This window comes from Benincasa hispida, chromosome 9 (genome assembly GCF_009727055.1).
Source record: "Benincasa hispida cultivar B227 chromosome 9, ASM972705v1, whole genome shotgun sequence".
In the NCBI taxonomy this organism is placed as follows: Eukaryota; Viridiplantae; Streptophyta; class Magnoliopsida; order Cucurbitales; family Cucurbitaceae; genus Benincasa; species Benincasa hispida.
In genome coordinates, this window is record NC_052357.1 from 60,904,709 (window position 1) to 60,976,797 (window position 72,089).

Genomic DNA, 72,089 nt, shown 5'->3' on the forward strand with positions numbered 1-72,089 from the left:
TAAGGAATAGTATCCTAAGATCCCTCAAGAGGTTGAGGAAATGAGATGAATTCTCTATGCATCGACTATTGCTAGTCTTATGTATGTAATGTTGTGTACTAGGGCCGACATTTGCTATGCTATAGGGATTGTCAGTAAATATCAGTTCAATCCAGGATTTGAACATTGGACTGCAGTTAAGACCATCCTTAAGTATCTTTGGAGAATGAGAGACTATATGCTTGGTATGAGGCTAAGGATTTGATCCTTACAGGACATACAGACTCTGATTTTTAAACTGATAAACATTCTAGGAAATTCATATTAGGTTCACTGTTCACTCTTAATGGAAGAGTAGTAGTCTGGCGAAGCACAAAGCAAGGTTGCATTATTGACTCTACTATGGAGGCAGAATATGTAGCTGCTTGTGAAGCTGCTAAGGAGGTTGTATAACTAAGGAAATTTTTTACAGATCTAGAAGTTATTCCTGACATGTCAAAGCCCATCATCCTTTATTATGATAATAGTGGTGTTGTGGCAAATTCCAGGTAGCCTAGGAGTCACAAGAGAGGAAAACACATTAAGCACAAATATCAATGTACATCGAGGGGACATGATCGTCAAGAAGATCACTTCGGAGCACAATGTTGTTGATCTATTTACAAAGGCTCTCATGACTAAGTTTTCTAGGGTCACCTAGAGAGTCTGAGTCTACAAAACATGCACCATCTCATCTAGGGCAAGTGAGAGATGTTACTGGATATAGTGTATGCCCTAGTTTATTGTATTGTGTACTTTACTTTACTTTATATTTTGTATCATGCACCCCAATAACTTTAGGACAAGTGAAAGATTGTTGGGGTTGATGCCCTAAATCTCATGGGTTTCGTAGTTTTTAAATTTTATATATATATATATATATATATGAATTATTTATTTAATAAAATAAGATATTATTTTATTTGTGTGCACTAATCCAATCCAATAAACTAAGATCCAAGGTTATTTAATGTAACTTAAACATATATGTGGTTGACATACAAGTGGATCGTGTTTAAGTAATAACCTGAATAATCAATAGTATATGGATAAGGTTGGATACCTTATCCTAGTGACACTACGGATATGACCCACTTTGTAATTGTTATAGTGGTTGTAAAATGTTACAAACGATTTGATCCTAATCGTTCATGTGGAGACATGTGAGTGGGGGTATCCTATACAAAGAGTTTATATAAGACTGGACTGTGAAATGATTAATCTCTCCTTATAACGTCATTACTTGATCCTAATAGTATAATTCAACTAAGCACATAAGAAGCGAAGGCATTTTTAGGCTTAGATTTTTTTTTTTAGTTTTGTTGTTAATTTGTGTTTGTTGATGCTTTATTATGTTTAATTAGAGGAAATCGAGTATTTGGACCAGAACGGGCTATTTTGAGATTAAAATCACAAAAAAAAAAAAAAAAAAATCCTATAATAGGTTAAAGTTTGACCTAAGGTAAGAGAATGGATTAAAGTTGACAAAAAGTGGAGAACTAGGGCAAAAAGAGACGTGAAAGCCGCGTGTAGCGTTGTGATGTTGTCCCGTTACTTTAAAACCCACAATTCATATTTTGGTCATAACTTTTGATCTGGGTGACTGTTTTAGGCAAATGACCACTCATCTTCTTTGATTTTTCATTCTCTATCTATCTACAATATTATATTTTAGAGGTTCTTTCATCTACTTTCTATAATTAAGTCAAATGTTGATGAATTTTATCTTTTATTTATCCAATTTCTACACAATTTGGGAAAAGGTTACTTATATAAAAGGGGGTATTTAGCAGTTCTCATCATGAAAATTGGAGCTTTTGAAGCCAAGAGAGGAAGTTTCAAGCAGAATATAAAGGTTCCTTGGTGTTGAAGCCGATTGTAAACTATTAGAGGGTCAATACCATCACGGAGACAATATTGGAATTTTAGATAATTCTTTATTTCTCTCTCTCTCTCTCTCTTTTTTTTTTTTTAATTTTTTTATCTTGGATTCTTTTCAATATCTTTTCATATTCTTTCTATGGTTCTATCTGTGAGAATCATGTTAGGCTGAATTTCTCATAGTTTTAGGGTTAGATGAATTCTTTGGTTCAATTGTTAAACACTTTGCTTCTTGAATGTTAATTTGCATGTACGCTTTCTAGCATGATTGTTATTAATACTTTTGAATGTTTGATCAATGTTTGAACTATTTTATGATTTGAATTTTGCTTGAAAGAGTAAGCTTTAGATTAGATCATATATGTTAGACTTTTGTTTGAACACACTACAGTAGTTGGATAATAGTAGAGGATGATGATGAAGGGACTTAATTCTTTGCTTAATTATCTAGTTTCAAGAAATTAGTAATTAGATAAAAGAAAAGATTGATCTTGAAAGGACAGTCCAGATAAAAGATTTCTAGACCTAGGTGTTATGCTAATTGGTTCAAGAGTCAAAATAATTGTGTTTATTAATGTCACTGATAAAGTTTATTCCCTAAAACATCTCTTTGTTGATAATCTTCATATTCAATCACTTTTATTGCTTTGTTAATTTAGTTTAATTAATTTGCATTACAAGTCGGTCCCCAAATAAAATTGGAACGATCTTTGAATAGCTAAAAGATTATCAGTCTGATTTTTTTAGAACGATACTCGACCAAGGCCATTTTAACTATATTATTATTCGACGTGTATGCTTGGGCGTTATCAAATTTTTTGTGCCATTGCTGGGGAATGAGCCTATTTATAATGATAGAGTAAATATACATAAAGCAGATGCTAACAAAATCATTAAGCACTCTAGTTACACTTAATTTGAGAACAAAGTATGCTGAAAAAATAAATTTTAAGAAAAGGAGGGTTTCATCATATATACCTTTGAAGATTTACTTAATCCTTGCTATATCCACGAAATTGGATCTCAAAATCTCTAGTAGACCACAAAGAGGATCTTCTCTACCATTCTCAACCTTGGATTGAGTGGCGAAAACTCATAATTGAGAGGGATTAAGTGGGAATTGGAGAGGTTTGAGTGCAAAACTTATTTTTGCAGAAATTTCTCTAAATTTCATATTGTCTCAACCCTCAATATTAGACAAATGAAGCTTTTATTAAGCTCTAGCATGCAAGCACTCAACATTCAACAATTTGATACTTCAAATTACACTTAGTGAGTGACCCAGGTGTTGAAATGTTGAGTAATCCACTCAAAATCCTATTTTGGGATAAATCCAGTAATATTTTCATTTTTTAATTTAAATTAATTTAATTTAAGAATAAATTAAATCTTAATTCAATTTCTGTAAATTGAATTTTTAAAAAATGGAAAGTTGATTTAATTTTAATTAATTAATTAATTAATAATTTAATATCAAATATTAAATTAATAAAACACTTAATTCAAACATGAATCCTATTCATGTAATCAATACTTAAATCATTATTTAAATATTTTGAATTAAATTTCAACAAAATTCAACGTTAATTATATCGAATATAATTATCCAAACCCTTAAAACTGAATTTGAACATTTCAAATTGCAAACCCTAATTTGAAATTTGAACACTTCAATTTCACTCAATTTTCTAATCAAAGGTTTTATTTTTTACGAGCTAGTAGAGAGACCTTATGGACCTATAGATTATGAGCTCCAACGATTTGAGATTAATTGGTTAAACTCTTTAATCTGAATTAATCAATATTCGTTAACCACTGGGACACATCACTATAGCTTGATGGTTGCATTCTCCTCACTGTAGATATATTTCTGCCCACTTGACTTAACCATAGTCAGTAAGTCAACCATTCACTAGTTCTTTGTAATAACGGTTGGGTTTAATGCTATTTTACCCTCGAAATTACATCTTGCTCTTTAAGTCCTGTTGATCCTCTAATGAACAATAGGTTTGTGATCCAATCACTAAACTGAGTCCCTCTAGGGCAAATGAGAGGCTAGGGCCCCTTTTTCAAGATCTGGAATCAGTACTTAAGAAAACAACCTCTCTACTACCCTTAGAGATGGGTAGGAGTGAATTTCGTCTTGCACCTTATATCCCTATCTATCTACCGGTCTTACCCTTGAAATGGGAGGCTTATTGAGCCGGCGTTGTTGAGCCAATCCTCATCTATGAAAATCTAAGGATAATCCCGAATAAACAGGAGTTCATAGTTAGCTCAGGATTAAGGTTGAGTTACCTAGGTCATCGATTTGAAACAGTCAGTCTTAAATAGTAAACAACGTTATAAAGTAAGACTGACTTATTTCTTGGTCCTGGTCTTATACAAACTCTTTGCATAGGAGGCCTTCAGTTGCATGTCTTCACATGAATGATTCAAGATCACATCGTTTGTACTAGATACAAAGTGGGTCATATACAATACTGTTAGCAGAATAAGGTACCCAACCTTATTCATATATTATAGACCTTTTTGGCTATTTACTCGAACTCGATCCATCTTTATGTCTCTACATAAAGTCCAAATATTCATGTAATAGTCATGGATCTTAGTTTATTAGATTTAGTCATTACAACTACAATTTATAGACTCAACAACAAAGTTTATTGAATGAAAGTCAATAACATCTTTATTGATAATAGAATATGTTTGACATTACAAATTGCGAATTTTAGGACATACAACCCAACATATAATGTCATTCCTCTGACAGTCGCCTGCGGTTACATGTAATTTTGATGATGTTAGAGTAGTTTACGCACTCGAAGCTACAGGGCACCAAAAAAATGCGTCTTAGTTATTTTCAGATTGGTATATATTTACAGGCTCAGCTAGTCGACCCAAAACCTGAGGTTCTGACTTTTCCCTCTTGAAACATGCGTTCTCACGTGCTGCTTCCCAATTTTCCTTGGGCTTAGGTTGATCCATGGACTTTGGATCTCACCCAAGGCAATCCTCAACATACTTCATCACCTTCGTCTACAACGATTTAACAATAATATAATATTAATTTCAAATTGAAATTGAAATTAATGTAAGTAAACCTTTTAATTCATTCAAAATCTCAGAATGTTGATGTCTTTATTTGTGTTTTTCCCATTTTTTTTAGTCCAACTGACTACAAAACAGAGCTTACGGACAAAGGGAATAAAAAAGAAGCAGAATCTTCCCATGAAGGGTGGTCTTTGAACCATAGAGTCGAATACCAAAAACTACGAGCATGAGAAGCTAAATCATGAGCAATAAAATTACTCCTACGGTTTAGCCAAAGAAAGCCAACAATAGAGCCACGAAAAATGGATATCTCGAAGAACATCAATGAAAGCATGAATCTCATTGGCATATCTAGTATTCTCATTTAGAAGATTCTGGAGAATTTTGGAGTCAATTTCAACCCTGAGTGGGAAAGTGCCAGTCTTAAGAGTTCTGGAAAGACAATAAAACATGACAATGACCTCAGCGAGCTCCACGGACTCGTAATAGAAAAGTGCCTCTCCATAGCAAGCATAACTTCACGATTCTTATCACGAACAATGGTGTTGATACCCACATCACCATCCAAGAAAGTCGCATCAGAGTCAACCTTGAAAGAACTGAGCAGAGGGTCTAATCAACGGGAGACCTCCTCAATTATCAAAGAAGATCGAGCCACTTGAACGGTATCTGAACCAGTATGCTGATCAAATGATTCAACCCAGGACACCACCCACCAAATAGGATCAAAATATAGAGATATGTGGCCATAAAAAACCAAAAGTTGCGTCTATGCGAAATGGTGGAAACAATCGACAAGAAAGTTCCAATGTCCAATAGGTTCAAAATCTCACGGGTCCTACAAAAAAGAGAGACAGAAATTATGATTTATGAGCTTGAAGTTCAACTTTAAAATAATTATAAGAATTATTATGAGCTGAAGTAACTTTTCGATAATTTATTATTATTATTATCATTTGAAAATTTGATACTAGAGATGTTTGTAGTTATTTAAGAAAGTTTTATAACCAGTTTGCCATTCCAAAAAACGGTATACTGAAAAATAAATTGATCTGAAAATAACAAAAATAATAAAAGCTATAAATGGTGGGATGGTTTGGGTATTTATTTTCATGTCTTGTCGTTGTGCCATGTGCTGGTACAGAAATTAATAGCAAAATCCGTTCAAACATGCGACTTGTACACTAAATTAATTATTTTATATGTAAATGCATAGTTTTTAAGCAATGATTTCTTTCCTTTTTTTTTAAAAAAAAAAACACAAAATATTATTTCTGTCCGGAAACTATCACTGTTATTGTCTATACATATTCTTTTTCATAATTTTCCAAGGAAATAGACATGTTCTAATCTAATGTATTTAACCAATCATCTTTTAGAGAACGCTTGATTATAAATCAGAAAAATAATCTACACATGAATATATTTACTGTCTAAATTTTACAATTATAGGTAAAAAATACTCTCCATAAATTAATAATTTAGTTCCAATCATTTCAATATAGTAATTTAATGTTGCACTTTAAAATTTACAACAAGTTAATCACTATGGTAAAAATATTATTAAATCTTAACAATATTTTTAAATTTGTTATTCAACTTTAAAATTTATAACAATTTAATTATTATGATAAAAAAAATTATTAATATTTAATAATTCTTACCTATGTAGACCAATATATTGTTTGCTGACTAAATATATTGAGAATTAAAAATTAAGACATAGTACACTTTGATATAAGTAAATTTTGATTAGACATGTTACCTTAACAGATTAAATTGGTAAGGCTCAATTTGGTAATCGTTTTTTTTTTAATTAAACTTATAAATACCACTTTCACCTCTAAATTTTTCTATTTGTTATCTACTTTTTACTAATAGTTTAAAAAACCAAACTAAAATTTGAAAACTAAAAAAAATAGCTTTTAAAATATTGTTTTTGTTTTTGGAGTTTGGCTAAAAATTTAACAATTGTACTTTATAAAGATACAAATCATTGTAAAAAATTAGAAAAAAAAAGTAAGCCTAATTTTAAAAAAATAAAAATAAAAAACGAAATTTTACATTTTAAAGATCATTTTAGGGTCCATTTTTCTTTTAACAAAACAAAGAATTTATATTTATTGTGATAAACAGTTTAATTAATTTGCACTTGAATGCATAGTTGTAACTAAAGAAAAATAGACACAAAACCTAATTTGCAATACGACGTCGTTGGGTGAAATTTTGACAGCTATGGATGAGTTGGTAGTAAGAACAGTAAAATTGTCACTTTTCCCAAAAGGTTCGAAAGTGATGATAATAATTACAATCCTGCCACTGTGTGTATCGATATGCGTGATTTGCTACACGTTCGACAGGAACAAACATCCACGGTGAATAATGACAGTAGAAAAACCAATTAAATTCCACTTATGACGGTTTGTAGCTCCGGCTTTTCTCCGTCGTCGGCCTCCTTCAACGGCACTATTCCGGCTACCACCGGTGACTCAACCGCTTCCGTTGTTTAGTCAGCAAGTACGTGGCCTCTTCACCGTCAGACTGCATTTCATTTTCCACCACTTTCTTGGCAACTTCTCTCTCTCGCTTTCTTCATTTTCTTTTCTTTGACTCTGTAAACTCTGCTGCAGAGAAGGACCGGAGGTAGGAAAATCATCTCATCGAACCTTGAACTTGCCTCTTCTTCCATGGAGTATCGAGCATCGTCGACTATCTACAAGAAATTTTCAAATGCTCGCAGTTTCAACGATAAATCGGCGTACGATGGCGTCTTTGCTACTCCGTCGAAGCACGGAGCTCCGGTTTTCTCTGCTCGAGTTGAGGACTACAGAGAGATTTTTGGCGGTTCGCGAGTTTCCTCGATTCCGATTCTCGATGTTCCGGCACTGAGCGATAAGAAGTTTCCGGTTGATGTTCGTACTTCGAAGGTTGAATATTCGAAGATTTTTGGTGGCTTTGATGAGTTAAATTTCGCCATACCTTATGAGGAGCTTCTGGCGGAGGCAAACAAAACAAATTCGTTCTCTCAGAAAACTCGGTAAGCTATTGTTTTCTTAATATGCAAGCTATTTTGAAAATGAGGAACTTAATCTTTAGCGGAACGCTTTCCATTGAATAACCTGTTTCTCCTTCTATTCATTCATTTAATTTCCGGAATAGTTTCTTTTCACCAAACAATTCATTCCCCCGTTTTGTTGAGGGAGTAGGTAGAGAGGGAGATTTAATGAGATATAGTTAGGCTATATCGTGCAAATAGAGAATTAAAACAGAGGTTTGTTGGATCAGACTGTATTTGGTGTAAAAAGTTCGAGTGAATTGATTTGGAGTTCTTGTCACGGTGATAATAAAACATCGAGATAAAGGTGTGAGTGCTGTCAATTTCATCTTCACGTTCCGGTGGTGGTTTCTTTGTTTGGAATTGTTTTTTTTTTTTCCCTTTGTTCCCAATTTTTGTTTGGTGGTTTTGATACCACCTCTTTATGTTGCTCTCACTTCCAAGGACAAGAGGAAACAAACCATTAAGGAACAATGAACATGGTGGTTTTATTTGTATTAGTGAACTTTCTACATTGTTGCTATATCGTAGGATCTCAGCTGGAAGAGGATCCACGGCAGCTGAAAGTTCTTCTCAGTATGAAAAGGGGAGTAACTTTTCCACCCGTGAAGCATCATCTCAACCACTTGATAGAATGGAGAAATTCAGCGTTTCCTATCAAAAGATCAACCAAGGAAACAAAAGTTATGCTACGGAGACAGCTCATGTAGCTCTTCCCCATGCCATTCCAGGTTTTTCATGTTTAATTGACGAACACTCTCCTGTGCAGTTGTCTGGAACTGGTATGCCAACGTCTGAAAAATTGAATAGTATTCGCCCAGAAAGCATTGGGAGTACTGAAGTGGCAGATAGGCCTGAGCTTCCAATTTCTGGTGATAGTGAACAGGCTTTTAAATCAAGTAATCCAACCAATTCTCAAACCAGAACTGGCTGGTTTAGATCAGATTCAGCTGATAAGTTATTCAATGGGTATGAGGTGGATCAAGGGGTACAGAACCCTGACACTCCACCAAAATATAATTTTCTGCCTAAATTTGGTATAAGTGAGGGATTTTCAGGGAGGAAAACTGGTTTGAAGTCTGAAGCTTTTGGACATTCTGAAGATCCTTGCGATGGTTCTTCACCACCATATTTTGGTGAGGATGTTGAGGTGAATCCAGTTGCTGCTGCCTCGGTTGCAGCTTTGAGAAAAGCAATTGATGCTGCGCAGGAAAGTATTAAATTTGCTAAGGAGTCAATGGAAAGAAGGAAAACTGCCGGACTTCAAAAACATAAGAAAAAAAGGTCTTCTAGGAGCCTAAATTCTGAAGAGAGAAGGGAAGTAAAAGCTTCAAACAATTCAGGCACGTGCCAAGAGAAGGTGGCTGGGGGAACTTGTGGAAAAGTGGATACTTTGGCGCAAGCAGTTGCTGAAATCAGGGGACAGAATTCATGTACAGAATGTCCTATCACTCAAAGTGCAGTAAGGGAAAATTTAAATGCCTCGGGAACAAATTATATGGAATTTAAGATGACAGAAGTTGATTGTCGGGAGGAAGAAGGAGAAGAATTAGATGTAAAAGAACAATTTTATGAACCTAGGTCTTTTGGTGAAGACGAGCCAGAAGAAATGGAACCTGTCAAGGAAGACAATGGAGATGGATATGAATGGCAAGGAAACAATGAATTAAAGAAAACATTTGAGAATCCGGGAGAGTATGGTGATAGCTTGGTAGGGGTCAAAGAGGCTAGACCCGAGGAAAGTGGCATAAACTTAAGTGTAGTCAAAGATATTCTAATGAGCAAATTAAAGTCAGTTCTAGGTGTCGTTGAGCAGGAAAAAGATAAAATGAACTATGGCCAAAATCAAGATCAGCTAGAAACTAACATGAAAGCTGAGGCATCAATGGAACATGAAAAATGTGTGGAATTGCTGGAAGAACATAAAGTAACAAAAGAGCACGAGGAGTTTGTAATCAGGGAGATGGAGGAAAAGAACGATATGGAGACCCAGGTTAACGCTCATCAATTGGGGGTGGAAGAAGTAAGACATATCTGCCAACAAGAAGAAAAGGAGATGAAAACAAATACTGTCCAAATTGAAAATAATGTTAAAAAGATGTTAGACAAATCTAACAAAGAGGAAAGAAATATAAATAGGATTGATGACTTCCATGATGGAAAAGATGCTCATGACATGAAAGAAACTGACGAGTTGAAACTAAGCAACCTTCAAGAAAACAAACAGGATGATGAGATGATTGAAGGGCTTTCCTTTCATTTGTATAATCATGAGATTGGACAAGATGTTCTTAGACGAATAAACATTGGTGAATGTTCAGTACAGGAGAGCATTGTAAAAGCAACGTTAGACAATCTGAATACCGAGAGTAAAATTGAATTACAAGATGGTTATTGTAAGCAGGGTGAATTTGACAAGCTCTCTGAAGACCAAAAAGCTAGTGATTTTGTAGAAAGTATGGAAGGAGTGGAAGTGATTACTGACCAACTTGTATATCAGGACACTGATAATTCAACAGATATAGCAAAGATTTCCTTTGGAGTTGTAAGTAATGAATCTGGGACAATTACAGAGGGTGACTTGGAGGACAGATTGCCTTTCGAATTGTCTTCCATGGCCAAGGATATGCTTAAATGTCGAGAATTTAGAATCAAAATGGAAGAGTCATACACAAGCCCTATTTTCATCGAAAATGGGATAGATTTTGGTGCGATTGATATGAAATTGGAGCAGAAACAACATGATACACCTGCGAACAAGTCCTCAATCTTTTGCAGTTTGGGAAATGCAGAAGATTTGGCTCCTGAATTTAGAGGTATGGAGAGGAATATAAAGGAAATTGAATTCTCAACAAACAAAGAAAATGATGACGACAATTCAAATGAAGAAGAGACATTCCGGACTGTAAATAATATTGAAGCAGGCAATGGGCCTAGTACATCAGAAGATGACAAGAAAATCAGTGAAGAAGTAATGGAGGAAACTGTCACGAGCATAATTACTGAAGCAAGTATGGAAAACTATCAAGCAACCATCAAAGTAGAAGAAAGTGAAACTGATTATGTATTGAAAAAGGAAATGCAGTTGGAATCTGATGAGAACAATAATAGAGTGGGTAGCCAATCTGGCACGATTGAAATAGACTCGGAAATAATTCATATGATCAAAACAAGTCAAAGTTCAAGAGAAAGTGAGGAGAGTTATCATGTGACAGAGGATGAAATGGAAGCTAGTGATTCCTCTGACGAAGAGATGGAATATGCAGCTCATTTGGAACATTTGGAAAAAGTTAATTCGCCTGGTAGTTCTGGAAGAAAAGAAAATTTAGCTGATATACAACAGGAAGTTAGTACTAGCCAAACGGTTACAGATAATGAGGATCATCAAACCCCAACACTGGGTGAAATTGAATGTAATGCTGACCTACGGAGGAGAGAAGCAGAGGTTGAGTCCAAATTCAACAGTGAGACAGCAGCTCATGATTTGTCTCAAGCTAAAGAGGTAGTAGAGGAGTTAGTTGAGAATTTGATGAATCAAAGTATATTAGAAACTGAGAATCATCAAGCGACCCATTTAATGGAGGAGGAGAAGGTATTCCATGAGAAATTTGAGAAAGAAGCTGAAGTGATAAAGGAACGACAGAAAAAAATTGATGAAGCGAAAGAAAAGGAGAGAGAGAGAGAGAGATTAGCTGTAGAAAGAGCTATTCGTGAGGCTCGTGAAAGGGCATTTGTAGAAGCCCGAGAGAGGGCTGCTGCTGGGAGAGCTTCTGCTGACACTCGTCGAAGAGTAATGCCTGAGGCACGTGAACGCTCAGGGAAGGTTTCCATAGAGGCCAACCATAAGCCTTCTGTCGAGAAGGTTTCAAAAGAAGCCAAATTAAAAGCTCAACGTGCTGCCGTAGAAATGGCTACTTCTGAGGCAAGAGAGCGTGCATTAGAAAAAGCTATGTCTGAGAAGGCTATTTCTGAGGCAAGAAATCTGGCTGACAAGATTGTTGCTGAAAAATTACATGGTGCTACTGGAGAGAGCAAAATAAAGAAGAGTTTTTCATTTAGTGTGAGTACTTTTATTTTTTACTCTGCTCTTTTTATATTGTCCTTGAAACAGTTGAAGGGGAGCACAATGTAGTGATTAACGTTGAAAAGCACTTATTTCCAGGACTCACAGCCAAAAGGCCCATGTTCTTCCAACAATTTCAGGCATGCGAATTCATTTAACCTTGGAGGTGAGTTATGCACCAAGTACTTTTTAACAAAGCTGCTTAAAATTTTCACTATTACAAGTATAAAAACTTGTTCTTATAACTGTTTCATCTATGGTTTCTGAACAATTTGTCACTTGATAAAGGTCCCGACTCTTCAGAGAGAGAGGTGGGATCTTCTGGGGAATCAGCTCAGAGATGTAAAGCCAGGTTGGAGAGGCATCAACGAACAGTCGAGCGTGTGGTGAGTCCTGTTCAAATTGTGTTCTATCCAAAATTTTGACTGCAGAAACCACATTTCATTCTATTTTCCCGTTCCATTTCAGGCAAAAGCTCTAGCAGAGAAGAATATTCGTGATATACTCGCACAGAAAGAACAGGAAGAGAGAAATGTAATTGCACGTCTCAACAGTTTGGAAGTTTAGCTTTTTATTAGATAGTTCGTCTGACAGTTCCAAATTTTGTCTGTAACAGAGACTAGCAGAATCTTTAGATGCTGAAGTTAAACGTTGGTCAAGTGGGAAGGAGGGAAATCTGCGTGCATTGCTTTCAACTCTTCAATATGTAAGCTACCATTTTGTGCCTTATTATTGTTGTCTGATTTGGATATTATAATCAGAACCTAACTGTTAATTACATCGACAGATCCTCGGGCCCGACAGTGGGTGGCAGGCAGTCCCTCTAACAGATATCATCACAGCTGCTGCTGTCAAGAAAGCTTATCGTAGAGCCACTCTTTCCGTTCATCCTGACAAACTGCAACAACGTGGTGCAACCATTCAACAAAAGTACATATGCGAGAAAGTTTTTGATCTTTTGAAGGTATGTACTAAATGTACTACATTAATGAATCTATGCTTGTATTTAGGTTATGTTAATTTTTTAATTAGGAACTTGGTAAAAAATTCATGAACTATATAATTGTCACAAGGTGGTGTTACTAATTGTCACCTTCGTGCGCAAAAACCCTTCCAACTTAAATCTTAACTGGCCTTTTTAGGAGTGAGTTCTGCTTGCTCTCATCTTTAAAATTCAAGGACACGGTTCTACAATCTATAGAATAGATCTTGTTCAAGTAAGGTCGTTTATTGTCCAAAATATTTAGTAACTTATGGTCTGTTTGTTGTAAGTAGATTTGAAGTGATTTTAGATCATATTAGATCTCAAAATGAATTCATAAGAAGGGACATCTATATGATCTCGTATATAACATGTCAGGTTCTGTTGGAATTATGTATTATTGTATTTGGTTTAACAATTACAATTTCTTTTTTTGAGTTCAACTGAAGTTTATTTTTGGACCAAATGAATTAAGTTGTCCAAGTTTTGACGAAATCGAAATCTGTTGTGAACAGGCTGCATGGAACAGGTTCAACGTGGAGGAACGATAGTAGCACACTCCCTAAATTTCCTTTTTATTACATTAGCATTGCGATGGCTACTAACCATAGCGTATTGGTTGAAGGCAGTTACGATGGGAAATGCTAACACAATTCTTTCGATCTACTGTATCTCTAAGAGACCGTTTGGTCAGAAAAAAGGGCGCCATTTCTTAAGTCACATCATATTAGGGTTAAATTTGCGCACTATAGTTGGGAGAAAGTTAGAATTAAGTTCTATAATTTTGAACGGAAGAATTTAACCCATAGTTTGATAAATTGAGGATTTTATCAAACTATGGGAATTAAATATTAGTTATTAATTTAGAGATTAAATTCTAACTTTTTTCAAACTATAAAAATCAAATTTGTAGTTTATTCACTTATTTAATTCAATAATTTTTTTCCTTTTTTCAAAATCATAATTTAGAATTTAGACCTAAAAAGAAATGTTTTCTGAATATTGTCCTCTTGGTTTTTAAGGTTTGATCTCTTTTTCTTAAAGATATAACAAAAGAATGCTTTGGCCAATAAACAATATTCAAGTTGCCTACCAATTAGCACAACAAAATGTTGACATTATCATATAAAACACTGAACTTCTGACAGTTGAATAATGTCACATTACCATTATATAATATATAAACAAGATGGATAAAATATTGAAATAAATAACAAAGAATTATTGATTATTTTTTTCAAACGTCAATCTCAAAGCCTAAGGTAAAGATGTATACAAAATATAACTAAAGGAACTAAGAAAAGAACCAGAATAATTTAACCAAACACACGACTCAAGAAAAAAATGTCCAAAATTTAACTCTCAAGAGTCTAAATAGCCTCAAGCAATTTAGAACAACAAAAAAATACTTTAGATTGTCTAACTTAACTAACCATTTAGGGAGAATGCAATGTAGCTTTATAGACACAAAAATTATGTCCGTACCAAATATGATAGATACAAACACAATGGTTGACTCTCTAAACCTTACACCTAAAAGGATTACGAGCACAAAAATCCACTTGAACTTTGTATCTAATGAGTGATCTTATGAAAATGTCACCCCACAAAAGGATGTCCCAAATGGTTCGACTAAAAGGACACACTCAAATAATAAATGGTTTGTAACTCAACTAAGGCGGTTGAGCGCTTAGACTAAGACGGCGACTCTGACCCGTATGGTTAAGCCATCCTTCTCCTGGGATTGTGAGAAGCTGAATTTCACGAGTGCACATGCAATAGAGATATCAAAACCCCACATGCGAATACGATCATACGTCTAACCAATTTTCAATTTGGAATAGCAAGCCATATTACGTCATCGCATGATTATTGATTAAATAGACGCACGATTGAACTGATGATTTACTCTACACGGTGCATGTGAACTGTGAAGAAACCAATTGCTTAGGTCATTAACGTTTCGACAAGACAAGAAATGCCGACAGGAGCTGGAGGCTCGTGACAAATTCTAACTGCAAAAGTTGAGTGTACTGCAAAAAGTGGGTTTAGGTTGTGTGCACGAAACAGAAGAAACAATACGAAAAGGTACAGAATCACAGGCCAACTTTGGCATTACTATTATTGAAATATGAATTGGCATATTCCATTATTAGATGCTGACACAATCATAAGCCAAGAACATGAAGCATTATAGCATTCTGTGCGTGCATTCGATTCTCTGCTTGAGGAAAAACAATGGAGTTGGGAGCCTCAATTACACCATCTGTCACCTCTACCCCTCTCTCTGCTGGCAGGCAATGCATGAAATAAGCCTTTGAACCTGCTAAGTTCATCAGCTCTTCGTTAACCTACAACAATAACGCAAATAATAATGTCATTCCAGCTCTGTTAAGTGGTTATATACCATATGCATCTTTAAAATTAGAGGACACGCTTGTACACTCTATAAAACAGATTAGATTCTGTTCAAGTAAGGTCGTGGTTATATACCATATGCATCCAAAATATCAAAAAATAAAATGGAAGAATCAAAGTACGAGCAGTGCTCTCCAATATTTGTGTCAAATGACTGTTCTGTATATGGTCCCAAGGAGTCGACAGTGCACACCACCCAAAAATGTAGAGAGTGGACAAGCTGGAGTAATTCTCTATTGGGGTGTTTGATGGGGAAGGTTTGAGTTTGGTTGGTTGGGTAGGGCATACATTTGACCAGAGAGTTAATTGTGCAACAAAATTCAGATATGAAACTGTATTTAGCCTATAAATTAAGCTGAACTCAAGTAGCTTTTTCTTTGGTGATCACTTCTGCATTCGTCAATGAGATTGCGTTTCACTTGGCTAGAAAAAGTGAAAAATTTCTTCCAGACCCACAATTGTCTTCATGAAATTAACTGGTACAGGCCATGTTGCACCAACTACACTTTTTCATTAGTGTGAATATTACTCTGAACTCACGTTACTGCTAACAGAGATACAACAGGACAGGTGAACATGTGAACTAGTCGTTAGCTATGAGGTATTCCGCATGGAAAAAGGGCAGACAAGAGGCTATTTTTTGAATTTTCCATCCCAAATGATCGCATAAGAGATCACAATCAGATAATTCAGTATAAGTCGGAGCATGTCCCTGTCTACTAACATTTTTTTTAATGATATCTTCATTGACAAAGTTATTTAGCTTGAAGTGCATTCATTAGAAAGAAAATGCTCCAACAAGTACCTGGAAGCCTTGAAACACTTGACGGCGATATTCAGCCTCCTCTTTTTGTCCCATGCTGGCCCAAACATCTGAGTACACAACATCAGCGCCTTTCACTGCTTCCTTGGGATCATGGGTAATCTCAATCTTGCTGACTCCAGCTTGCCGGGCCTTTTCAACTGTAATCTTATCTGGCTCAAAACCTTTAGGACAGGCGCAAACGAAGTGGAGGGGTACAACTGATGCCAACAACAACCATGAGTGCACCATGTTATTTCCATCTCCAACATACACAACCTAAATTTTCATTATCAGCCGCTCAATTCATTAGAACAAATATAATCGTATATTTTATATCTACTATAACGAAACACAGAGGTAAAGCCAAACCTTAGTTCCTTCTAACTTGCCAATATGCTCAATCATAGTGAGTGCATCAGCCATTACTTGACAAGGATGGTTGTAATCCGTCAGGCCGTTTATTACAGGCACGGTGGAATATTTAGCTAAATCAAGAATATCCTGCAACAAAATGGTAGTATGAAGACCAGTAGAGAGGCATCTGAACTATTAGACTACTAATAACACACAATGGATTAATGAAACAGAAGAAATCACGGCCCACTAATGTATGGCAACTCTGCGGATATTCCACTTGTTGAAACTTGACGCTTTTTGCTCTTGATTTTCCCTAAATAAAAACCCATCAACGAGAAAAGAACCATATAAGTAATAAGATTATTTCCGCCTCAGACACCTTTCCATGGTGGAAGCCTCTTCAGCTGTAATCAGTATTTTACCACCATCAAATTGGAATTGGCCACCAGCTAGATAATCGAAGAATTAGTGCCTTGCCCATCAAATAAGCTTTTCTAACAGTAAAATTATTTGGTGACAAAACAATATCTAACTAGTTCTACGCCTACCTGAATAGATATGCATCATAGCAGTCTTGCGGCTAAATGTCAGTATTCACTAACAGGCCAAGATTCCCACCTTAATGTCCCACAATCCAGTCAACATCATAAAATGAGTGACTTCATCCCAATAGAGACATGAACTTCATTAAATCATAGATGAATAATTCTACATATCTATCTATCAAAAGAGAAATCTCAAGCAAACTTAAATTCCTTTAATCGCTGCGTCAAATAAAATATGAAATAATAACTAGTAAGGGCCTGTCACAAGGAAGACTTAAGCAATTGTTACCTGTGTTCCAAAATGATTTTTCATTTAGAAACTCAATTAACAGTTTAATTACAGAACACATAAGGTAATAAAAGAAACATCATTAAGTCATACTTAGCTAGAAAAACCTTCTCACAAACCACCACTAATAGGCCCTAAAACTCAATCACCCTTATTTTTGCTTCATTAATATTGTGACAAAACAACAATTTTGACAAGGGAAAACTAGCTTTGATCAAGTACACTCATAGCAGATATTATCCATGTTCATAACTCAACATGTTGTCGTTTGGAACTAAGGAAATAAACTGGTCATGATACCTGATGCCCAAAAACACGAGCCATGATAACATCATTATAGCGAGACAAAACACGAGCAATATCCCTAGTTTCCTCTCTTTTTCCCATTTGGATAGTGTCAGGCCCTAAATATATGGCATGGCCCCCTAGCAAGAAGAAACCAGTCTCAAAGGAAACTCTGGTTCTCATGGATGGTTTTGCAAAGATCATAGCCATGGTCTTCCCTTTAAATGGGAGAAATGTCCTATCACCAGATTTCAGTTGCGCCTTAACTTCAATTGCACGGTCTAAGATCTTCAAGAGGGTGGATTTATCAAAATCACTGAGGTGAAGGAAATCCTTCTTCTCTGCTTTCACTGTGATAAACAATACAACAGAGCAAAAACGTCACATAATTAACGGCATACATCCGTCGATTAATAGAATTGCATGCATTTACAAAAAACGTGCATCCCTTGGGGGAAAGTTTTAGTCAGAAACACCATAATCTGTTCTCAAGCAAGTGAGAGAGCCGATCTCGCACATCGCCAATGCAAGCGTCAGAGATAAATCGGCACCGAAGAAGTTTAATAATGTATTGGATACTTATTCAACTTCACAAACCAAATAAGAACAGTGATCGAGCAATATAGATTTCATCATCAATCACAGTCCATAAACCCTAACTTCCAAGTCAAATAAGCAAGAAACGCAAAGAACTTAGTCGAAATGAAATTTATAGGAACAATATCGTAAACAACGAAGTTTAATCAAAGATAGACATGAACCTTTAGCTACGACGGAAGGAGGGGAAGTTGCAGAAGTCTGACAAGAGATTGAAGGAAAACGAGCAGGAAACGGCGGCGGAGAAGCGACAGAAAAGCCTGAAACCTCGCCGAAAAACTTCACCGATCGTCGAAGAGACCTACTGGAGTAGAAGTGAGTAGAGAAGGAGTTTTTATCCGATCGAACAGTGGAGTGAGAGCAAATCGCTGCCATTGCTTTAGGTAGAAATGGCGGAAAATCGGAAGTTCCGATTCCGATATTCCGAACAATTTAAGTATCTGAATCCGGCGGCGACGATTCTCCTTGGTTGATTTGATTCCCACAGTCTCAGAGTTTGGCAAAGGTATTCAACCGATTTTGAACATAAAATAGAGAATATATATTGCTTTTGATAATAAAATGACCCTTTCACAATTCATTCCTTCATTGTTGTTTATGGCTTTTCGGCCTCGGAACCAACAAAGCATAACGGATGTTTACATCAAAATGATTAATAAAAATAATAAAAGGAAACTAAAAACAAAAACATAGTGGATGATTTGGTCCCAAGAAAAAATGAAAAAGTGAGTACAGCGGATGTTTACATCAAATATATCTAATAATAGTAATGTTATTTTAAAAAGATACTACAAACTAATATAATGAGTCAAATTGAGCATAGTTCAATTGAGATTCATAATTCGATTCTCCCGATTCCTTACTAAAAAAACATAATGAACAAGTTAAAATCAATCTACCTTAATTAACATATGAATATGTTAGCGATTTAGAGGTCAATAGTTTTATCTTAATTCAATTAACATATAATTTACATATGTTGATAAAAAAAATTATGGTTCGAATCTCTTTCTCACCTTAGTCAAAAAAGAAGTTTAATGATTGAAATTCAAAATATTGAGTTTATGCCTATAAATATCTCTAATCTTTCTCTAATAAAAAAAAAAATAACCTTGTATTTAGTACCAACGATTTTTAAAAAGTTGCATGAGTGAATTGTAGTCATCATGATGTAAGATTTGGTTTTGATAGAATGTTATTTTACATTTATTTCATTTTGGTATCTTCTCCTATATAGTAGACATTGATGAATTATTTTCTTTCTTTATTTGTTTCCTTATTTATGAAACTCGGGGTTTTAAATTTCATGCCTTGCTCTAAACCTATCATCAATAATAATCATTCACCAATTGTGGTATACAACTCATCTTCTTTTAAGCCTTATTTAAAGGTTATCAGGTTTGATCAATGCTCATCAGCTTGGTTAGTATGCATAAATTTCGAGACAATGACATTTTTCTTTTGGGATGTGCATCATCTTTGCCTCTTTTCGATATCTCATGAACTTGAGTTTGCTCGTGGATTTTGGATCTACCTTGGTCAACCCTCAATATTGAGTGTGTGAATGAGTGTGCATTCTTTAGCTATTAGGCCCATTGTTATATTTAAGGGTTTCATAATGGGGATTTAGAAATTCATATCATATACAAAACTTATTTTCATAAATTTCCAAATTTTTAGATTTTTACATATGTAGGATTTACATGCAAATTAGAACCAACATAACCTTTTCGAGGTCCATGCCTATTTATTAAAAAAAATGTCCATATTTTGAAGTTTACTTGATGTTGGAGAGAGATTACGACCAAATATATTAAATTAGAGTGATAATATTTTGACTATTTTTTTAAAAAAAGAATGCCTTTATTATAGATTCTAAATTAGTTGAGATTACAATCAATTTAATTAATTCAATGACTAAGAGAAATTCGATGGGTATATAGTATACATTTTGTAATAGTTTTTAGATATGTCGTTACACTTTTTGTGTTTAATATATTCAGATGTATATATAGTATGTTACATATTTGCATGTATGCAATATATTCCATAGTATATTTTGAATCAATATGTGTAACGACCCGACCCCCTAGGACTTAAGTTAGACCGTTACTAAATACATGCATGCATGGAACTCAAAACGGCACTCGGTTATGGCGAAATAAATGCTAATTAAATAAGATAAGTTCAAAAGTCTTTCATTAAATTCAAATACTAAAACAGTAGTAGGGTACCCATAAATCATAAAGGACAATAAATAAGTCTGAAAAACAATTCTTAAAAATAAGTTTTAAGCATCAAAACTAAAAGTTAAGTGGAACATGAAAAGAACTTTAAATCTCATGAATGGAAGCGTAAAAACTAGTCCCAGTGACCCGATCACGAATTTCACTTGTCCATCGCTGGTGCATCTCTACCCTTACCTGAAACAACAACATGAGAAAGAATGAGTATAAAATACTCAGTAAGTAACCCCACTACTGGGGTCAGGCTGGACATCTATGTCCTCTAGATACCTATCTTTGGTGAAACATATAAATTGCTCTAGTCCTCATGGGACACATACATACATGAAAAACTGAGTTATATTCTACTGTAGTTAAATATACCCACTATCTCTAGTAAGTCCCGTATGACCTACAACCTCTGGTGAATCCTGAAGGAAACACAATCTCTTACATACGCATGGTTATGCATACACCTCTTTCATATACACATAACCCATTGAATGTGTACCTCTTTCGTACACCTGGTTAAGTATACACCTCTTTCGTATACACCTAACCTACTGAGTATGTACCTCTTTCATACATCTAGTTATGTATACACCTCTTTCGTATACACATAACCCACTGAGTATGTACCTCTTTCGTACACCCCAGATCCTCTCTATAAATGTAGGGATGCGTACCTCTTTCGTACACATGGTTAGGCATACACCTCTTTCGTATACACATAACCCACTGAGTATGTACCTCTTTCGTACACCCCAGATCCTCTCTATAAATGTAGGGATGCGTACCTCTTTCGTACACATGGTTAGGCATACACCTCTTTCGTATACACATAACCCACTGAGTATGTACCTCTTTCGTACACCCCAGAACCCTCTAGGTATGTATCACTTTCATACACACCACCCCTAATACATCTCTTTCATGTACTAGCGCCTTTGGACGTGCATCATTTTCATGCAGTCACATAGTTTGGAAAGGAAAAGAGAATGCATTTAACTTCATATTACATATAACATTCACCTAATCATGAATCTTCTAAAAAATCTCCTAATCAAGGTTAGGCTAGTTAACCTCAACATACGTAATTAATCTAGTATTAATGGATCCACTCTAGTACATCACTTTCATGCACTAACTCATGTAACAATCAAACATTTGAAATTTTATAATACATCATATAACTTACACACTTTCATAATAAATCACATCAATAAGTGCATCAACAAAATGCTCCAACTTTCACCTAACTTTAAGACATTTCCGTAATAGTGCCGCTTAACTCATAATTTAGGGTCATGCCCAATCGTTCTTTTAATATATTTCATAAAATTCTAAATCATGCTCATACATTAACATGCTTCAGTCATATTATCACATGTTCATATATCTTATCTAAACGGTCTATTAAATCTCAGAACAGTCAAAATTATCCTTGTAACCAGTCTTACAATTCTCAACATCAACAGATTAAATACAACCATATGGAATCACATACCATCTCATGCTAGCATTCAAGTGCCTATGTGCATAAATAAATCTTTCAGATCTCATACCAGAACATACATTGGTCATACTATACTATCAGTCCATCATGCTGTCATTCTGCCATATCATTCATTTATCATGCTAGCATACATCTAATGCCTGGCCCGTGGACAGTTCCAGTAGTAAGATTACTTACCTCTAATCGCAAACTCTAGAAACTAGAAGCTCAACCCCTTCCTTGCCCAATGGAACCTTGAATCAAACAAACATGCAAAATAACTTTAATTCTTGTTGGTTGTTGTTTGAAATTTGGAGCCATTAAGAAGTGGGTAACTCAAATCTAAGTCGCAAGCATTGTGGCCGTTGAAGTTGTATGTTGCGGCGTCAGAGGACATTGGTTGGAGATTGTGGGCATTGTCGTTATTCATTGGAAGGAGAAAACGAACAGATGGGAGGTGGAGTTTGACTTTTTATATAAAATAATAATAATAATAAAACAAAAAAAGAAATAAATATAATTACATTTAATTCCTTTCCGTTTTATAATATTAAATTTCATTACATTTAATTACTTTCCGTTTTACTATTAAATTTCTTTCCGTTTCAAAAGAAAATTAATTCCTGCCATTAATTTTAATAATTTCACTCAAACAATTAAATTTCCACACTTACACTTGAAGTCCAAAATTCCAAAAATGCCCTTAATTAATAAAAATTACTGAAATTCCAAATAATAAAGTTACTGAAATTACATTATTATTAAAAAAATGTGCGGGGTGTTACATTCTTCCCTCCTCAAAGAACTTTCGTCCGTGAAAGTTCATTCTTTAAAAAAAAAAAACTCCGGGGGTGTTACAATATGTATACATATTGGTAGCACACATGTACTAGTGATAATTGTGGTAGGCATATAAAATATTTTAACATATGTATGCAATATACTAAGATTTTTTATACAATGAAATATACCGTAAAACATTGTATCAAAATGCTTTTTTAGTACTACGATATTTTCATTTGAAAATATATTCGTAATATACTAAAATAGATAGTTGTTCCTTTCGAAAGTCTCTTTAGATGTTCTTTTTTTTAAAAAAAATATATCTTAGAATATTGTGTTAGGGGTATGATATATTCTAACATATATATGCTACTAAGAGTTTTACATAATGAAATATATTGTAAAACACCAAGTTAATATGTTTTTTTTGGCATTATAGTAGTTCCATTCTAATGTATATTTAAAATATAACAAAATAGATGGTTGTTTCATACGAAAGTTTCGTTAGATGATTATTTTTAAATATACCTTAGAATATTGTATTAGACGTATAAAAAATTGTATCCTATACATACAATATACTAAGATTTTTATATAACGAAATATTCGGTAAAACATCGTATTAAGATTGCAATATGTGAATATAACATTGCAATATGTGAGTTTAAAACAGTACATATCAATTGTACCACAATACATAAATCACATGTGACAATGCAATATATAAATTAAGAGTATACATCAATTATACTGCAATACTTAAATCACATATTAACTCAATATGAATTATAAAGCAGATAGGTCATAATATATATCACATTCACAATCCATATAATTAGAAATTGTACATTCACAACCCATATTTTCAGATTATATGTCATAAACCTCATTTATATCATAAATATTCATACTTTTAAACAACCACAGTTTTATATCAAAGTACATATCACAAAAATCGTTGGTTTATATTTTTAAGCTTTACAACCCATCGACCACAGTTTTACAATGTCATCGAGTTGGGCGGCAGTAGCTATGATACTGTCCTCTTCAAAGAGGTAATCCTCTTCGTCTATGATATCGTTGCGCTTGTGGGGAACTGCAATTGACGTTCAAACTTTCTCTAAATGTCTCTAGGTTAGAGAAAGCTGCGAAGTTCCAAAAATACACCATGCTTTATATATGAAATACAGGATAGATGAACAATGGTTGAAAATATTTGACGGGAATCGCTAGGAAAAATAGGAAACGTACCGGAAGTTTCATCAGAAGGAATGAATCGCCTATGTTTTTCTTCGTTGTTGTGGACGTTGAAGAAAGATGGAGAAGATTGTGGATTTGGAGAGATATGAGAAGAAAGATGGAGAAGACCATGAGTTTGGAGAAGATCTGAGAATATAGATGGCGAAGATCGTGGGTTTGATTTTCGATTTAATTAAAATATTTGAAAAGGGTTAGTTTTTTCTTAAAGATTGCATGTGAAATCAAGAGACCTTTGAGTTTTTTTTTTTTTTTTTTTTTTTTTAAATACGTGTAACTGATTGTCGGTTGAGGACATAAAGATAATGGGCCCTAATCATTACAAGCAATCTGGGCTTTCATGTCGGTTGAAAAAACTAAAAACGAATGTATAATCTTGGTTTTTTTAAAAAATAAAAAATGGATCTTTAATGTCGGTTTGAAACCGACATTGTAGGCATATCTATAATGTCGGTTTAAAATTGACATTGTAGATGACCCTCTCCTTTGAAGCCCAAATAATTTTTTAATCTTAGTTTTTTGTTCCCTCCCTCCTCTATTTCCATTTCCCTCTCAATCTTCATTTTTAGTCAAATTAAGGTTACAAAATAAGAAGGAAAAAGAGATGGTGCATTTTCATTTTGATCTCTCTCGTCTCTTACCTCCGTCTGCATAAGTCGCACCACCAGTAAGAAACCCACACTGTCGATCCTGCATTCGTCGCTAACTATCAAATCTCGTCGTCAGTTGCATTCTGCTAGCTGCTGATCACCCATGTCCGTCCACACTGGTTCAACACGTCACTCGTTTCGTCATCGATTAGAGTCATCGGCTGTCATCCGTCCATGCCAATCCAACAGCGTCGCTCGTCTTAGTCACACCCAACCCTTTGTCTCCGCTGTTGATGGTTCATTTCTCTCTCCGATCTCAATCTCTTCTCTCTCTTTTAAATCATATCCATTTCTTTTACTTCTTCCTTGTTCTACATTTTTCGTTCTTTTTATGACTCCATTTTCTGTGAAATATGCTTTGATTTAGTCGTCTTCATTTGTTGTCAAGTTGAAGCTTGCTATATGATTGTCACTAACTTTTCCTTTTCTTCTACAAAGGGAGAGATGAGATCCATCACATGGGTAAACAATCTTCTTATCGCAATCTTCGTTAACATAAAGCTCTTCTATTTCATGTCTTTTTTTGTTTCTAAACACCCATTTTCTTTTTCTTCTTCAAACTAATTTTGACTATTGAGAATGGATGAGTTTGAAGTATTTAATAAAACGTCCTTTGCAAATGTTAGCATTGAGTTATTAAAAAATAAGTCTAGGTATTTATCCAAATATAACGTTTATATTTGGATTTAACCTACGATGTTTAGGTGATAAACCAGTTTTAAAACTTCATACCACTCACATATTGCTCATAAAACTGGTTAACAACACTCAATTATTCGGCTATAATCCCCAGGTAGGAGGTGTTCTGTAGATCGTCAACTTAAGAACCCCCAGCCTTAGACAAGATTATATATCGGTTGAGTTTGTAACCATATTTTACAAGATTTCGACCTATTTTAACTATTAAAACAGGTGGTTAACCTACGTGAGCATGCAACTTATATTTGTTATGGATTTTAAATGCCCAATTTTATAACAACCTACAAAATTTTAGACATGCTAAATATCCATAACATACATCAAAGGCATTCAACATTTAATATAACATTTATATTAAAACATTTGAAACCATATACATGCATACTATATATTATAACACTTTATAACATACTTTCAAGGCATGTAACATGCTTCCTATGGTGGGATTTTAAATCTACATAACATACTTTATGCACATACAAGATTTATTTAATTATAACATACATCACATGCATAAATAATTAAACACAAACTGATATGGTTTTAGTGTTGGCATTTTCAAGCAAGCAAAGGCCTAATTATTACAAAAATCAGCAAAAATCGGCTCCAAAACACTTTTGGATCGGTCGAACCACCTTGAAACGGACCTAAACCTCTCAAACCGGACCTCCAATGCTCAAAACTGTGCTGAACCGGGCACAAACCATCGAGTATCATCAAGTATGGCATCAAGCATTGAGTACCATCGAGTATGGCATCAAGCGTCGAGTATGCCCTCAAGCAACGAGTTTGCCATCGTGCATCGAGTATTTTACTAAATACCATTGAGTATGAGCATCGAGTACCATCGAGTATGGCATCATACATCGAGTATTTCACAAAATACCATCGAGTATGAGTATCGAGTACCATCTAGTATGGCATCGTGCATTGAGTATTTCACAAAATACCATCGAGTTGTTCATCGAGTATGGCATCATGCATCGAGTTTTTCACAAAAAACCATCGAGTATGGGGCATCGAGCATCGAGTATTGGGCAGTGGCTGCCCAGTTCCTACTGCTCGACCTTCTTTACTTTTTTCTTCAATTACATCCTAATTGTAACTCTAATGACTCCAAACGAATTACAGACACTTAAACACACACTAAGAAAAACCAATTAAAAAATTACAACATAATTGAAGAGAAAACAATACCAAAACTCAGAAAAACCATATCAGTTCATTATTTTCATACAACTTATGAAAAACACCAACCAAGCCAAAACTAAATTGAATTGAATGCTTAAATTATGCTCTGATACCAATTGTTGGAATAAGGAAGCATGCAACGGAAGAAAAACAAGATCATTAAGCATTCTAATTCATTAATTTGACTTCAAATTCAGCATGCTCATGAACTAAAAGAGAGTTTCAACACTGACCTTTGAAGTACCTCTTGAATCGCGATTTCCAGCTGTAATCCTTTCTTTCTTTGAATGCAAACCATCACAAAGTCTTCTTTACTATTCTCTTGAAGTATTAGATTGAGTTATGGAACTCAAAACAAGCTTGAATTAGGGAAATTGGAGGAGAATGAGTGGTTTGTCAACCTTTTGAAGAACTATTCTTCAACGCACTTTTCAGCAAATTTTGCAACTGTTGCATCATCATTTCCAACAAAAATGAGTTTATTTATTGCACGACTTTCATGCAAAAGATTTCATACATGAATGACAACTCAAGCTTTGATTTTGAGCTGTAATTTCAAAGTGGAATGTGAGTAACTAACTTGCTTAAAAATGGGAAAATCCCACTTCGGGATTTTCTCCACTTTTCAAATATTTTTTTTCTTTTCTTCTTATTTCCATTTTGAAAACTATTTTCAAAAATTAAAAAAGATTTTTCAGTTTTTAATTCAATAAATAAAATTGGAATTGTATTAATTTTATAAAAAAATTAATTCAAAATTAATTTTTCTAATAAAATTAATAATTAATTAAACAATTTAATTCATTCTATTAATTTAGTATCAAATATTACATTAATTATCACCAATTCTACTATCATGAATCCCTATTCATGAATTTAATATTTAAATCATATTTAAATATTAATCGATTCTCCAATTTTGTTTAATTCCAAAATTAAACGTGTAATTATATCACATATAATTACGATTCCCTTAATTCTAATTTGAATGTTTCAAATCAACTTATCATGCTACGCTAAGTCTAATCCGTTTGTGAGCTAGTAGAGGGACCTAATGGACCTATAGTTCATGGGCTCCAACAATCCGAGATTAATTGGCTAAACTCTTTATATTGAATTAACCCCATTCGTTAACTACCAGATTACTCCACTAAAGCCCGTAGTTACACTCCCCTCACTGTAGATATATTGTGTCCACTCGATATAACCATGATTTGTAAGTTAACCATTCACAGGTTATTCATAATAACGGCTGGGTCAAATGGTTGTTTTACCCTCGAGATTACTTCTTGTTCTTTAAGTCTCACTGAGCCTCTAATGAACAATTAGTTTGTGATCTGATCACCAAACCAAGTCCCTCTTGGGCTAATGAGAGGGTGGGATCCTTGTTCAAGACTTGGAGTCAGCACTAAAGGAAACAACCTCTCTACTATCCTTGAGAGTGGGTAGGAATGAATTCCATCTTGCACCCTATATCCCCAGCTATCTACCCGATCTTACCCCTGAAATGGGAGGCTTATTGAGCTGGCGTTGTTGAGCCAACCCTCACCTATGCAAATATAAGGATAATTTTGAATAAATAGGAGTTCATAGTTAACTCAGGATTAAGGTCAAGTTACCTAGGTCATCGAATTGAAATAGTCAGTCTTTAACAGTAAACAACGTTATAAAGTAAGAGTGACTTATTTCTTGGTTCGATCTTGTGCAAACTCATTGCACAGGACGCCCTCACTCCCCATGTCACTACATGTACGAATCAGGATCACTTCGTCTGTAGCACTTTACAACTCTTTGTAACAACTATAGTGTGGGTCGCATCCGATAGTGTTACTAGAGTAAAGCACCTAGCCTTATTCATATAGTATAGATCATTTAGACTATTTACTCGAACTTGATCTACTCTTATATCTCCACATAAGTTCAAGTACTCATGTAATAATTATGGATCTTCTAATTTATTGGATTTATTTCTAAAATGAAATAAGTAATTCATATATTCAATACAACTTTATTGAATCAAACTTTAATAACAACTTTATTGATTTATAGAATGAGTTTATTGTTTACAAACCACGAGTTTTAAGACATAAAACCCAACAATCGCGTTGTTGATTGGTTATATCTAATGGGCAAAGAAATATATATGTAGTGCGAAGAGTGCAGCTCTCGGTCTTTAGTAGAATGACTCATAGTTAGTGGAAATTTTAGTAATTTAATTAAAGAGTTTAATTAATTATCCAAATACCATTGGAGCTTCCATCTATAAGTCCATAAAGTCCCCTCAATAGCTCAACATGGAGTTAATTGAGAATTATTTTTGGATTAATTTGAAGTGTTCAAATTAATTGAGAAAATTAATTATATACGATATCATTAATTAAATTAGTTATATGTGATATAATTAATATAATATATTTGATATATTGTAGTATAAAGTATTTGAGACAAATTTGAATAAGATTCAAATACTAATTATGTGAATGAGATTCATATAATTAAATTAATTTATATCAAATATCATAATTAAGTTGAAAGGAATTAAATATTTGAATATAATTCAAATACTAATTATATGGATGAGATTCATAATTGAATTCAATATAAATATAATTTATATTATATGTCATGCATTAATGAGAGAAAATAAAGTTATAGGTTATATTGTGTTCGATATAATATAATACTATAGATTGTATGTTATATTTGATATAACATATAGTATACATATATATAATAAAATAGTTATTATATATTATTATTAATTTAATTAAATAACTCTCTCCCCCTATTTTTTTTCCTCATCTTTTTACGTGCAGAGAGTTGGGGTTGTCTTCTCCCACAGAAAGTGGATCACACATTGGTTCTCTAAAAAACTCTCTGCCAAAAGAATATAGGGAAGAAAGGTTCTTCTCTTCCCTCTCTCAATCCTCTCTTTCCCTCTACCAAATCTAAGGCAAAATCCACACTTTTTGCAAATTCTCAAACCCTAAGGAGAATACGGGAGGCTTTACTTTGGTGGTATCCCAATTGGGATTTGCATTTGGGAGATCCGTTCACGACTTTGTTCGTAGGATTACGTGAAGAAAATGGTTCTTCAAAGGTAAAGTTTTTTCTTCTCCTTTCTCTTAAAAGCATGCTGCAATTTTTATTCTTAATGCATAATCCTTCTCTTCTTTATTCTGCAATTCTGTAAATTCTGTAAAATAACGAAATTGGGACGATCCCCGCTTTCCGCTATGAAAACTTTCGATGGTTTTCCTTTTAAATGGTCCATTTAGCTTTTGGAACTTTTCTTTTCCCTCTATTTTTCCATATTACAACTTTTGATCTTAATATAGCTTTGTTTATCATTTTGTTTCTGACTTGGAAGTTTTAGAGAGTGCACATCCTTATGTTTTAAATTTATATGGATTGGGCTATTCTTTTTATTTATGCCATCTTTATGAAGTTCTTTTCTAATTCTTGGTTGCCTTCTTTTGTGTATGTGTGTTGGGTGCAAGTGCAACTAGCATTGTGTTTTAATTCTTCTTTTTTCTGATGTTTGGTTTTGAGTTTTGTTTATTTCTCAAAGCACCTTTTTTTTTACCAGGATAAAATTTGGTCATCGATATAATATTTCCTTAAATTATTTTAATGTCTGTTTCTCTATGACAAAGTGGACAATAATGCATGGATTAAGTTAGAGCTACCAAATTGTTGACCCGTTTGGATTGACTTTCTAAAGGTTTATAAATACTTGTTTTACTTCCCTTATGTATTTTTATTTTCCTTTTATTTCACATTTCCTCCAAATGCCTGCTTCTAAAAATTGTATGTTGACTGTGCTTAACGATTCCAAATATGTAGGATTATGTCTAATTGGACACCAGTCGGCAAGGCTTCAGGTTTTTTTGGGTAAGTTTCAGCGGGTTAATGACTCTAAATTTCTTTTCGAACTAGCTTAAAGTCCTTTAGATTTGTCTCTAATGCTTGGAAGCTTGTATTCGTAGTTCCAAAATAGATTCGGAATCGTTCGAACAACAAAAGCCCAAGCCTCTTTTGATGAGTTTTAGGTTGAATAACTCCATTTAAAGTTATCTCAATTAAATTTAGATGCTGTAAATTAGCTTTTAACTCTTGTATATGTTTTGTTTGTAGTTTAGGCTTGATTCGAAGTTTTCTGATTGGGGTTCAAGGTCGTTGTAGGTAAGATTATTCATTCTGCATAGTATTCGAGTTTTCGATTAAGGTTTTAAACTAAGTTCTAACCTTGGAACATGAATTTATTATTTTAGGAGTGTCTTAATGAAGTGTATGGTGATGATGGACAAGGGTCTTGAATTTGATCAAGTTGATAGAGAAAGAAATTGGTCAGTATTTCCATTCCTTTCCCAACATTCATATGTTGCAATTCACGAATTGTTCAACAATCTTTTGAAAAATAAGAATTAGCTAGTAGTTTACTTGTTTTGATTTTTTTTGGAATTTCCCCCTTTAATTTTTTGATGGGGACTATCAAATTTTGTTGAATGGAGTCTTGTTTTACTTAGTAGCGAATTTAATTACGAAAGTTTGAAATGTACCTGTATGGAGGACAGATGGAGTGATTATTATATTTCTACTACACGCAGGTCCAGTGGAATTTCTTTATTATTGACTTCAGTGAACTCTCCACCATTATTATCTCCATTATCACTACCATTCTAAGAAAAATAAATACTATTTCGAAAACATTCAGAGAATTGTTTTTTCTTGACATTTGCTATTTCCTTGTTTCTTTTTATTGTGCTTACAGTGGCAGCTTAGGTACCATTCCTAACTTATAATTTAACAAAATGGTTCTTTAGCCAAGAAACAGTTTAATGAGAACGAGAGTATATTTTGGTAATGCATATGACATGCCTTTTTTTTGCCAGAGATTTATGTATGATGTTTAATGAGAACCAAGCAAATGAGATTTATGTATGTCGTTATTATGGTGTTAACCATTACAAGGTGGATGGTTTCCTAGATATTGAACTCAAAGTTTGTGATTATAATTGGCTCACTTCATTGTTTGTGAACAATGATGTTCTTGCAAGGTGCCTACATGGTAAAATCAAACTTCTATATTCTTCTAATGAGAAGTTTGTATAAAAGTGTCGAGGCTTCACCATGTCAAATCCAGAATTTCTATTTGAAGCTAATAAGCACTTCATCTCATTGTAGTTCATAACCATTGTGATTATTTATTTGTAGGGGAGGGGTGTTTATGTAGCAAATGTTTGGTGCAAGAACCAGTTACATTAATAATAATATTTAGTTTGAAAACAGAATGTTGTTTGGAAACATTAGAAATTGTTCTCTTTTGTTTGTTTCTGAAGTTAACATTAATTTATCTTGGTAACTCCATATATCCTATTTTCATGATAGTTCAATACTATTGTTGATAAGCCTAAAATTTAAAATTTAATATTGTAAGCAATGTACTATTTTTCACCATTTGGGTATGTTGATAGAAGCAACATGATTAATATTGTAAGCATGTATCAGATATATTCGTAAGTAGTTTTTGGAGTATTTTGTAATTCCTTTTTCACAAATGGCCATGGTTTAGTGAAGTGTATTTCATCTTTGTCAATTGTCTATCAGATTCAAAATCCATCTTTGTTGGAACCTTTTAGGTAGAACAACCAATGGACATAAACTTAATAATAACTGGATCTTTTGATGATCTTAAGTTACTTGAGATTCGTTATTACTTATTTGGAGTTCTGTCAATGCTAATGATTGTACTGAACTATATCGCTTCTGCAAAAAATCTATTTTCCATGTCATGCTATTACCCTTTCATGATTAGAGTATGTGATATATAAAAGCATTATGCTGTAGGAGGCGCACTCTGTTAGTAAGGATTTAACTCTCCTTCGAGCACAATTGAAGGATCGATGTATCTGTTGGATTTTATATCCTAAAACTCGTGGTTTGTAAACAATGAACATATTCTATTTTACAATAAAGTTATTATTGAGATTTATTCAATAAAAATGTTATTGAATATGTGAATTGCATTTAAAAAACCATAAATCCAATAAACTAAGAACCCCGGCTATAGCATGGATACTTGAACTATATATGGAGACATAAAAGTGGATCAAATTCAAGTAAATAGTCAAAATGGTCTATAATATAGGGATTAGGCTGGGTACCTTATCTTGGGGATACTATGGATGTAACTCTTAATACAAATGATGTGATCCTATATTGTTCATTTGGAGACATGCAAGTGAAGGCATCCTATGCAATGAATTTTCATAAGATCGGACCACGAAATAGTCACTTTTACTTTATAATGTAACGTCGTTTACTGTTAAGACTGACTATTTCAATACGATGATTTAAGTAACTCAATCTCAATCCTGAGCTACCGGCCCAAGATCGTTGACTCAATAAGCCCCTCATTTTAGGGATAAGATCCAATAGATAGTTGGGGACATAGTCCCGCTAGATGGAATTGTCTCCTGCCCAATTCTAGGGATAGTAGATAGGTTGTTCTCTTAAGTGTTGAATTCGGATCTTGAACAAGGGGCTCCCACCCTCTCATTGGCGTGAGAGGGACTTAATTTGGTGGTTGGACCACAAACCAATTATTCATTAGAGGGTCAGTAGGACTTAAGGAACAAGATGTAATTACAGGGGTAAAATAGTAATTTTGACCCAACTGTAATTACAAACAACCTGTGAAGGATTGACTTACTAATCATGGTTTATATCGAGTGAACAAAAATATATCTATAGTGAGGAGAGTGCAGGGTTTTAGTTGAGTGTCTGGGTAGTTCACAAATGTTGGTTAGCTAGGTTAAAAAGTTTGGCCGATTAATCTCAGATTGTTAGAGCTCATGATCTGTAAGTCCATTAGGTCCCTCTGCTAGCTCATATCGGACTAAATCTTAGAACAGTGTGATGAGAGAATTTGAATGGTTCAAATTCGGCTTAATGAATAATCGTTAAATATATTGGCTATACTTAACATTTTATTGTCTAATTATGAATTAAACAAATATTGGAGAGTTGGAAATATTTAAATATGATTTAAATATTGCACACATGAATAGGGATTCATGATCGAGATAAGTATTATTTATTAATTTTAATATTTCATATTAAATTAATATAATTATTTAGATTATTTAAAATTAATTTTGTAATTTAATAGTGGTATTAAATTATTATTAATTAAATTGTCAAATTAATTAAAATTAATTATTAGAATTAATTTGATTTAAAATTTATTTTATTTAAAATGAATTATTTGATTTTTGAATTTTTGGTAATTCAAAAATTAGGTGTCAGTGGATTTACCCAAATTTTTTCCTTAACACCTCAAATCACATTACAATAGTGCTCAATTTGGTGCCAATTTGGTATCAATTGCCGATGAGTTTGATTTTGTATGATCTCTTCTTTAAATAGAAGATGATTTGCTGAGAATTGAAGTTTAATGAAAGGCTTATGAAGCTGAATTTTCTCCCAAATTCTTTTACACCAAAAACCCTCCCAATCTTTTTTTCTCTCAAAATCCATCATGAATTTAGATCCCACAATCCATTTTAAGGTCGGCGAATAACGGGAAAGACTTTAACGGTGGTCCACAAAGTGTTCGTGATCAAAAACAAGGAAAGGACAACTTCAATTTTGAGCTACATCAAGGTTTGCTTTTCAGTCTCTGTTTTTTTATCTTTGAACATGCATGCTTAATTCTTAAATTAATGAAATAAGAATGCTTAAGATCTTATTTGCTTCCGCTTGCATGTTTCTAACTCTAATAGTACCTACTGCTGCAAAAGTTTTATATGAATCTAATGTTATAGCATCTTAATTGAAGGATCCTGTTGATGTACCTACTGTTGCAAAAGCTTAATCTGGATTTGATGTTATAGCATCAGATGGAAGTGTCAAACCGTTGAGTGATCATTCTAAAATTTTGGCAAGGGAAGAATCAATCTCTAAGTTCATTATTCAAGTTTTCAAGCTTTGCCAAGTTAACCATAATTCAATATGTGAACTTTTCCTCTCTACTTTTTTTGTTCTTTAGTAATAATTGTACATAGAATATATTACTTTTGTTATTTTGTACATGGTTTTTTTTTAAAGAATTCAACCTATAACTTTAGTATGACTAAATTCAATTGCGTGATTATTTTTGTTTTGTTCTGTTTTTGTAGATGTATCTATTTGACCCTTCAAAGTAGATAATTAGATTTTATTTCGTGCATATATAGGTAAAAGAGAAATATTATTGTTTCTAATTAAAAAAAAAAGATATTATTGATTTGCATGTGCGTAAGCAAAATATATATATATATATATATATATATCAATAACAAAAAGATGACAGACATTTGATATTGGATAATTAATAACAAAAAGTAGGTGAAAAACCGATATTGAAGATAATATTCAACTGACATTGAAAATTGTATTCAATGTCGGTTGAAAACTAACATTGAAGATAACTGACACTGAAATCTGGTCATCTATAATATCAGTTTAAAACCGACATTAAAGACCTTTTATAACATGATCTTCGATGTCGGTTTTCAACCGACATTGTACCCCTATAATGTCAGTTTTAAACCAACAAACCAACATTGTACCCCTATAATATCAACTTCAGACCAACATTAAAACCCAGTTTTGTAGTACTGAAAATTTGTGTAATTAAAAAACTTACTTAAACATTCTTATAAATAATGGAAAAGTTGGGCATAAATGAAATAGAGGGTATTCATTAAGGTCATATATATTGTTAACCCATTTCCTAATAAACGATAAATACGACATGTACATCTTAAGAACCATTGCTTGCCTTAATTTGCTGTCAAGGGGGTGAAGGTCCAAACAAAAGCGATGGCACCCAAAATATTGTCCTTGTTCTTTATTATAGAGTAAAGTCTTTAAGTTGATAAATATTATTGTACAGATGACTCATTTTCAGTCTCCAAATGATTAATGATCTGCCTTCTAAAAACAAATAAAATCTAAATTCAACTTACGTCAAATCGAATTATCGCATTTTATACAGTATCATGTTAGAGATAGTCATATCTATTATAGCCTTAACGTGATGACCAATATCATTTACGATCTTTATGTTTCTTACATTTTGTTATGCTTTCGTCATGAATTTTATTGTAGAGTGGAGAAAAATGAATATCACCATAGACACAAGGCCATTGTATTAGGACTACAATAGATATAGTCATCTCTAATGCGATTATATAAAAGGCGGTATTGCACTTTGACATAAGCAAAAGGTTAGAGTGTATTTGTTTTTTGAGACGGATCATTAATCAACTAGAGAACTGAAAATGGATCTTTTGTATAAAAATAATAATTAAAAAAATATTAAAAAAAAACAGTGTCTCAAAACAGTAAATTACAAGGTAACCTAAGTTTATTAGACACTTTCTTGATATCTCGTTACAATCATCTTTATCGTAGGCAGAATTTAGTTGTCGAAATTTTAAAATCGTCACCTCATATTATACTAGAATTAAAATTTTGAAAACGTTAATCTTGCTTAAACTTTAACATCGAGCAAATTATAAAGATAACTTATCTTTATTTCTAATATGTCTAAAAAATTATTTTTTTTACTATAATTTTATATTTTATTACTTAATTAAATTATCAGTTTTAGTCCATTTATCATTGACTTATGAGACTTAAAATTTAAGTATTCTTTCGGTGTAAGATCTATTAAATATAAAATTAAAAATTTAGAAATATTTGAAATTTGTAATGTTGATGACCTATCCACACATAATTATTGAAAATATTAAAAGTTCATATTAGCTAAAATGAAGTTCAATCTCAAAATTAATTGGCTATAAGAAGAGTAACTCATCTATATTATTAAGGGTTCGAGGTCCTTTTAATTTTTCAATGTGGGATCTTCAATAGTCCAACGTGTAATCCACCCCGTTTTATTATAGATTTATTTACGTAAAGTAATTTTTTCTCTTCATTTTTTTAGTACAATAAATCTAGGGTATGAAAATTTTCAACCTTAAAGATAAAAAGAAAATGAAATACTACTGAAAATTTAGCTGATTTTCACATCTAAAGCAATCCTTTCTATCCTTCTGAGATCTTTACAATTGAATACAAGTGTCAAACATGGATATAGAACCGTTTAAAATGAAGTAGCAGAAAAGTTGTAATCTTCAATTAAAATCATGTAGCATAAGTTGAAATTAAAGTCGCAGATTCTAGCACCTATAGTTAAATGGCATATCTTGTAATCCTATCAAGTTCGAAATTTTAAATGGACCCATGATTCTTCATTTTAAGGTGATCTTAAATACACCGTCCTTGAGATTTTTTTATACTACAATGATGGTGATTCTGAAATGATCAAAATTACTTTTATCATTTTCGATATCACTCGAAAATGCTTTTAAATCATTTTAATTTTAATAATATGAAAAATACGTTTAAAATAATAAAATTAAATATTAAATTGATTTCAAGTGATTATTATTAAAAATGTGTTTAAGAATAAGTTTAATCCTGACAAAAATGATTTTACCTATTTTAAAATCACTATCAAACACATGCACTAAATGTTTTAGTTAGAACAATGGTTAGATTTATATAACTTATGTATATATTTGTACCATCTAAATATATATCTATCGCTGAAATAGTTATAGAAAAGTATCCGTTTATATTCATAAATTTTGGATTGTATCAATTAAAATACCCAAAACTAATAATTACATCAATTAACTTTTGTAAGCGTGTTAATTTATATCTTTCATTATGTTTTATTAAGATAGATGTCATGTATGAGACTTATACTTTTATCAATTAAACTCAAACTTTCATAAGAGAATCAATTTAGATTAGGATTTCTTTTGAAAATCACTCATGTACTAGTTCTAATAGTTCGTTTTATGGTGAGTTTGGAATACATTTTTAAGTGTTTAATTTAAAAAATAAGTCATTTTGGAAGAAATTGAAGTGTATGGCAATCATTCAAAATAGCTTTTCAAGTGTATTTTAATCCATTTTTATAAAAAAATGTTTAAATAAAAATGAGTTTTTTTAGGAAAAAATTTCTCAATTCAATCCAAATGAGCCCTAATAGTTTTTTTAATTCGACATTTGAAGATCAAGTCTATACAAGCGTGAGGAAGAATTGATGCATGGATGATTTTTTAGAATAATCTTAATCAATGATCTAAATTGATTTAATTATAATAATATAAAAGTTTAAATGATACATTATAAATTTCACGAGATGTTTTTCAAGGTTCAAATAAACGTTAGATTCTAAAATTATAAAATTTGTCATTTTCAAAATCACTTTGTTTTTAATCATTCAAAAATAATTTTGATGATACGAAAGTTACATTTAAAAATGTAAACTTTAATATTAAATTAAAATTAAGTGATTAAAAGCATATTTTAGAATGATTTTCAATTTGACAAAAACAATTTTGACTATTTTAAAATCATTCTCAAACATGCACTAAATAGATATATTTATTAAAATTTAAAATTTTAATCGATAAAAATATTAGTTATGATTTTAATGGATAAAATTCCAAAATTCTATAAATTGATATATGTGGAAGGAAGTGGTTTGCATTTAGTGACTGTTCTACAAATTTATGGTCGTTAGGGCACAAAAGCCCCATGCAAAGACAATCCCTTTCATCTAACAATCTCAGATTCAACGTCTCACAATGAAAAACACTGTGTTTTCATCTGAGGGCCTTGGCCACCGACATGTCGGCCGAGAAAGACGTGGACCAAACAATTTCAAAACGCTATGTCGGTCTACATGCCCTTCCCTTCCCACACCTTCCCCTCTTCAGAGTCACGTGCACTGTTTCCCATTTCGTCCCATCCATGCATCCTTTAGACACACGTACCCCTCCTCACGTGCCACCTCTGAAACCATGTCCCTTTCTTTTCGTGGAAGTTTCGAATTCCCGAACTTCGTGATTACTAACACATTTAGATATAAGTTGAGCTATTTTTACTTTCGTTATATTAGATTCTCTTTTTTATCATCATCAATTATAGATGTATTAGATCACAATTTTATGTATCCATCTATAATCACACGCCTGAAAAATAAACTAAAATATTTTTTTTAAAAAAAAGAAGCATTTATCGTGTGAAAAATCATGATTAGACCCAATATAATAAGATGCATGAAGATATGTACTACCTAAGATGTATCTAACTATTTTTATTATTATTTTTAATTTCATATTTTGTGCTTTCTTTTATTTTGGTTTATATACTTTTAATTGTTCAATTTAGTGTATGCATATTTAATAAATCTTAAATTTAATCTTTCTCTATCAAATTTGGTTGATTTATATTTCATAAATCTTAAATTTATTAAATTTGATTAAATAATTAAAAAAAACATTAAGTAAATATATTTTACAATTTATAAAGAACATGCCACAGAAAATAAATAGTTTAGAAAAATATTATCGAGAAACTAACTGCACCGCAGATGCAAGGACTAAGTTTTAAAGACAGTATAGTTTTAAAATTTGCCATCTCAAGAATCTACGATGACAGATATTGCTTGATTTATTTGCCGTTAAGGACCCGAACCGAACTGTATAAGCATTAAATCATGGGCGACGCGTCGCCGCGATCTTCGCCTAAATGTAATTGATATCGCTTTCGGCGCTGTTATATCAAGACTATGAAGACTTTCTTTGACACAGATTCAACTATTTTTTTAATTTTTCACTGTCCTTTTTCGATTTTTCCTTCTTGAATCATAAATTTTTTTTTCCCCGCATACACTTTGATATTATAGTTTAGGCTTTTTTTTCTTATATATATTATAATAACTTATGTTATTTATTTTTATTATATAAATATTATATTTCAATTTCAAGATTTATTGTTTGATGGTCAAAATAATGGATATATTTGAATTATTGTAAAAAAAAAAAAAAGAGGTTTGAATTCTAATAAATTTAGATCATGTCTATGAATAATTTGATGGATAATTATTTCCATCAACTTGAAAATTTCCAGTAATTTCTTTTTAAATTCTAATTATCTAGTTGGAACTAATCATATAAAAGTTGACCATTCAATTAGAACTTTTCCATAACAGTGATTTATGTTATTTGAATAGAAAAAATTCTTTGTGTGGAACTCGATCCCCATGGAAAATTTGACGGGGAATGAGAGCGGAGAACAAAGCTATCCCCGATCCTACCCCATCTCGTGAATATCTCTAGTTATGGTAAACATATAGTAAAATCAAATGGATCTATTACCATTTAAACCATTTTTCAATCTAAAAACTAGTATATGTCCTAATAAAACATTATCAAATAGATGTGAGTCTCAATTTTAGAAAACGTAAAAGGTGTATAAGACTCTAAAATCTATAGTGGAGAAAAAAAATCATATTTATTTAAATTCTTTTAATAAAAATTATTTAAAGTATATATTTTAAAAACTATTTTGAATTGCAATCAAATATTGTAATTTTGTCTCAAAATGATTTTTTTTTTAATTAAATACTTAAAAAATTAAATTAAATACATTAATTATCTACTTAGTAACATCCGTTTTAAATAAAAATAAATTAATGGAAGTAGTATGAAAAAATGGTAGTGATATAAAATTGTATAGTAGAAATCGACTTTAGTTGTAAGGTTTGTGATTGATTGGTTCCACTCTTTTCGTACCCATACAATCAATCACACAATCCCTCTCGGCCACAAATGTCCCTTTTGCCACGTGTGAGGCTCTGTTTTGTGAATAATCAATATTTTTTAATAAAAAATAATTCAGGAGAGGAAAATGTATCAACATGAAGAAAGTTTTTCTAATAAATAATTATTACTTTTTTTTTTGTGCAATAAAAAAATAATGAGAAAATCTTACAAATATCAAAATAAAACTTAAGATACAAGCTTGATTAAATAGCTTTACAAATAAACAAAACTCTATTACTATGCTACAATATTACGAATTCAAATCTTTCATCCTTACACGTTAAACTTGAAATGAATAAATAAATTTAATATGATCTTTATTTTAGTGATATAAACAAAGTTACAAAAATAGATAATAATAACAGGTACTAGAATCTACCCACTTGAAATCATGTTTAGATTGACATTTCAAAAAACACCTTTTTCAAATATAAAAAATCATACTCTTATTTCATATTTAAAACTATATTACCGGACATGGAAAGAAAAAGATATACTAAATATATAATATTTTTTATTATAAAATTCAATTATTTCTTAATATTAATAGATTACAACTCCATAAAGTAATCCAACATGATCTCCCATCTATGGCAACAACATAACCGTGAAAATAATAACAATAAATAATAATAATTATAAGAGACAAAAATAAGAATAATAAATAAATAAACAACGACAGTTAAAGTTGAAGCAGAGGGGTCCGCTCCGCTCTCCACTTTCCAGGCCGACCTACAAGCTTTCATTATATAATTCCATTCCCTAATCCCTAGCGCTTAATCTAGCCTTCGATTTTACAGAGAGAAAACAGAGAGATGAAGCTTTCGATTTCCATTTTGGTTCTTCTTCTACCTCTTGTGCTTCTAGCAGAAGCAGATGATGGGTTTGTAAGAACCAGAGGACAGCAATTGATTCTGAATGGAACTCCATTTTACGCCAATGGGTTCAATGCCTATTGGCTAATGTACTTCGCTTCAGACCCATCACAGAGAACCAAAGTCTCCTCTGCTTTTCAACAAGCCGTCAATCACGGCCTCTCCATTGGAAGAACTTGGGCCTTCAGCGATGGTGGATACAGCCCTTTACAGTACTCTCCAGGCCAATACAATGAGAAAATGTTCCAGGTTCTTCGATTAGATTGATTTTTCTTTTTGCTCTGTTTTTGTGGGGTTTTTCTCCTGTTTCGCTAAATGAGAAATGGGTTTTGTTAGGGATTGGATTTTGTGGTATCGGAAGCAAGGAAATATGGGATTAAATTGATATTGAGTTTGGTGAACAATTATGAAAGTATGGGAGGGAAAAAACAGTATGTGGAGTGGGCAAGAAGCCAGGGCCAGTCTATTTCTTCTGAGGATGATTTCTTCAGTAATCCTGTTGTGAAAGGGTTCTACAAGAACCATATTAAGGTAACATCAGAACCTATAATCAAAATTTAACTTATAATTTCTAAACTGTCGTTTTCCATTTTTTTCCTCTTTTGTTGGTGGAATTGGTTGAAGTTTTGAAAAGGGTTTGTGAATGATTTAACGTTTATGCACTGAGCTTGTGAAGGGTTACTGAAAGTGAAATGGGTGGTTGGAGTCTTGGAGATGAGTGGTTGGGAATTGGAATAGGTCCTTTACAGAGGGGAGTAATTATGGAAATTTATTTACTTTTTACCTTTTTTTTATGATTCGTTTCTGAATAATTTCCATTTCACATTCCTATTGTTACCTTTTTTTTTAATTAATTAATAAATAACTCTCATTTAATTTTTTGTTTTTAAAATTAGATCTCATTATTCTTATCTCTAAATTTATTCATTTGTTATCTATTTTTTTTATCATTTTTAAAATACGTAAATTATTGTAGTTTATGGAGAAGAATTAACTTTAATTTTTAAAAACAAAAAACCAAAATCGAAATAGTTGTAAATGTGGCCTAAATTTTTCACTCTCAAATCATTTCGGTTGTGGAAGGTATGGATGTTGTTCCATGTGGGTTGTGGCCTGGCAATTTGAATTCAACAAACAATTATGATTTATGAAGAGATTTTTTTCCCCTTCACATTGGAGATTGAGCTAACCCAAATTTTATTTTCAACTAATTGAAACCGGAACTTAATAAAGGTGAAATTATGTTAATTATAATTTTTATGGAAAAATCAATGGTAGTAAATTTATGCTTTTAGGTGGGATTTGAGTTTTTATGATCCATTTGACCTTCTTTTACTTAGAATCTCAATATTTTTAATATTTTGTTAGTTGAATTTGCTGGGATTTATCATTTGATTTATACATATAATATTTTAGGATCAAAAGTTGCTTTATTTACGTTGTTGCCCAAATTGCTGATTATGGGGTGCTAATTGAAGTCAATATTGCGACTTTATTGTGATTTCCACCTTCAATGGAAGCTTGTTTTAAGATTTTCTAAACCTGGCAGGTAGTAAATTGAATTCATAGAACTTGATATGAAATTCAAATCCATTTGCTTTATACTCCTTCTTTGCTCTAATTACAATATGTATCAAATTGTAAGCAATAACGGTGTTTAAATAATCCGATGAACCGAAAAAATCGATCAACCCAATCCAGCTCGTATGATTTGGGTTGGGTTGGTTCATGGATTCACTTAAAATACCCTGAACCAAAAATTTATTTATTTTGGATAATTTATTCTCCAATAACTTCTAAAAATAATTTTTTTAGCATTTTGGAAAGAAAGAATTCATTATATATATCGAAATCATGCTTAAATTTTAATTTAATATATGAAAATAATTCAATCAAAATTTTTTGTACTAACATCTTACTTCTGAAAATTTAAATAAATAACTTGATTAACCTAAACCGATCCAACTCGAATATTTCATGGTTGGGTTGGGTTCATTTTTTAATAAGAGTTATTTGTGTTAACAAACTGAACAATTTGGTTGGGTTTAAAAAGTCCTCCAACCCCTTCCAATCCATGCACACCCCAAAAGCAATGCACTTAGTTTGGCAAATATGAACAAAGCTAATTAGTTAAAGATCTCTTGTTCTTTTAAAAGAAAAATTATGAGTTGAAATCTCTTTACTCCACGAGAAAATAATAATTTATGTTACAAGAAGCACACATTAATTTATGGATTAAAATTTATAAAGATTGATAGTTTTGTTTGAAAAATACAAATATTGTATATAGAGCGTTTTGACAAGAATCAACAGCATCACTGGAGTAGCTTATAAGGATGATCCAACTATAATGGCTTGGGAACTCATGAATGAGGCCAGATGCCCTTCAGATCCTTCAGGAAACACCATTCAGGTTCTCACTGCATATTCCCTTCTCTCCTGCTTTTTTTTTTATACAATACTTTTCGATCTTAGTTCCAACCTTAACCAATTTTATTTTTTATTTGGACCAAACCTGATTGTACATTTATCCCTACTAATAAGTTCACATAGCCAAGTTTAAATAGTTATATTGAAATACCTTAAATCTATTATCTAATGCTTCAAACGACCAAATACGTAGATCTCACTGAGTTATTTATGTATTTGTCATCATTATATTATAAATGTTTATGATCCTAGGATTTAGAGAAATGCATTATATAAACTCTTTAAATTTTAGAGGTGCATTCACTCTGTAATTCTGTCATTCTCTCAATTAAAATAGTTTTTCTACCCCTTTGACATTGCTAACACACTGTTAGTGAACCACATAAATGTGTCTCGATTCTCTACTTTCATATTTTTCTGTGTTCTTTATTGGTTGATTTCATAACAAGTTGTGTGTATGAAATGATGGGCAGGCATGGATTAGAGAAATGGCATCATACTTGAAATCAATAGATGGGAAACACCTATTAGAAGCTGGTTTAGAAGGTTTCTATGGACAATCAAGGTATCAATGGAATACAAACTTTCAAGTGGGAACAGACTTCATTGCAAACAATCAGATACCTGAACTTGATTTTGCTACAGTCCACTCATATCCTGACCAATGGTAAGAAGAAAATTTCCCCTACTTGAGCCTTTGTGGGATCTTTAATCAATGGCTAAAATGAAATGGGTGGTTTCTACTGATGTTGTAGGTTATCTGGTTCTAGTTACGAGAATCAGCTCTCATTCCTGAACACTTGGCTTAATGATCACATACAAGATGCACAGAACATTCTGCACAAGCCAGTTCTCTTGGCTGAGTTTGGAAAATCTACAAAGTACTCTGGCGCTGATCAAAGGGACCAGCTTTTCAATGCTGTTTACTCGGCGGTGTATTCATCTGCTCGGGGTGGTGGTGCAGCCGTTGGTGGACTATTCTGGCAACTTCTAGTTGAAGGGATGGATTCTTTTCGAGATGGATATGAAGTGGTACTTAGTGAGAACCCTTCAACTGCTAATTTGATTTCTCAGGAGTCTAGAAGGCTCATTCACATCAGAAAGATGTATGCCAAACTCAGAAACATTGAGAAGTGGAAGAGAGCAAGGGAGATAAGAAAGGCACAGTGGGAGGCCTTAAAGGGAGGCAAGAACAGTCCTGGAAACTAAGTAAAAACAGAGCTGAAAATAGAAATGCTAAGCAAATATTGACAACTTAATATAACTTGTGAGTTTAAGAGAAAGTGACGCCCTCACAGAGATGAGATTTGCTCGTCCAAAAGCTGATGTTAAACGGCTTTGAATATTGTCATCTCTTATGATATATGGATTGAAATCAAAAGTTGTTATTTTCATGATGGAAATGTGTTGGTTATATACTAAAAGAAACTAGCATTTTACATCAAGGGAAGTCGTAAGTGAATTACGCATTGCCGAGCACTGTAGGTTGAAAGCCTCGAAGCAATTGATTCCTTTCAACTCTCAGCTATCTCTTGACCAGAATAAGAGGCTGCCGTTCGGTTTTAAATAATGGTTCCATCTTTTATGGTTGCATTCTTCAATGTGACTGTGATACCGGACCTTATATAAAATCCTTCTTCTGGTCTATCTGCTTCTTGAACGTCCTGAAAAGTTACAAGTACACTTTGTTAAGCATAGGTACTATAATTAAATAAACATCATGCATTTATTTAGTTTAATTTAGTTTTAAGGCTAAACTCGTGTAACTTGTGCTTAAAAAGTCAAATTGATGCTCGATAAAGGCTTTGCTCATCCTAAACTGTTAATCCTACGAATTACATGAACTCAAATCATATAAACCGTCATAATCCACCCAGTTTTAAACCCAGGAACCAAACCTAAGTATTTATTGCTTATTTCTTTGGACAGATTCAAGCATTGATAAACATCCCTTACAAGTACAAAAGTTATACTTACATCAGTATTTGCAATAACCACATTTCTTCCGATCTTGGCATTCTTGTCAATTATGCAATTCCTAAAAATCAGAAACAAGACCAAACCATGGACAAATAATCTTTATGGTGATCAGTCATGATAAAGTGACGGCTATATTTAACTAATAAAAGATTGCAGATAGCATTCGCTCTGTCTTGGTATCTGAATATTACCTGATTTTGGTGCTCTCTCCAATGCCAATTGGGATCTTTCCTTCGGCAAGCAGAGATGCAATTTCAGATTCAGTCTGATAGTAGTCCGCACCCATCATCATAGTATCCTATAATGCAAAACCAACAAATCCAAATATGATCAAGTCTCTTCAAGAGATGATGCTATGTGGGAAACAACTAGTACGCATTTAATTTGGAATGATCCATCTACTATCACGATTCAGCACGGCAGACTCTCTTGCACTAATAAAAACAGTTTAATCTGTGGAAAAAAATTGCAGCATCTACAACCCAAGCTTCTGCAATTGCATTTAGTCTTTTCTTGTAATTCTTATGGTAAAGGAAGGGAGGGAAAAATCCAAAAGAAAACTATGGCTAACCTTAAGCTCCACACCATACTCTAATCGAGAGCGCACGCCAACAATAGAGTGTTCAACACTACACTCTCGGAGGAAGCAACCATGAGATATTATTGCATCAACAATCTGCAAATACAGCTTCATTTCAGACACAATAATCAAGCGGATGATGCAGAAAAAACTCGAGTTTAATATCTTACCCTGCATTTTTCAACTTTAGAAGGGGGCAAGAATCTAGGTGATGTATAAAATGGAGTCATCGGATCATAGAACTCAAACTTTGGGGACTGCATGAAAGACACTACAAACCATCAGCTTGTATAAATACTAGTGTTGGGAGAAAAACCTTGCATTGATTACACTTGATCAGCTGTTGTTTCTGATTAAGGGGAGGGGCTTGGTTGAAATTTTCACAGGCCTGTTAAGGCACTTGATATGGGATTGATTATCAGTACTTCAGGTGGATATGAGCACAAGTAACTAATACGAGAACTTATCATCTATACAAATATCTAACTTAATGAATAAATAAGCATGAAAGCTGGAAAAATGGTGTAACTGTAAGATGTTTCTTGATCCCATATAATGGAAAAGAAAGGAAACCGACAGCCTGAAGCAGCTCTAGTGATACACTTGGTTGTATGATGGGATACATACCTGCTCCGTTAGTGCTAAGTTGGCATCAAAAAAAGACTTTACGGTTCCAATGTCCTCCCAGTAGTCATTGAATAGATATGCCTGCAACAATATGGATGCATTAGGGAACTTAGTTCTAATATTGTCGAAATTCTTCCTTTTCTGAATTCAAGCATATAAAGAAAAATGAAAGATTAAAACTTCTCAAAATGGATCTCACTTGAACTTTGTAGTCTTTAACAGCCGATGGAATAATTTCTGAGCCAAAGTCATTGCATGTAGGATAATTCCATGTCAAAAGCTTTAATAGAAGATCCGTTCTGAATACGTAGACTCCCATGGATGCAATATAAGGATGTTTTCTAGCATCTTCATCTGAAAGTCCTAGAACTGTAGTGTCAACTTGCTGCAGTACAATATATGATGGATAGAAAACAAGATCAGACAAAGATATAGGACACTGTTAGGAACGGGAGTCAATAACTATATTTAAGCTAAAAACATAACCAAACAAATAAAAAAGAGAAAAAAAAACAAAAGAAGTTTAAGAAAATAACTAATTGCATCAATGTTACCAACCATTGCTTCCAGGTCAGACCCCTTTGGTTTCTCTGCAAAATGTAAAATACGTCCTGTATCATCTATTTTCATCAGACCGTAATCTGATGCTCGGCTGCAAAATAACAGCGTCAATGAAAATCTAAGTTTTTAAGGAATTAAAGAATAATATTATGGTTTCCATGCACTTTATTTATGAAAATAACGGTTAAAAATGATGCCTACCTATCATCCATAGGTATGCATGAAACTGTAATATCTGCATTTGTGTCAATATGTCTCTGCAAGTACAAAGCCATCAGAGAGCCTCATTGAAATCACAAATAAATGTGCAAAACAATTCAAATACAACTACAAACCAGTTAATTTAACAATATACCTGCACAAAATCCATGTAGTCCATCCGGTAAAGGTGATCGCCAGACAAAATTAGAGTGTGCTCAACATTTTTGGTCTTAACATCCTGCACAAACCCAATGGACAAAACGTTCATTACACGTTAAAAATGTTCACTGAAAATTCCAATCATGCTCTGCAGCACCCACCTCAAATAACCATATAAATTGCCTGACAGCATCGGCAGTTCCTTGGAACCATTTTTTTCCAGTTTCACCTGAAGTCTGAGTAGCAGCTAGAACCTGTTTCTCAAACATGGATCCAGAGATGGAGTATAAGAAAACTTCTTGGTTCCTACAACTTGCAGTCTGTCTCATTAACACAATAGCTAAGCAGGGCCAGATTGTAACAATGGGAAGCACAGTCATCATACCTCCACGAATCCATCGCCAAAATTCACTCCATTACCAAAGTTATAAATACGAGCAAGGTGACGATTGAGAGAAAATGAGTTGAACTGCGTTAGGACGAATATCTTTTCGATGCCACTATTGATGCAATTACTCATAGGTATGTCGATCAACCTATAACAACCTCCAATTGGAACCTGCAAGTAAATATTATTTACTTAAATTCCTGCACTAATTGGTTCTCACAGGTTGGATTAATAGCTTATGTTATCAACTATCTACTATAAAATTATCCTTCTCTTAGCAATTCGGTAAAGGTGGTTACCGCTGGTTTGGCTCGCTGGCTGGTAAGAGGAAACAAGCGAGTTCCAGCACCTCCACCCAGTATAATTGAAGCAACCTTTTTCGGATCAGCTTTTGGAGTCTCAAATATAGGAGCCTGTAAAGTCTTGAGACAAAATTTCGAGTCAAAATTCATGTAAAAGTTCATATATTTTTTAATATCAAAGTACTAATCAACTTACTGTTGTTTCCTCACTAATTTCTGACATGAGAACAGAATAGGCAACTCCCGGTGCAACCTTTCTAGCCCTGCTACAAGAAGAAGACTTAGAATTCTTCCGCGAATAGGCATTCCTCTGTATCTGTTTCCACCTTTCGCTTCTCCCAATATTTTCTCCCCAGAACCCGGAGCATTGATTCTTAATACACTGACTACTGATTCTAAATGGCATCGTATTGGCCTTCAAGGCCACATCAAACGAATCCATTGACAAATCCACTGGAGATCAAGGAAAAATCTGCTCTCCAGCCAAAATACGGTAAGGCAATCGCAGTGCTAGATCAGTGGGAAACCTAAGGCTTGAGAAGGAGATTGAAACAGAGCACGGGGAAACAGGATCAAACGCTGTGAAAGAAATGTAGAATGAAAAGTCTTCGAGTGAAGAAGAAAGGCGGGAAATGGAATGGATCAAAGATCAAAGATCAAAGATGGAAAGATGAAGATGGTGGTGATGAATGTGAAAGCTCTGAAATTCGCGTCGTTAAATTTGGTTTTTCGGGCGATCTTGTTTCATTAAATGGTAGAGTGCAGAGAGAACCGCCGCTTCGGGACTTCAACACGGCGGCAATGAGGTGTTTGCAATTAGGAACTACTTCTTCTTCAGCTTCTCTCTTGGCCTCCTGTACTCGTTTGTTTCTAACAAATAAATAAAATAATTAAATAGTAAGATATTTTATATGCACCTAATAATAATGCCTTTTCATTTTTTATTTCTTTTTAAAAAGTAATACCTTTTTAAAATTAAGCATGTATAAATTGGAGTTATGCTTGGAAAAATTAAAAGGATATTATCCTTTTAGAAACTATTTAGGAAAATATTGTTATTTTCAAACTATTTGTAAAAATATTGTTGTTTTTTTTTTTTAAAAAATAAGTTGAGGGTTGAAAATTCGACCTAGATGGTCGAATTTTGAACCTTCGACCTTCCCCTTTACATTTGCACGTCGAACTTTGAACCCTCGACCTTGCCCTAACATTATTATTGAGTCGGTTTAATTATCATTCCGGAGACCTTCCTCATAATTATTTGATGTGGAGAGAACAAAAGACCTTCCTCATTCTGGAGACCTTCCCCATAACACTCATAATTATTTGATGTGTTAAAAATAATTTTGTATTGGAAGAGAACAAAAGAGGGAAGAGTAAGAGAGAAAGTGAGATTATGAGAGAGAGCGAGATTTTGAGAGAGAGCGAAAGTTTGAGAGAGCAAGATTTTGAGAGCGAGAGCGAGATCGAGATTTTGAGTGAGAGCGAGAGTGAGATCTTGAGCGAGAGCAAGATATCCGTACAAATTTCCTTCTTTTTCTTTTTTTAATTATTACACATTCCTTTCTTTCTTTCTTTCTTTCTTTCTTTCTTTTTTTAATTTTCCATTTTATAAAAACAATTTCTAAAAATATTTTTTTTATTATTTATAATTTAAAAAAAAATCCATCAAAATCTTGGTACCAAATGTACAAAAGGAATCCAAGATCATTATTGTAAAATCTTTTAAACTATTGACCTCACTACTGTGATTAAAATTTCTGTTCTTTATATCAATAATACAGTTTTATTTATAGACTTGCATGTGAAGGTTTTGAGGGTTGATTTGATTTATTATGTCCCCAAATTATTATCTAAAATATGTAAATTTGAATATTGAAGTTTTTTTTACCTAACTTTTTAGATTTAGACTAACTGATGTTATTATTTATGTCAATGACATTTAAAAGCTTCTATATCAAAATAATTACTATTCATAATATATAAAAATAATAATTAAAAAATAATATCTCATAAAAATAAAAAAATGTAAATTAAATATCTCATTTATATAAAAATAATTACAAAAATCAATGTGTCCCACAAGGCGGATGTCGTCGATTCGAGCTGATTGTCGTCATCGACTTCGAACTTGAGGTTGTTAGGTTCTTCTTGATGTTACTCTGGTACCTCTGCAGCACTTCATAATATAAATATTCATTATGCTCTCCATGACCTCGACCATGTCCATGCACGTATGAAGACGAAGGACCAGCCTCTAAGTCATAATATTCTGAACCAAATGCTGGCATCATTATCATCGGACTAACATAATCAGTTTGACTATGTGTCTGCATCATAGGGGCAACTCTCCACATTATGTGCAACCTCATCAAACTTATCCTCTTCCCGAACAAGTCTTCTACGTTTAGAGCTGGTGGAGGAACAATAGGTATATTGTACATATAATGAATTTCCTCCATATATCTTTGGTTGTCACTACATATAGCAAGAACCTGGTTCAGATCATTCGCAACCTAACGGAGTCTACAGTTGTTCAATCTCTGTGAATTATAAAACAATTAGACGACCCACAGCTGCTCCCGGACGAGTGACGTAGCGTCTTGTGATTTATTATACAAATGAATATATTATGGAGTGACATCTGTGTCAAACTGTTCAAGAGAAACCCCCACTGCAATAAACCTTGCATGATAGTGTCATCGGCACTACCAAATGTGCAATTTTTTCAGACCAATCTCCAGTCCTTAGTCAATACCATGCAGTACGGGTTCAGTATTACAAGACGATGGGACATTTGCTAAAAACCGAATTGTCTCATCACCCTGTGAGGAAGATGCCACTCATCAATGTGAAAATATGAGAGGACTCATCGTCCGCCATATGTTTTGACCATTCGTACAAAAATTAGGCAAAATATGCATAATAATTTTGTACGGCTCCCAAATAACCTGAAACACAAAATATTAATATTAGAGAATATTAAAGATAAATACAATAAAAATGTGTATAAAATAATCAATTAGGTTTAGTGATAATGTACCTGTTCAGGTTGAAGCAGATCAAACATGTATCTATACTGCTGACTACAATGTGTGGCTGTCATAGTCACACAAAATTTGTCTCTCCACCTAAAATTTTTAAAATTGATAATTTAGAATTTAAATTAACTAGATTAGATGATAATAAAAATTAAATTGAATTAAAACCAACATACCGAGAACTAATAGGCTCGTCCAACTAACTGAGCGTCATTAACATGTTGTATGGCTGTGGAGTCATTGTTGGAAATCGCTCCAAAGCCCATAGTTTGCAAGAAAGTAGAGAGACCCAACTATCTCTCGTAACCTCAGGTTATTGCATCAGTTGTCTTATAACAACCATTGCCAAGCATGCTCTCACCCACATCATAGAGGTTAGCTAACGAGGGGCTAGGAACATCTAAGTGAACAAAAGACTGCACATTTATCGAAAAATAGAACTTTCACTCCATCATTTGTAGTAGTATATAATTGGTCGCGGCATATCTTATGACGGTTTCTGTCGTCATCAACAATACTGTGTAGACTTCGACGAAATATAGGAATTTCCCAACCTATATTTAAACATTAACCTCGATCCTTTAATCTTGTCGGTAAGGTAAATTGTGGTCTGACACCGGGTACGAACGTTGCACAAACTTCTAATCAATCATCGTACATCACTCCGGTGACCGACCTCACCGTCAACAAGGTAACCCCAAACAAACACTTATATGTCTTTATAGTGATAGTGCACTCTCCAACAAACAATTTATAGATTAATGCGTCGTAGGGGCCTCCATCTTGCCAAGCTGACGCCGTTGATCAGGTGCCAAGTCCACTGAACTAATTCTAATCCTGGAAACCCGTAGAATCTAGAATGTGTGTTGTAGTAGCCGTCCGTAGTATTCGAGGTGGACGCGGATAGGGGGGGTGTCGCTGGGCGCTTGCAGCTGCTGTTTTCCCTGTACAATTGCCTATCAACAGATGATGATGATGAGGTGTTACGTTAGCAAAGTACGGGATCAGGTCTAGCTTTAAAGGCCATGATCTGAGAAAAAAAATATTTGTTTCTCAATTAGAAGAATAATGTACAACTTAATTAAAAGAATAATGTACAACTTAATTAGAAGAATAATGTACAAGTTAATTAGAAGAATAATGTACAACTTAATTAAAAGAATAATGTACAAGTTAATTAGAAGAATAATGTACAACTTAATTAAAAGAATAATGTACAACTTTATAATAAAAAAAATGAATATACAATAAATTTATTTACTTTCCATAGAAATATATATATACATGACCAATGAGAAAAAAAACTAGTAATCATTAATGAAAAAATAACAACAATAACAGAATTTTGAATTGTAAGAGAGAGCGAGATTAAGAGCGAGATTGTAAGAGAGAGCGAGATTGAGAGAGTGAGATGTTCAGAGAGAGCGAGATTGTAGGAGAGAGCTCGAAGCATACATTCCATAGACGTTGGAGATTGTTCCATCCTACAATCTCGCTCTCTTTTACAATCTGCTTCACCCACATATCTTCCTTGTCGAGGGTTGAAGTTTCGACTTATGTATGTCGAAACTTCAACCCTTGACAACCCTAATTTACGTATTGTTTCCAAGTTTTTTCTTTGTTTGTCGAGTTCTCAACGTTCGACCTCTACATTAGTCGAATCCTCAACCCTCGACTTCTAGTTCGAACTCCCAAAACAACAATATTTCTCTAATAAGTTTTGAAAACAACAATATTAATATTAAAGGTCCGTTGTGCTTGATTCCAATGTGACTATATATTATGCATTAAAATACAAGAGTGTGATTGACCTCTTGAGATTTGTTCTTTGTAGTTTTGTATTCAGTCTAATGAATATAATTTTAAAATTTTAATTTCATGAAATTTAAATGAATTTATTTTATTATTATTTCAATGCATTGTGTATGTCGTTTAGAATGTCAAATTAAACATGAAGCCTCCATAACTATTTTAGATCTCAAATTTCATAAAAAAAATCTCACAAATTTCTACTCAAAACTTATTTTGAACCATTTATAAAATATCAAAGTAATATTATAGGATTTCTTTTTGTAACTTGTTCTTTTTATCAAATGATATTACATTACAAATATGAGTAAACAAAATTCAATTTACAGTTCATAAATACCATTTAGGTGAATTTTGGTGTAGTAGTTATGTTGGGTCACCTTCAAAAAAAAAAAAAAAAGTTATGTTGGGTCTTTTTCTCTTTCAATAATTGACTTAACAATTATGTTGTATGAGTAGATCTAAGTAATAAGGTATCAATATATAATTTTTATATTGTAGGTTGGAATCTACCATTTGTTTGCAATGTGATATTGGTAAAGAAACAGAGAAAAGGAAAAATGTTTGTGTTTGGTTTTTTAAGGTAGTGTTATAATTTTCTTTTTCTATTTTTAAATGACGTTAGATCGATTTTTAGTGAAAAGTAAGTAGATTTTCAGACAATATATTTGATCTAATTTAATTAAAATTTATACTAAATTTGATTATTTATTTAAATTCGTAATTTTATGGAAAGAAAATAAGAATTTAAAATAAAAACACTCATCCAACTAATTAATAGAAAATTGATTTTGTTCATTGAACTTCTGACCCGGTGGCCTTTGAGCTGTGCCGTGTACGGCCCACAGTCACGTCATTTATTGATTTTATAAAAGAAAAAAAAATCCGAAACGGAAAAATATAAATTGTTGGCCACATATTTCCAACGAAATGTAAGGTTAATATTCATCGGAAAAATAAGTCACTGGAGAGATCACGTGATCACCAAATCAGAATCTGCATCTCCTCAAAAGCCACCCGGGATAGGCATGACAGTCCATGATTAACTGTTTTTTTTTTTCTCTCTCTTTTAAATTATGATTTTTTTTTGACAAATGGTAAAAAATCAACCCAAAGATGATTATTGCAATTATATTCTTGAACTTTTTACGATAAAAACCTGAACATTAGTTTATACAAAGTGATAGATTCAAAATGATAAAAATTGAACTTTCAAACTTATATATTTATTATGATTTTTACAATTACGTAAATTTAAAGATCCAGTTTTAATACTTGTATAAGTTTAAGTGCTCATCATTTTGTAAAGGGGCAGTTTTTACTATTTGCCATCTTTTATGAATTTTTGAGATAATGATTAACATCTAAAGGTATTATTGAGTTTATATGGTAAAAAATATCTTTAAATTCATATATTTTCATAGAAATAACAATTTAGTCATTGAATTTTGATTTGTAACGATTTATTCTATTTATTTTCGATTTTATAACAATTTAGTCCTTTAACTTTACTACGTAACAAGTTATTCTTTATATTTTAAAATTTTGTAACAATTAATAAGTCCCTATAATATAAATTAGTACTAAGATTTAATGAAATTTCTTGCATAAATAAACTGGTCAACTAATAAAAGATTTAATATTTTTATAAAATATAAAGTTTACATTATAAAATAATAAAGATCAACATCTAGTTTGGATGTATTCTTTTACATTAGAGATTGAATTGCTACAATTTTTTAAATTGAAGGAATAAATTGTTTGCCAACTAAAATTCAGTAACTAAATTATTGTAAAATAAAGAGTACAATAACTAAATCATTACAAACCAAATTTTAGCAACCAAGTTGTTGGATTTTATGTCCTAAAAACTCGCAGTTTGTAAAATGATAAACATTTTCTATAATCAATATATTTGTTATTGATCTCATAAATTGTATGAAAGTCTAAATCCAATAAACTAAGGCTCATGACTATTGTATGAGTACTTGAACATTATGTGGAGACATAAGAGTGGATCGGATTCGAGTAAATAGTCAAAATGATCTATGGTACATGAATGAGGCTGGGTACCTTATTCTGGTAACACCATTGGATGCATCCTACTCTGTAGTTGTTATAAAGAGTTGTAAAGTGCTACATACAATGTGATCCTAATTCGTACATGTTATGACATGATGAGTGGGGGCGTCCTATGCAATGAGTTTGCATAAGATCAGGACCAAGAAATAAGTCACTCTTACTTTATAATGCTGATTACTATTTAAGACTGACTATTTCACCTAGATAACCTAGGTAACTCTCTTAATCCTGAGCTAACTATGAACTCCTGTTTATTCGGGATTACCCTTAGATTTGCATAGTTGAGGGTTGGCTCAATAGCGCCGGCTCAATAAGACTCCCATTTAAGGGGTAAGACCGGATAGATAGCTGGGGACATAGAGTGCTATAAGGAGTTCACACCTACCCGATTTAAGGATAGTAAAAAGGTTGTTCTCTCAAGTATCGAATCCAGGTCTTGAACAAGGGGTCTCACCCTCTGGGCTGAGAGAGTTTGGTTTGGTGATTGGATCACAAACCACTTGTTCATTAGAGGATCAGTAGGGACTTGAGGAATAAGATGTAATCTCGGGGGTAAAACAGATATTGACCCAACCGTTATTACGAACAACCTATGAAGGGTCGACTTGTTGATTATGGTTAAATCATGTGAACATAGGGGAGTGCAACTATGGGCTTTAGTGGAATGACCCATTAGTTAACGAATGAAGATTAATTTGGTCTAATGAGTTGCCAATTAATCTCGGATCATTGGAGTCCATGATCTGTAGGTCCGCAAGGTCCCCCTACTAGCTCTCGTAACGGACTAGCTCTAGAATAACGCGATAAGTTAATTTGAAATGTTCAAATTAGAATTAAGGGAATTAGTGATTATATGAGATATAATTATGTTTAATTTTAGAATTAAACGGGATATGAGAATTTATATATTTAAATATTATATTTGATATTAAATTAATTAAGTTTATCTTTTAATTAATTTATTTATGAAATTAATTAATTTTTCATTTTTTAAAATCAAATAGATTTTTTAAATCAAAATTTGATTTTTCGGATAAAATTGAAAAATTGGAAAACTAAGACACTTAAATGGAAAATTGGTTTTTTCCATTATTCTAGCTCACACATGAAACAACATCTTGGCCTTGTCTTCTCCTAGCATGAGCTGCAACTCATGTAACTCTTCTCTTTGTATGTTGATTTGCAATATAATGAAGAGATTGGAGTGAAAATCGGGCATGCCATCTACAAAATTTTGAGAGAAAACGGGTTTGAAAAATGATTCTTCAACAAGGTTGCTGCAGTGAGCTTTTCTCCTTCATCCCTTGATTCAAGCTTGTTTTGAGTCCCACAACTCAATTTAGAGCACGAAGAGAATAGTAGAGAAGATCTTGAGGTGGTCTACAACAAAATATGGAGAAGATTGCAGTTGGAGAAGAAGCTTTGAAGAAGGAGAAGAAGTTTTGAAGAAGTTCTACGTCTTAAAACCCATTTTTCTGCAGAAGCATGCTTTATATTATGCTAAAATTAGTGAATTTGAGTGTCCAGATGATCCTTGTGCTTCCGCTACTATTGATACAATCCTACACAAGTGTGTTTTTTAATTACATTTTACCAACATCATTATTAATTTATAACATTGGTTTATATTATATTCTAAAATAATTCACACAATTTCAACTCATTTAGATGTTACTTATTTTTCTACATGAAATATATTTTATTTTGGCTTTAGTTTTCAGTTGCTACTTAAGTTTCAAAATGCTTACATTTAGTTCTCAAGTTTTGAATTTTATTTCAATGTTTCAAAATATTACAATTTTAGTTTTGAAATTTGAATTTTGTTTCAATTTAATACTTATATTTCAAGATTTACACTATTAATCACAATTTTCTATGTATCGTCTTAATGTCTATTAATAATTTAACAGATTATAATTAATTAAATTTTACTATTTTTTTTATCTCTATTAAAATTAAATGTGAAATTTTACTTTATAATTATTTAAAATTATTTAGGAAACATTAATGTCAATGTCTGAAAGTAAATAATAAGAAATTGAAGTTAAAAATATAAAATATAAAACCTAGAATCAAATTGAAACAAAATTTAAATCCATTAGTAAAACTGTAATATTTTTTAATTCCCAATCAAGAAATGTCTATTATTATATATATATATGGACCAAAATCAAATAATTATATACATTTTTTTAAGGATAAAATAATTATATAAATTCATGGAGCTAGTTAGGATATAAACCATGAAGCGCATACCATTTTAAAGTATTTATGAATAAACAAAATTGTTATTTAAAAAAGAGTTTAGTATTTGGTTTCAATTTTAAATGGCGTTTAATCCCTGAGAGAATAATATTTTTTAAGATTTCGAACTATATAAAATAATATGAAGATTAGAAAAAATAGATCTTTTTATAATAAAACTTAATTAAATGACAAAGTTAATCAGTAATCTTATAAAAAAAAATGTTCATTTAAGATTGTGATACTTATTCGATATTATTAAATTATAAACAATGAAATACTGTGTTACTAAAAAAAAGTTGCTACTTGCGCGTAAAGTTTGCAACTTTTTAGTTAATTAATCACTACAAAAAAACATATTCAACAAGAATTTTAGAAATAATAAAATAAATGGTATGCAAGAACACGACAAGTATGATCACAACCACTAGATATTATATTTCAATAATTTAAATTGTATCTATACTAAAACTGCATTTGGGAGTGCTTTTAGAGGGTCGAAATAAATTCTAAAATAATCTTTAACTACTTTTGTATGTTTGCTTAAATAAGTTGTTCTTTAATTTCTTAAAAATCACTTTTCAATCTTTTTATACACATGAAAGTATTATATACAAGCTTTTAGCTTTTATAGAAATTTGTCATTGTCTCCCATTAACTATTTAAAATTAAAATCTTATCATTTTATATATTTTTTTCTTTCATATCTCTTTCATCTTATATCAATAAAATTTTGAATGATTCAGCATTTTCACAACTCTTTTCTAAACTTGTACATATAATTTATATTAAATAAAATATTGTATAATTTAAATCATGTATTTTTTTTAAAAAAAAAACTTAGGATAAAATACTTGAATGGAAATAATATATCTTCATTTCAATTTTATATAACAATGTTTTTTCTTTACTTTTTCATATAGTTTAAAGAAATATAAGCTATAACTAATTAACTTATGAAATTCATATATTAATTATCAACTAATACATATTATATAATATGTTTAATTTAATCTATCACATCAAATCTTAAATTTACCAAACATTGTTATCTGCTTTTTATTTTTAGATTTGAAATTTACCAAACACTAATATATTTCATGTGACAACTCATTTTTCTACAAGTATAATTGCCAACAATTACTTTAAAAATTACAATAACCCAAACGAAGGCTAAAAATATTATTATCAAAGAATGAAAAAAATAAATAAAAAGTAAGTATACACACACCTATGCCCCTATCTCTAGTAAAAATCTAGTCTTCTAATGGTATGGAAGGAGTCCATATCTTCCATACCATTCCTCTTGATATGTGATACGTGTCATCATCATATTTTTTTTATATTAAATTTTTACATGGCCTATTAATACTTTTAATCATTGCTTTTTTCGTCAACTCACAACTTTCTTTCTCCATTTTTAATTTATTTCATTTTATCTTTCTCATATTTGATTTCTAAATCTTATATTTTATTTTTCTTTTTCACTACTCACTCCCTTATTTTTAACTTTTATTTTCAAAGTACTTTCAATTCTCATCGCTATTTCTAGTTTTATTTGGTTTTTTTACTATTCTTTTAATTTATTTTGTGTAATTTTAAAATAAAATAAACAAGAATAATGATTTATATCTATAGTTATCCATTATGATATATTTTATTTGTAACTTTATATTTAAATAATTAAATAATTTTTTTCACAAACTAATTCAACAATTCATTAAAAAAGAATTTTAGTGTGCGAATGATAAATTCATATCAAGAGAAGACAATAAGCAAAATCGAAATCATAGTTGAAATTCTATTCTTACATCATATTTTTACACATAAAATTCATTTGATGTTAACCATGTTGGCACTTCTCATTAGAAATGGAAGTTGTGTTTGCTTGAGTGAATGCGTGTCATTATAATTTGGAATGTATTGGTTGAGAATCCAATTCAAAATACCTATATATATATCCAATATTCAAACATCAATAAAAAATATATAAATTAATATGACAATATAAAATATTAAACTGACAATATATATAACTCTATTTGAAAATAAAAATACTATTGGACTATAGTCAGAGTGAATTGTGAAAAAATAAAAATAAAAATAAAAGAGAACATGGATGGTTAGAAATCATATACGAGAAAAGATAAAATAGAAAAATTAAAATTATGAATATAAAACAATAATATAAATGAAAGATGTAGAGAGAAAGTTAGTTGGAAAAAAATGAGGAAGAATAGTTGTTTAAAATTATTAGTGGGTAGGTAAAAATTTAATATAAAAAATATGATAGGTCACACATAAAAAAAAAAAGGAAGGTGTGGACTCATAGTACTGGATTTTTTCCCGTGTAACACAAATCTTTCGTGACGATGATGTGAAGGTTAGTGCATTTCTGACCTTACACGTGGCATTCTTTTTTAATAGGTTAATGAGGAGATTAAGAAATTGGGTATATGTCATTATTGTTTGTGTAAGTCGTGCTTAGATTGGCTTGAAATATCAATCAAGTCAGCATGGATAAAGACACGGTATAAATGTGATTTTATAGTTTTGGAGAGCACACATAAAATAAAGTGGGTTTATTGTTAGTCATAGTCTTATATTCCAAAATAGGCATCTAATTTTAAAATGCCTATTGTACTAACTTTGATTAGTCCTTAAGTCTCATAAAAAAAAATAATAATAAAAAATAAAGAATAAATAAAAACAAAAACTTTGATAAGTCAAAAGAAGAATATTTTTTTTAAACGTGGCATATAAATGGATTGTTTATATATATCTAATACAATATTTCAACTCATTATTCATTCAATCGTATTTCCTTTCAAGGTTGAAAATTTAAAATTTTATCCATGTGTTTACTCAACTAAAAAAACTATAACATTCATCGGCTAAAATGTAGTATTAATTTTGATAAGAAAAAACTAAAAATAAATGTTTATGGGTATAACTCAATAGTTTAACACAATTCATTTGGATCATTTTTTAAAATAAAGTTTAAAGAACATTATTGATCTATATAAAATCTATTGGTATTTTGAATCAAAGTGATAAGTTTAGAGATAATTTGAATATATCTTATCTATGATCTATTTAAGTTGGATTATTGTTCGATATATAAGAAAAATAAAATATACGAATATTACAGTATAATAAATATAACAAAATGATTTGAATATAACAAATAGATAACATAATAGTTTAAAAAGAAGGGAAAGAAAAATGTAAAATCTTATATATGTTTCCTAAAGAATAGTTCAATACCATTCATGTTGGAGCATAGGAGGGATGTTGAGCATGTCCAACTTACTTAGCAAGCAAGAAAAAGCATTAGCAACTAGTGGTTTTGTGAAAAGTTATGCTAATTCGAACGTTTCAGGTGATCTTGGAAAATTAAATTTGGATATGATCTTGCGAACAAAACGACAGTCAAATTCGAGCATTTAATGTGCTCATATGGAACACTGGCTTTTCAGCCATATAGATAATGAGTTTGTTATTAAATGAGCATTTAATCATTTCGAGCGATAGAAAGCTGAGTTCATATAGGAGAGAATGAAGCCATTGTTATTTGAATGTGAGTACAACAAGAGCACAATATTTATCAGAGAATTGAGAGACTGTTGGTTGTTACAGTGTTTCCAATTGACATTATCTTCTTCTTCCTTGAGCTTCAACAAATGAGTTATCAACAAGGCCACATTTATTATTAGCTCAAAATGAAGCCATCTTCAAATTGGCATCTCTCCTCTCTAGCTTGGTTAAAAGGATTTTTTATTTTATTTATTTATTTTATTTTATTTTATTTTATTTATTTATTTTTTTAAATCATTTGGAACCTCTCAATGGGAAAATTATATATGAGGAGGAGGTTTTGACCTTTTTCTTTTTACTCTATTTAGAATTTACAGCCTCACAATTTCACTCTTGATTTGGCAGTATGGCTTGAAAACCACCCCATGAGTAGATTATACTCTCCTTATGATTTACACTCTCTTATTTTTATATTATTATTATTATTATTATTTTGTTCTCGTCTTCTATCTTTAAAAACTAGTTTTAGATGGTTGCATTTAAAAAATAAAAACAAAGATTTATTATAAAAATGCCTAAACCTAGGATAATTTGTTAGTTTTCATAAGACAAATTTACCCCTCCCTGAAGATTTTGGTTTATAAATAATATTTAACTAACTAACTCAATCCCTACAATTAAGGATGCTTACTAAATAAACTATAACCAAATATAAAATAATCACCATGCAAAAAAATAAAAGCAAATACAAAATACAAAATTTCTAACTTCCACAATGTATCCACAATGCCATGGTCATGTATATATACATTCAGCTATATGTAAACAAACTTATTGATGTCATAAATGTTGGTATTTCAATATATATATATAAGAACCCTAACTAACATAGAATGTATCATATGTGTGGAGAGGTACTGAATAACTCAAAATAATGATAAGTTAAATGAAATCTTGATGAAACTACCTTGTATAACTTCATAAAACACAAAACCCTTAACTCTTAGTTATTGAAAAGAAACCTATTTTATATAGAAATCTCTTTTGTGCAGCATAAATCTCAGGAGAAAAAAATGTTGTAAATATGATTATCTACGTGGTATATAGGCAATCAAAAAATACAAAGTAAATAAGTAGACCCAAAATTTTCAATGAAACAGGTGGTAAAAGTGGAAACAAATTCACAAGGTTGTTCAGGTGAGCTCCTATAACTAGGTATATCACTAAAGATACTATAAAATGTAACTATAAGTATATATCGTAACCTCCTCCCCCATGAAATGTAATGTATATGAGAGTATATACCCTAATCTCCACCCTCAGAATGTTATATATTTACATTAAGAAAAAAAATGGTAGAGAGTTGGAACCCTAAACTTCAAAATAACCAAAACTAACCTTTGCATAATTTCTTGCAATCATTAAATATAAAATATTACCCATAACCTTTAAATGAAGATTTTTTAAAATCTTTCATTGTCTAAGATAAATACACTGTGTTGGGGATTTGATTGGTTGACTTTATATTTTTCTAAGGCATTGGTTTATGTAGTTGTCTCAAATAAAGTCTTAACATTTGTTTCAGACAACAATTTATTTTTCTGCAGAATATCTTTTCCTTATCGTGAAAATTCAAGCCAATTCATTCAATTGGATGTTTTCCTTTATCGAGGCATGACTTATCTTTTCCAAATGGGGATTTGTTTCTTTTCTTAGATTCGATTATTAAAGAAGAATTATGTTAATCATTTAGTATTGCCACTTTTGTTAATTGAGCACGTCGTTTTCTATTCTGTGGCCGAATTGTTCATTTTGGAATTCTTGCTCTTTACTCACTACATTCCACTGTGCAAATTATTCATCCATGTGCAACGTCGTTGTGTGAATCGTTCAAGAACGTAAAGATTATTCTGTCTCAGGGGGAGCCTAAGATACAGTTGAAGCGAAGGGTTCTCGGTCTTAGGGGGAGCCTAAGACTCAACTTCAGAAAAGGAGTTCTCTATCTTAGGGGGATCTTAAGATTCATCAATGAAGGGAGTTCACTGACTTGAAGGGAAAATAACAACGTTGAGAAGAATCTCACACACTATTGGAAGCCAAAGTGCTTAACATTAATATTACCAAGCTTAGGGGGAGCAAAAGTGCATTTGAGAAGGAATCTCACATCTAGGGGGAGCTTAGGTGATAGTAAGTTGAGCTCTACGTGAATCGCTGTAGTAGTCGTGTATTACAGATTTATTGTCAGTGCTTTTCTTTTAACATTTGCATTTGTGTGACAAGTCATCACAACGCTTTTTCAATTAGTATTAGAGTGGGTCACATTTATCTCAGGTGCTTCGATCATGAATGAAACCAAAGAAGGTGGCTCCACCACTCGGCCTTCTATTCTAGATGGAACAAACTACTCATTTGGAAGGCTAGAATGATAGCTTTCTTAAAGTCTTTTGCGTTGGGAATGTCCTAAAACTCGCAGTTCGTATTTTTTAAAAATATTATATTTTGCAATAAAATTATTATTGAGATTTCATTCAATAAAGGTGTTATTGAAATTGCATTCTATTATAAACATCCAATAAACAAATTAAACTCACAGCTATGATATGAATACTTAAACTTTATATAGAGACATAAAAGAGGATCAAGTTTTAGTATATAGCCCAAAAAAGTCTATAAGTATATGGATGAGGTTGGGCACCTCATCCTGGGGACACTATAGATGCGGCCTACTTTGTATATTGATACAAACGATGTGATCCCAAAATCGTTCATATGGAGAGTACATGTGTGGGAGGCATTGGCATCCTATGCAAAAGATATTTGCATAAGACCGGACCACGAAATAGTCACTTTTCTTTATAACAACAATTTACTGTTAAAACTGTCTGTTTCAAATCGATGACTTAAGGTAATTCGATCTTAATCTTGAGCTAGCTATGAACTCCTGTTTATTCGGAATTATCTTTTGATTTGCATAGGTGAGAGTGGTTCAACATCATTGCTCAATAAGCCTCCCATTTTGGGGATAAAACTGGATAGATAGTTGGGGACATAGACTTACAGGAAGGAATTCACTTCTACTCGTTTTAGGGTTAGAAGATAGGTTGTTCCCTTAACATTTGATTCCTGAATTTTAACTAAGGGCTCCCGCCCTCTCATGATAGAGAGGGATATGGTTTATTAGTTTTACTATAAACCAATTGTTCAATAGAGGATTAATGGAGACTTAAGGACAAGATATATTTATAAGGGTAAAATGATAATTTTAACCTAGTTGTAAATATGAACGACTTGTGAAGGATCGACTTACTGATTATGGTTAAATCAAGTGGACAAAAATATATCTACAGTGAGGAGAGTGCAACTATTGAGCTATAGTGGTATGTCTCGGTAGTTAACAAGTATTGATTAATTCGGTCTATAGAGTTTAGCCAATTAATCTCAAATCGTTGGAGCTCATAATCTGTAGGTTCATAAGGTCCCTCTACTAGCTCGTAAAAGATTAAACCTTGGATTAGAATATTTAGTGAATTTGAAATGTTCAAATTCAATTTAGGGTTTGGATAATTATATTCGATATAATTAACGTTTAAATTTATTGAAATTAAACGTATTTGGAGAGTTTAATATATTTAAATAATGATTTAAACATTGATTACATGGATATGATTCATGTTTGAATTATGTGTTTTATTAATTTAATACTTGATATTAAATTATTATTTAATTAATTAAATTAAATTCATTCAATTCTAAAAGAAATTCAATTTAAATTATATTTAATTTAGTTTTAAATTAAATATAATTAAAATTGGAAAATTAGTAAATTAAGTGGATTTAGTCTAAATTCACTTTCATAGTGGATTTATCCACAAACTAACGCCTAACCCACTTGTATAATGCTCTTTGAAGTGTCAATTAGCTGATTATTCAAGTGCTTGCATGCTTTATCTGATTAAAAGGCTGAGAATTAAGCAGTTTTAAAGGACATGCAATTGAATTTTAGAAAAAATTATGCTAAAAATTTTTCTTCTCAAACCCTTTCCAAACCATTTCCAATTCCAATTCCATCTCAATTGGAGTTCCACTACTCAATCCAAGGCTGAGATTAGTAAAAAAGATACTCTTGGTATTCTACTAAAGAGATTGAAGGTCAATTTCATGGAGATTGCAAAGAACAAGTGGAAATCATCAAAGGTATACAAATTGAAACCCCATTGTTTGAAAACTGTGAGTTTGCATGCTTGTTACTTAAATCATTAAAGGGACTTGTAACTCCCTCACCCTCTTTTCTCTTTTGGCGGAAGATGTATAGGGTGTGGTTTTGTTCAATTTCCACGGTTTTTCATCTTCTTCATAAGAGAAGATTATAGAGAAGGTCTCTGTGAATTTTCCCAGGATAAACCTTTTCCTTGCAAGATATTTCCTATTCTCTAAATTTCATCTCCCTCTCCCAAAAAGATTTAAAACCCGCAACTCCTGATATTCTCACCCTACTCTAATGAGAATACAGAGGACGATATTGTGGTGGTGACCATCTTGGATTGCTACGTTCTTGGGAGTTTTTCGAATTGTTTATGACTGATCGAGGAAGAGATTCGTGAAGATAGTTGTGTTCTTCAAGTGTATGTAATTCCTAACCTTAATTCCTTCTTTTTGCATGTTGTAAAATTAGTCTGTGAATTGCATAATTTTTCCTCTGTATTTTTAGTTCTGTGAAAATTGGAAATTGGGAACGATCCTTACTTTCACAGTGGATCTCACAGTTCCTTCACATACAACTTAGAAAGCAGTGATAACTGGATGGACTCCTCAAATTATTGTTCCTAATGTTGGGGACACTTCTAAGGCTGAAGTCGAATGGTCTGATGCTAAGAACAAAGCATCAAAAGGGAATTCTCGTGCCCTTAATGCTATCTTTAATGATATGGATAGAAATATCTTTCGTTTGATTAACACATGTGTCTTCATCAAGGAAGCTTGAGACATTTTGGCTGTTGCTCATGAGGGAACATCAAGAGTAAGATATCTAAACTTCAATTGTTGACCACTAATTTTGAAAGTTTGAAAATGCTTGAAGATGAAACTATTGATATGTTCGCTTATTTGACATTGCCAATGAATCTTTTGCCTTAGGTGAGAAGATCTCAGAAGAGAAACTGGTTAGAAAAGTTCTTAGATCTTTGCCTAAGAGATTTGATATGAAAGTAACTGCTATAGAAGAAACTCAAGATATTGCCAATATAAAACTTAAGGAACTCATGGGATCACTACTTACTTTTGAAATGAATTTTGATAGGAAACATGTCAAGAGAAACCAAGGTATTGCCCTCCAATCCTCTGTAAATGATCAATTTGAAGGTAAAACTATAGAATCAAAAGAATCTCTTGCAAACTCGATATCTTTGCTATATGAATAGTTTAACAAGGTTCTAAAGCACTTCGTAAATAAATCTAAAAATTATATGTCTCAACATGTTAAAGAAAGAGGAAGCACATATTCAAATCCATACAGATCTCAGAATCAGAAGAAGGATGTTGATAATTCAAGCAATATTGATTAGAATAAAAGAAAATCCTTCCAGTGTAGGAAATGTGAAAGTTTTGGTCATTATCAATCTGAATATCCAAATTACCTCAGACGAGAGAATAAAAATTATGTTTTAACTTTGTATGATAAAGACACTGAACATACAAGTAAATTTTAAGAAGATGTCAGAGCCATTATTAGTAACATTTTCAAGGACTTTCACAAGGGCAGAAATTAAGAAAAGTTGTGCAAGGACAGTAGTAATGGAGAAGATGAAGATTCCCATGAATCGATTGAAACTTCTTATTATACATTACACCAAACAATGCTTAGAGGATGTAAAAGTCATGGATATTAAGAAAGAAATAATTGTGTCGTTTCTTTTTTAAAATCATAGACTAATGTTCATTGTTTCTGAACTTAAATGTGAGCTTCAAGCCAAGACTGAGCTAGAATCTATAACTGCATAAAGATGTTGAACTCAGGAACGAATGATCTTGGAAAGATATTTCTTTAAGAGATGAAATTTGGTGGTTTAAAAGATCTTGGAAACTCTAAACAAATAAAATAGTTGATGATCAGTCTACTTCTAAGGGGAAACAAAAGATTACTGGTGGATGTGATAAAAAACAGATGTCAACATACATGTCCTTAACTTCTACTCGGACATCCTCTCCGAAGTTTGTAAAACATGCCAAGAGGGTGTGATATGTCATCACTGTAGTAAAAAAGGTCATATTAGACTTTATTGTTTTAAATTTTTAGGTTTAAATAACAATTTATCTTGGTTACCTTATACACAAGTTAGCAAAAGTAATGTTCAAAAGTCCATTACTCCTATGCTAAAATAGGAGTGGCATGTAAAAGCAGAAGTTAGATGCAATATGGTATTTACATCTTGTAGATCGTCCACAAAAAATGATTCGTACTTTGTGTTGGGATTGGTGTTCTAAATCTCTTGTATTCTCGTAGTTTGTAAACATTGTATAAACAAATTGTTATTTTATGAGCGTACACTCTCAATCTAATAAATTAAGATCCTAGGGCTTTTTATGTAATTTAAAAAGTATGTAGAGACATACAGGTGGATCTTGTTTAAATGATAACCTAAACGGGTTGTAGTAGAAGGATAAGGCTGGGTACCTTATCTTGGTGACACTACGGATATGGCCTGCTTTGTAGATGTTACAAGTACTTTAAAGTGCTACAAGTGATTTGTTCCTAATTATTCATGTGGAGACATATGAGCGCGGGTATCCTATACAACGAGTTTGTATAAGATCGGACCATGAAATGATTAGTTTCATTATATAACACCGTTAATAGCAGAGACTTACATTTTATCAGGATGACCATAGGTGACATGACCTGAATCCTGAGTGAGTTGTGAACTTCTACTCATGAAGGTGGTCCTTTGATTTGTATGGGTGAGAGTGGCAAAATTGTTAACTCAACAAGCCTACCACTTTAGGGATTTTTCTGATTATGGAGCTGGGAATACAACTACACAAGATGAAATTCACTCATTCTTTAATGTCGAGGTAAGTAGATAAATTGCTCCCTTAAGGGCTGATTCTGGGGCTTGAACAATGTTGCCACACTCTCTCTTGGCTCGAGAGGGACTTGGTCATAGTTGAACTATGAGTTATTGTTCATTAGAGAAATCAGTAGTACTTAAGAAGTTAGATGTAACTATAGGGGCAAAACGGTAATTTGACCCAGTTATACCTATGAGCAATTTGTTTAAGGTCATGCACTGTTGATTGGTTATATCCAATGAACATAGAAATATATTTGTAGTATGAAGAGTGCAACTGTCGGTCTTTAGTGGAGTGATCAATAGTTAATGGATATTGGGTAATTTAATTAAAGAGTTTAATTAATTATCTAAGTACCATTGAAGCTTCAATCTATAGATCCATAAGGTCCCATCTGTAGCTCAATAGATATTTAATTGAGAATTAATTTTGGATTAATTTGAAATGTTCAAATTAATTGAGAGAATTAATGATATATGATATAATTAATTAAATTATTTATATGTGATATAATTAATATAATGTATTTGATACATTATAATATAAAGTATTTTGAGAGAAATTTGAATATGATTCAAATACTAATTATATGAATGAGATTCATATAACTAAATTTAATATACCATACATAGTTGAGAGGAATTAAATATTTGAATATGATTCGAATATTATTATATGGGTGAAATTCATATAATTGATTTTAGTATAAATATGATTTATATTAAATACCATGCATTGTTGAGAGATAATAAAACTATAGGTTCTATTGTATTTGATATAATATAAAACTATATGCTATATGTTGTATTAGATATAACATATAGTATATGTATATATAATAAGGTGGTTATTATATATGTGTGTGTGTATTATTTTAATTAAATTAATTAAAGGGGGGAGTTACAACTCCTTGCCCCTAATTCTCTTAGGAAAAACGTGCAGTGTGGGGTTGGGAGTTTAGTTGTCTTCTTCAACCATTTGAGGAACTAAAAAAACTCTCTCAGTTTCTTTTACAAAAAATACACTGAGAAGAAAGGTTCTTCTTCTTCCTCTCAATCTCTCCTCCCTCTTCCAAATCTAAGGCAGAGCCCACAACTCCTACCAATTCTCAACTTTAGAGAATACAGAAGGTTCCAGTTGTGGTGGTGTCCTGACCGGAGAGGGGATCGTGATCTAGATTGAGGGAAATGTGAAGAAGTGTTCTTCAAGGGTAATGTATATTTCTTTCTTTCTTCTCTCAAATGCATGCTGTAAATTTTAGATATAATGCATAATCTCTTTGCCTTTTATTTTGTATTTCTGAATTCTGTGAAAATTAAAAAAGGAGATCGATCCCTGCTTTCGCACGAAACCGTCACTGGTTTCCCTTCACTTTGACAATGAATGTTTTAGGCATATGACTGGTGAGAAGTCTTTTGTGACAAATCTCAAAATTGTGAGATCTGGCCAAGTGACATTTGGTGATGATGTTACTAGAAAAATCTGGAAAAAGGAAACTACAATATTTCAGTTTCCCACCAGGAGACGATGTAATGCTTGTTGAAGGGTTCACTACTAACCTTATCAATATAAGTCAGTTATGTGATCAGAGACAAATGTTAACTTCACTAAAGATAAATGTCTTGTTATAGATGATGTCAAAGCTCTTTTCTTGATAGGTATGCGTTCCTCTAATAACTACTATCTTTAGTCTCCTAATATTACTAATGTTGTTTGCAACATCTTTAAACAAAATGAAACTGTATTGTGGCATAAACGTCTTGGTCATGTCAGTATCATATCTGTTCAAAAAGCTTTAGTAAAGAATGCTATAGTTGGTTTACCCTTTTTTCATGATGTTGACGGAGTCATTTGCGAGAATTGTCAAGCTAGAAAGCATATTAAAAAGCCTTTCATAACAGGTTTCTCACATTACTACTGACAGAGAATTGGAGCTTCTGCACATGGATCTCAGGAGTCCAATGCAATTTGTAAATCTTGGTGGGAAGTACTATGTCCTTGTGTGTGTAGATGACTTCTCGAGGTACATTTGGGTTTGATTTGTTAGAGAAAAGTTCGTCACTTTTTCTAGGTGTCAAACTTTGTGTATTCAATTTCAGAGAGAAAAAGACTTGAAGATTCTTTGCATCTGTAGTGTCCATGACAAAGAATTTGAAAATATGCAGTTTGTTAAATTTTGTTCATATGAAGGAATACATCATGAGTTTTTCAGATCATATTACTTCCATATCAAATAGTTCGATTGGGCATAAAAATAAGATCCCTCAAGAGATGACTTGTGTTATGTTATATGCTAAAGGTTTGCCTCTTCAGTTCTAGGCTGAAGCTCTCAACACTGCATGTCATATTCTTAATTACATTGCTCTTTGCCCAGGTTCGACCTGCACAAATTATGAAATTTAGAGGGGGAGAAAGCCAGATGTTAAATACTTCCATATCTTTAACAGTATGTGTTACATTCTGACTGATAGAGAAGCCAGGTGGAAATGAGGTTCAAAGTCTGATGAAGGCATATTTCTTGGATATTCCACAAATAGTCGAGCATACCATGTCTATAATAAATGAACTCGTTGTGTCATGGAATCCATCAATGTTGTGATTGATGATGTTGCTGATTTATCAGTTTCTACAATTGAGGAAGAAGAAGATACCAGTGTGCTTCTGCTTGTCAATACAGATGTTCCTAACCTCTCCTCTAACATGTCATCTGACATGAATACTGAAACTCCAGTAGAGAATATCTAGTCAGTTTTTGAGCAGGCTGAAACTAGTAACAAGCACTCATCAAGCAAATTTCATAAAAATCATCCCTTTGGTGATATAATTGGTCTGGATGCAGAAGTTACTACCAGAAAGAGGATAGGGTTGACTATCTCCAGATGATTAACAATACTTGCCTTACATCTCCAATTGAAATAAAGAGTGTTAATGAAGCCCTGAGGACAATTGAAATAAAGAGTGTTAATGAAGCCCTGAGGACTACTTTGGGCTTGTGCAAAATCGAATTGTAGCAATTAACGAAAATTCTTGTTTGGGTCGTATTGCTCGAAACCCATAACCAAAATTGTTGGTATGTATGCCTTAATCGAGAAAATCAACTTTTCATGTGCAGGTTGTGCTAATTTCTATGTTTTGATTCTTGAAAATGTTATCGTATCTGTCTTCAGCTCTGTTGTTGATGTTTTTGAAGTCAACTCTATTCAATTTTATGTTATATGGAAGAATTTTGAAGGTAGTGTTTTGTTTGAAATGTCTGCTATTTGTTTAGAGAGTTTTATGTTGAAAATATTGTTTTGTATGATTTCAACCATTCCCAAAGTCATGGTTTCTGATTCTGAAGTTGGGTTTGTGTGTTTTATAAGTTAAATAAAAAGAAGAGAATGAATTTGGTTCAGCATGCTAGTCTTACAACTTCTTATCTTCTGCTGACGTGCTTTGTTATGCTTTAAAAAAATACCAGCAAAAAGGGGAGCTTGTTAGAGATTTGATTGGTTAAATTTATATTTTTCCTAAGGCATTGGTTCTACAGTTGTCTCAAATAAAGTCTTAACATCTGTTTGAGACAACAATTTATTTTTCTGTAGATTTTTTTTTCTTTATTGGGAAAATTCAGGTTGATTCATTCCATCTGATATTTTTCTTTATTAAGGCGTAACTTATCTTTTCCAGACGGGGATTTGTTTCCTTTCTTGGATTCGATTATTAAAAAGAATTATGTTGATCATTTAAGTTGTCTCTTTTGTTAATCGAGCAAGCCATTTTCTATTATGTGGTCAAATTGTTCATCTTAGTGTTCTTGCTTTTGCTCACTACATTTAACTGT

The 72,089-nt window shown here is 32.3% G+C and overlaps 5 protein-coding genes across 15 annotated transcripts; 3 read left to right on the plus strand and 2 right to left on the minus strand.

Moving 5' to 3' along the window:
* Positions 1 to 7,310: 7,310 nt before the first annotated feature.
* LOC120085690 (auxilin-like protein 1) lies at positions 7,311 to 13,928 on the plus strand. The gene is made up of 9 exons (XM_039041833.1): positions 7,311 to 7,470; positions 7,584 to 7,990; positions 8,540 to 12,068; positions 12,171 to 12,237; positions 12,360 to 12,457; positions 12,540 to 12,605; positions 12,688 to 12,777; positions 12,859 to 13,035; positions 13,569 to 13,928. The coding sequence occupies exons 2-9, from the start codon at positions 7,641 to 7,643 to the stop codon at positions 13,602 to 13,604; spliced, it is 4,413 nt and encodes a 1,470-aa protein (XP_038897761.1). The 5' UTR covers positions 7,311 to 7,470; positions 7,584 to 7,640; the 3' UTR covers positions 13,605 to 13,928.
* A 1,104-nt stretch (positions 13,929 to 15,032) lies between these two features.
* Positions 15,033 to 18,985, minus strand: LOC120086832 (ornithine carbamoyltransferase, chloroplastic). The gene is made up of 5 exons (XM_039043637.1): positions 18,514 to 18,985; positions 17,768 to 18,102; positions 16,646 to 16,777; positions 16,277 to 16,552; positions 15,033 to 15,404 (listed from the first exon to the last, which is right to left on the minus strand). Exons 1-5 carry the CDS (start codon positions 18,722 to 18,724, stop codon positions 15,222 to 15,224), a joined length of 1,137 nt encoding a protein of 378 aa, XP_038899565.1. The 5' UTR covers positions 18,725 to 18,985; the 3' UTR covers positions 15,033 to 15,221.
* A 10,466-nt stretch (positions 18,986 to 29,451) lies between these two features.
* Positions 29,452 to 34,673, plus strand: LOC120085406. 9 transcript variants are annotated; one of them, XM_039041361.1, is made up of 7 exons: positions 29,452 to 29,749; positions 30,496 to 30,543; positions 30,639 to 30,701; positions 30,787 to 30,834; positions 30,924 to 30,998; positions 34,223 to 34,317; positions 34,493 to 34,673. In XM_039041361.1, exons 1-7 carry the CDS (start codon positions 29,736 to 29,738, stop codon positions 34,501 to 34,503), a joined length of 354 nt encoding a protein of 117 aa, XP_038897289.1. In that variant the 5' UTR covers positions 29,452 to 29,735; the 3' UTR covers positions 34,504 to 34,673. The 9 variants fall into 9 exon arrangements, 6 of the variants coding, with proteins under 6 accessions (XP_038897289.1, XP_038897292.1, XP_038897293.1 ...); XR_005483924.1 differs by lacking the exons at positions 34,223 to 34,317; positions 34,493 to 34,673 and adding an exon at positions 31,260 to 31,859 and having other exon boundaries at positions 30,792 to 30,834; XM_039041364.1 differs by lacking the exon at positions 30,639 to 30,701.
* Positions 34,674 to 41,076: 6,403 nt separating this feature from the next.
* LOC120085662 (mannan endo-1,4-beta-mannosidase 7-like) lies at positions 41,077 to 45,087 on the plus strand. The gene is made up of 5 exons (XM_039041788.1): positions 41,077 to 41,509; positions 41,597 to 41,791; positions 43,551 to 43,673; positions 44,164 to 44,357; positions 44,446 to 45,087. The coding sequence occupies exons 1-5, from the start codon at positions 41,201 to 41,203 to the stop codon at positions 44,897 to 44,899; spliced, it is 1,275 nt and encodes a 424-aa protein (XP_038897716.1). The 5' UTR covers positions 41,077 to 41,200; the 3' UTR covers positions 44,900 to 45,087.
* Positions 45,014 to 49,370, minus strand: LOC120085660 (glucose-1-phosphate adenylyltransferase large subunit 1-like). 3 transcript variants are annotated; one of them, XM_039041786.1, is made up of 14 exons: positions 48,685 to 49,370; positions 48,486 to 48,599; positions 48,184 to 48,357; positions 47,960 to 48,052; positions 47,794 to 47,877; positions 47,640 to 47,695; positions 47,436 to 47,529; positions 47,077 to 47,262; positions 46,878 to 46,958; positions 46,421 to 46,507; positions 46,242 to 46,346; positions 45,862 to 45,968; positions 45,668 to 45,767; positions 45,014 to 45,354 (listed from the first exon to the last, which is right to left on the minus strand). In XM_039041786.1, the coding sequence occupies exons 1-14, from the start codon at positions 48,928 to 48,930 to the stop codon at positions 45,253 to 45,255; spliced, it is 1,629 nt and encodes a 542-aa protein (XP_038897714.1). In that variant the 5' UTR covers positions 48,931 to 49,370; the 3' UTR covers positions 45,014 to 45,252. The 3 variants fall into 3 exon arrangements, with proteins under 3 accessions (XP_038897714.1, XP_038897715.1, XP_038897713.1); XM_039041787.1 differs by having other exon boundaries at positions 45,668 to 45,728; positions 48,486 to 48,608; XM_039041785.1 differs by having other exon boundaries at positions 48,486 to 48,608.
* Between the last annotated feature and the right edge of the window lie 22,719 nt (positions 49,371 to 72,089).

What these genes read in the sequence shown, in the direction of transcription:
- LOC120085690 (XM_039041833.1), top strand. Translation starts at nt 7,641, where the DNA reads ATGGAGTATCGAGCATCGTCGACTATCTACAAGAAATTTTCAAATGCT. An exon ending in TCGTTCTCTCAGAAAACTCG is followed by an intron (nt 7,991 to 8,539) that starts GTAAGCTATTGT and finishes GCTATATCGTAG; the next exon opens with GATCTCAGCTGGAAGAGGAT. An exon ending in AACGAACAGTCGAGCGTGTG is followed by an intron (nt 12,458 to 12,539) that starts GTGAGTCCTGTT and finishes GTTCCATTTCAG; the next exon opens with GCAAAAGCTCTAGCAGAGAA.
- LOC120086832 (XM_039043637.1), bottom strand. Translation starts at nt 18,724, where the DNA reads ATGGCAGCGATTTGCTCTCACTCCACTGTTCGATCGGATAAAAACTCC. An exon ending in TCCTTCCGTCGTAGCTAAAG is followed by an intron (nt 18,103 to 18,513) that starts GTTCATGTCTAT and finishes TGTTTATCACAG; the next exon opens with TGAAAGCAGAGAAGAAGGAT. An exon ending in CTCGTGTTTTTGGGCATCAG is followed by an intron (nt 16,778 to 17,767) that starts GTATCATGACCA and finishes ATTTTGTTGCAG; the next exon opens with GATATTCTTGATTTAGCTAA.
- LOC120085406 (XM_039041361.1), top strand. An exon ending in AAGGCTTCAGGTTTTTTTGG is followed by an intron (nt 30,544 to 30,638) that starts GTAAGTTTCAGC and finishes TTGTATTCGTAG; the next exon opens with TTCCAAAATAGATTCGGAAT. An exon ending in GTTGATAGAGAAAGAAATTG is followed by an intron (nt 30,999 to 34,222) that starts GTCAGTATTTCC and finishes ATCCATTTTAAG; the next exon opens with GTCGGCGAATAACGGGAAAG.
- LOC120085662 (XM_039041788.1), top strand. Translation starts at nt 41,201, where the DNA reads ATGAAGCTTTCGATTTCCATTTTGGTTCTTCTTCTACCTCTTGTGCTT. An exon ending in TCTACAAGAACCATATTAAG is followed by an intron (nt 41,792 to 43,550) that starts GTAACATCAGAA and finishes TATTGTATATAG; the next exon opens with AGCGTTTTGACAAGAATCAA. An exon ending in CTTCAGGAAACACCATTCAG is followed by an intron (nt 43,674 to 44,163) that starts GTTCTCACTGCA and finishes AATGATGGGCAG; the next exon opens with GCATGGATTAGAGAAATGGC.
- LOC120085660 (XM_039041785.1), bottom strand. Translation starts at nt 48,930, where the DNA reads ATGGATTCGTTTGATGTGGCCTTGAAGGCCAATACGATGCCATTTAGA. An exon ending in AATTTATATGGTTATTTGAG is followed by an intron (nt 47,878 to 47,959) that starts GTGGGTGCTGCA and finishes GGGTTTGTGCAG; the next exon opens with GATGTTAAGACCAAAAATGT. An exon ending in CTAAAGTTGAAAAATGCAGG is followed by an intron (nt 46,347 to 46,420) that starts GTAAGATATTAA and finishes CTGTATTTGCAG; the next exon opens with ATTGTTGATGCAATAATATC.